Here is a 62,833-nt window from a genome sequence, read left to right as displayed (position 1 = left end):
TTTTTTTTTTTTTTTTTTTTAAAGAGAGGATGTATTTAAAAATGTTGATCGCAAACCTCAAATCCTCCCATTTGTCCTGAGAAAATAACAACTATAATTGCTTATGATTTTAAACACTTATTCTTAAATGCATTTCTAAGGAAATAAAATTTAAAATTTTCTGAATGAATCATTTACAATTATTTTACGAACAAAACAATTCCAATAAATTTTTGGGTTTACTATAGTTAAAGGTCAAATCATTGAATTAAATGAGATTTTTAATTTTCTCTTAAATTTTAAATATTACTGATGAGTAACGAAAAAATTCCTTCAATATATGACTGGTTCAAACAATAATAATAAAATAAAGAAATTCAAATGTTAAGGATGAATTTGACTTACAATTTTTAGAACTCATTTTTTTATTTTTTTATTAAATAAACAAATAAGTAAATTACTAATTTTGAAATAGAGAACAATTATTTTGTGAATATCTAGTTTTATGTTTTTAGTTATTGTAAATTAAAAAAATATTAAAAAGAACACAAAATTATTAATTATGCTTTTACCATGATTTGAGCCTTAGTTACAAGGTAAAACAATTATGAGATTTTTTACTAAGCTCCATTAGACATTAATCTTTTTCTCAAATATATATAAGACTACTTTTTGAGCCAGGGAGGCCATGGCCCCTGTTGGCCACTCCCTGGTTCTGCCATTGTGTTATAGGTTGCTTTACTTATGGTGAATGATGCTTCATATTTATTAATTTAATATACTTTCTAAGGGTTGTTATTGGTTAATTTTGATAAATCATTGATCTCATATTTTATACTTGAGTCCACAACATATCAATGCATAAGAAGTCAAATGACTACTTCATTTATTTGCTGACTAATTGATATATGTGAAAAAATTAATACCTAATTTTATGTGTATATATATATATATATATATATATATATATATATATATATATATTCAAATTGTTAATTAGGTAGTTAATACTATAGTTACGTTGGCATTTTTTATTTGCATATATTGGATAGGCATGGCCGGTTCACTAAACCGCCAGTTCGAGGTATTTAAAATTTTGAACCAGAATCGACCCTTGAACCTCCGATTCCGGTTCCGGCACGATTCTGGCGAACCTTCGGTTCGAATTACAGTTCCGGCATTACGCAAATTTTTAAAAAAATAATAAAATTTTGATTCTGAATTCATAAATAAATAATAATTTTAAAATGTTTAAATTTTATTAACTAAATAAATTATTATAAAATTTTAAAACAAAAACTTCTATTAACTAATTTAGAACTATTATTACATTAAATTTACAAATTTTGCTAATTCACTAATATAGAAAACTATAAATGGAATATAAAATTAATGAAATGAGTTGGAAATTATTATTTTCAAACACTAAGAAAATTGTTAAAAAAAATCAAATGAAGTAAATTTATGAATGGAAAAAATTGAGATTAGAGAAAGAATTTGGAATTGGATGTAAGAAAATAAAAAAATAAACAATAGATAATTTCAATATTAAGGAAAATAAAGCAATAGAAAAAATAATGAAATATGGAAATTTGAGAGAATTTTGATTGAGAATAAGAGAAGAGTTATGATATAATTGGTTGTAAAATAAAAAATCATCAACTTATCATATTTATACATGTTTCTCATTTATTAGTTTTCCAAATTGTCCCTTATAACAGAAAAATAACAACTATATTTTTGGATAATTTAGTAAATTACAGTAAATAAATAAATAAATGATTAAAAAATAATAAAATTTATTTACCAAAAAATAAATAAAAAACACTTATCATATAAAAAACTATTCGTTACACTTTTTTTTTATACACTTGAAAGTATTTTTTTTTTTAATAAATCAACTATTCATGTACCATTTTTTGTATACATTAAGTAAAAAAATGGGTATTTTTTTTCACCACTTTTTATAACTTATGTACCATTATACTTCTCTTCACCATAAATCAAATCAATTACAATCAAATTAAGTGATATAAATTTTTCTATAAAAATTTTAAGCTACAATTTTTTTGTGCATCCGGTTCGAACTGGGCCGAAACCGCCGGTTAACCGCCGATTCCGATTCATATGAACCTCAACCGGCCCTTGAATCACCGGTTCCGATTCAAAATTATGAACCATCGATTCCGGTCGAATTCTGGTTCGTCTACAGTACGGTTCGGTCCCGATTAGAACCGAACCGGTGGCCATGCCTAGATAAAACCCTTACTTTGCAATGTTTAGTCTCTATGGCTATGTAAAAGTCTAATTTGATTTAGGGAAAATTATTATTTCATCCTTGAGGTTTTACTAAATTATTAAATAGTCCTATTGTTTGATTAAATATCCAACACATCCTTAACGTTTTGCTCCCTCATCCTAAATAGTCCTTCCTCCAGTTTTTTGTACTTTTGCCGTTAAACCATAGTAAAAGACTTTAATACCTTATTATTATTATTATTATTATTATTATTATTATCATTAAAGGGCATTCGTTGAGCATGAGCAGTATCACAACAAGTGCCCAAAAGCTAAAGCCGAGTGCTTTGGAACCATTCGTTGCATAGTAGTAATGAAACACAAGCAAAGAGGTTCTCAATTGTGTCCTTGCTGAGATGTAAACAGAGCCGGAGAAGTAAACCTGTGATGTGCATCAGGAGCCTTGTCTTTGCATCCTTGAATATAGACTCACACCAAAGCACAGTGATCGAATGAGAAAACCCCAATAGTTAAACTTTAATCTCGAGACCAAGTTGTTCGATTCATCTCGGCGATACACTTGCAAAAAGAGAGTATGAGTGTGATTAAATACGTTTGGGGTATTGAGAGAAGGCAGTGATGGTGGTGAACAACACGCTAGTCTCCCTGTTTTGGCGATGAAGGCATGGTTGGGATTAGGGAGATTTGAAAAGGCTAAAAAGGAGCTGAAGGGCATGATTGTGTAAGGGAATTCCTGAGAGCATTTGGCTTTCGGCAGTGGAGGCATACTTTGAGGCGATAGAGACCGTTAAGGGATTGTTTTTGGGTCTCTGAGGGAGATGTCAGTAAGCGCAAGAACCACTTATAAATTGACCATATCCAAGTGTGAATTGTAGTTGGCATACAAGATGTTCGATCAAATGCCGGATCGAAAGGTTGGTTTCTTGAAACTCTATCATTTGCGGTTGTTGTCAATTTAATAGGTTCAAAAGAGGTTTTGTGTTTATTGTCAATTGTTCTTGACAAGCCCTTTTGAAATTAAGGGCAAATTTGTCATTTTAAAAGATCCCTCTCACCACTCTCTTGCCTTTTCTTTTCTTGTGATTTGACGGCAAAAACACAAAAAAATGCACAGAAGGACTATTTAGGTTAACGGAGCAAAATGTCAAGGATGCTTGGATATTTAACCAAACAATAGGACTGCTTAAATAATTTGGTAAAACCTCAGGGACAAAATAATAATTTTCCCTTTGATTTACTACTTGGTCGTAAGAACTCCTAATTTGAGTCTTTCTTTTTCATTCTTGCAGCGCCTTTATGCGAGTTGTAAATTCAGGGTTTTAAGGTTTAGGGCTCCTGCTCCTCTCTGCCCTACTTTGTCATAATGGTGGGATACAATATAACTCTCTGATACATCAATTTCTCTTCCAAACCACCACCACAGCCACCGCCTCTCACCTGAATCCGCCCACTATTCAGCGTTACAGAGCCCTGTCCTCTTTGACTATCATTCACATCCTCTAACAACTCAATTCCTTCGAAGATATCGAACGACAGCGCAGCAATACAAAACGGTTAAACTGAGTAGGACTAGTGAACAGAATCGACTCACCAATACCTGTAGTAAAGGATTTAATTTGGAGGAGGAAACCTAATCCCTTGCTCCCTCTCTCTCTCTCTCTCTCTTTCCTTCGCGCCATGAAGGGGAAAACTCCAATAGCTAAACAGTTAGGCACAAAACGAGGTATCTGATTTTTGAACGATAAAAAAAAAGAGAAATTTAAAGCTATTGTTCATTCAGTTTTTTCTTTTAATCTAATATTTGAGCATGTAAAACTCTTTTCGTTGCTAATTCAACTTCATGTGTTTTGTCTCAAAATTTTTGAATTAAATATTCAACTACTAGTCCAATAAACCAAATTAAGAAAATCTATGTATTTAAGCTAAGAACTTGAACCTCCTGATATATGTGACCCAAATTATCTTTTTGAGGTAATTAAACTACTTCAATCAGGATTATAGACAGATGATATTGGTCTTTTGGTAGCAATTTAAATTTCCTTTTCCTTGAATTTGATAGCTGTAGCTTCTGAAAGTGTTTTCATTTAATATGTAGAATTGAATGTTTTCTGGTTTTATCTTGTTCTGTATACGTTTGTTGATAAATTGGAATGGAAGAGTTCTTTTTTCATTTTCTTTTGGGTAATTTGAGTAGGACAATTTTATTTTATTTTTTAATATTAATAGGAGTTAGTTATATATTATTTTTTTTTTAAAAATCAGGATTGAAGAGGCATAGAATACCAGAAAATATTGACGCAGATAAATATGTGAAAAAGAATTGGCATATTGATGAAAATGCTGCTCTGGGCACATCTCCAGTTTCTTCAGGCAAGTGTATTCTTTCTTCTAATTTTTATTTTATGAAACCAAGTTGGCTTGATTTTTTGGCTTTTTTTTTTTTTTTTGGTTCAATTACTGAGGGTTTGCAGCAAATCTAAAAAGCAATTTGATATTTTGGGACTGTTGCTAAATGCTAATTGTTTTAGATTTGCAAAGTGGTATTGATTATGATTTGCCATTATTAGCTAAACTTTTTTTTAATACAGGGGATTTATCTGATGGAGATACTGCTCCTGGAGAAGTTGTTCAAAATGAGTGTTCAATGTATGATATCTTGCTAACAACACTGAAATCATGCAACAACACTCCACCTGATGTTTACAAGAAGAGGTAAATGCCCTATTTTGTAGTGTTTTTCTTGTCTAAAGTGCATCTTGTCTTTGTCACAGTGTAAGCAGTCTAAGTTTAAAAATTTAACAAATATGTATAAATATTTGTAATAGTCAGAAAATTGGGTCTGGCTCAGTTGATACGAATGTGAGAAAAATTGAGGCAAGGGTTGTGAACTTGAAACCTAAGCCATGTCTCCTAGAAGCAAGATAGGCAAGAATGTATGATTTAAACACTGTTTTTTTTCCCTTATTTTGGTCACATTTTAAAAGGTTGAACAGAACAACTGGTATAATATTAATAACCTTCCATGGGCTAGCTTTTTGTTAAATTGAGGATGATTTGTGTTCTTTATCACTAAATGGTTTTGAGAAATTTATGAACAATAAATGAGTATATCCTTTAATTGAAAAATAGAAGAAGAGAAGAAGAAGAAGAAGAAGTAGAAGAAGGAGAAGAAGAAGAAGGCAGGAGTGACTTTAAAGAAGAAGAAGACTCTATATCTCCTAGTGTGTCTGAGGAAGAAGATTTTTGTGAAGAAGGTAAAATAAATTTGTGGTTTTTCATAAATCTTAATCTTGAAAAGTCTTATTGGTTTTAATTTGTTATTTTACTCATATATTATACTAGCTTATCAAATATTAATGTTATTGTTATTGTTGCTGCAACTGTCATTTTTATTCTGTTTGTATTATATTTGTTCAAGGGGGTTGGTCACTAGTCCATATAATCAACTGCAGTAGTTTTTCACTCGATGCAACGTTTCTTATTAGCATTCATCAATTTTGCATCACTTATTTTTTATTTATCCTTTTTTAAAAAATCTTATTTGATTTTACTCCAAACAGATTAAAAGGGACAAATTTCAAACCTAAATAGTATAGAACTCACTTGGCAAATTACATAAATGATTTAGGATTTTTAGTTTATTTAAGGTTTAAATATAGGGAACTCATTAACTTCTCATTTAAGGTTAAATTATATGCAATAATCCCAAAGATTCATGAATGTTTCAAAACTTCTGAGAGTTTATCTTCTTCAAGTGAAGGGTTACTTGCTTGTTTATAGATTAATATAAGAACTTGGACTTCTGAATAGAAAACTGAAAAATGTGAGCTTCTAGACCATAGGATAGCTTAGTCAGGTTGTTGCTTAAGCATGGAAGCCAAAGGAAATTGACTGTAACTGACTTCTAGGTGTCTTTTTGTAAGGTGGAAGATTTAGGAATATGTTACAAAGGTAGGATGTCAATGCAGGATCCTATATCATTGCGCAGCTGACCAACATCCCTCAAAAGCTTTCCTGGAATTTTAACCTGCAATCTGTCCTGTGTCAATCAATGCTTTACAGGATAGGGAGCTTGCATTGAAGTTGCTTAAGAAGCATTTTTAAAAGCTTGATGGAAATATATAAATGAGTCCATTGAACTTCATGAGTGAGTTTTTGCCAAGGTCAAACTGTACAGGCAGACTGCCTTAGTCTGCATTTCGTCTCAAATTTATTAATGCTTAATCTGGGTCATTGAAGAATTGATTATGTAGACTAACTGATTTGCGAGCAAGTCATTTGTTACTGAGGAAGAAACCAATCTCACTATCAGATTGGCCTATCTTACTCGCTGGCAATCTAACATTGTCTGCTGCATCTTTTTTTTTTTTAAATTTTTTTTTTTTAAAAAAAGAAATAGAATCATGATATTTCAAGAGGGAATAAAGAAGCTACTCATGCTTTGGTGCTGTGGATCTACTCTCAATAAGATGCTTGGGAATTTCAGAAGTAAAAAATGTATTCCTCAAACAGAATAAGACTATATAAAGTCTGTCAAAAAAATGTCATGCATTTGGGGCTTATGAAATTGCCATATGCTTAAATGATGCTGTTATTCTACCGATTCGAGGGTTTATATGGAATAATTAATCAATGGTAGAACGACAGAATGTCATGTTATAATTTGTTAAAAGAATTTATGCACTCTTCTGGACTTTTCTTTTAATTCATCGAATTTGTTCTTCTCTGTTACTCATTTATTCTGTGCATGAAGCATGGATCCTGGTTACACGTTTCCAATATAAGTTATGCTGCTCTATTTCCAATTGTGGTTTCATTCTGAAATGTCTGCCTTTGGGTTTATTTGTGTTGGCTTATAGGAACTGGTAATGAATTCTCAAGAAGTCATGTAATAGAAAGCAAACTGCGAGAGACTAGCACAGGTAGCATTGTGGACAATAATGAAGATGCTGAATCAGAGGATGATGTAGAGGAATCTGACACAGATCAAGAGCAAAACTTGGGTGTCGATGCCCAAACTATTGCCAAGGCATCATTGTCTACAAGGTACCCTTTGATGATTTTGCTCTTGATGTGTTCTTTTATTGTTTAATTTTTATTACAATCATGTCTTGAGATTGATATTGTACATATGTTAGAAATTCACACATCACAATATTGAAAGGTGATTTACTTCTCTGCGGAGATAAATTATCATCTTAGATGAACATAAATGCCTATCTTGCATAGTATAGATTTGGTGTGCAGCTTTGCTATCCAAGCGAATTTCCCCTCTTGGAGAAGGCAGAATAACCCAGAACTTTGAGAGTTGATTCTAGAATCCCAAGCAAAGGAAAATGGATCTCACCATACTAGATATTGCTTTCTCAACTTGGAGAACCTTTGATCTTATCACTTGTATATTCTTACATAAATTCAAGGTTTTTAAAAGTGAACCTTTTGCGAACCATGGACTGTTCTGTGATTGGTACTTATCATTTAAGAATCTTTTCCAGAGTGTTTGGAAAACTTTTGTTTATTTTTCCCTCTCTCTCTCCTCTGGAGTCTGTGCGAGCTGGCATCCTTGAACTCCAACAGTCCAAAAATTGTGATGGGATAAAAATATATTAGTTCGTCATTTGCATGTGCGAGACTAGTGGGGAGTGGTTATTCATTTTCCATTTCATGGATACGTTGCACTAGAACGATAATAATCAATCATATTGTCTTTAGTTAGAATTGAGTGAACATGTTAAAAGCTGTACTTTTGGTTTTCATAACTGCATCAGGTAGAGGGACAGGCCAATAAGGAGGGATGTCAGTTCCATTATGGGTTTAAGTTAGAGAGGAACCAATATGCATTCAAGTCGATATATGATTCTGCAAGGGGGTAAATATGATTTTGTTGAGATGTAAATAAGGACAAATTCAACATCCACCACCTGTTTATTTACTCCATCATTTTCTTTAACATGTAAAATACCTCTTTAAAGTAGAATTATTTTGATTGTATTTCTTGCATATTTGCTTTTGTCTTTGGTTATTATGAATTAAAATAGTGCACAGTTTTCTTGCGTAATGTAGAGTAATGTGAATTCTTTATGCAGTTCTTTTCATGAACACTTGAGCTACAAGTTATCAGAAGAAGAGGTTGATAACCTATCAAACAAAAAATGGGAATACAAATGGGATGTGCCTGCATGTGACATGCCAAATTGCAAGTGGGAAGGGACAGGGAAGTGTTTTCTAAAGGTATTCTCCATGTTTCTATCTTATATATCTTTTTTGCTTAGATATGGATTCTGAGGTCTTCTGTCTTTGTTTAAACTTTCAAATAATGCCTTTGTAAATATTTATTTCCTGAGATCAGGAAGTGATAAGCGAAGAAAGGAAGTGAATGTACAATTAGCATGGAACATCTCTCTCTCTCTCTCTCTCTCTCTCTTGTTTAACCCACATCATCACTCTTGTTGAAGTCTGTTAAATAGAGTTCACATGATTATGCTGAAATTAGGATAGTCCAAGAAATCTCGTGCATTGCAAGTTAAGCTGTGGGAAATGCAAGATAATCCAAAGTTCATGTTACTTGGGGGTCTCCCTCAAAAACCTTGTCCAGTGTTTTCATTTTGGAGCTGGCTTTATAGATATTGCAATTTTTTAATTGGCAAAAGTTCATTTATTTCATTATTTTTTCATGTTCATGTTTTGTTTATTTATTTTTATGCAGGATGATAATACCACACCTAGTTATGGTCTCAAGCAAAGATTGTATAAGCACTGGCTGGATGCTTACAAGACATCTGGAGGCAATGATTTTCATTCATCAAAGCAGAGATTTTTCTTTTCTCTTTGTAAGTTTATATATTTTTATATATCCGTGCTTGTAGTATGTGTGTTTTAATTAGAAAATTTTTGGAAAGCAGCCATTTTTTTTATTAAAGAAAATTTAGGAAAACATCCCAACTTGTTTTCCAATGTCTTCTTTAAATTTGGAAACTTAGAAAACTGTTTTCTACCTTTTATTTTAGAACATTGTACAGCATGAACATGATCTCTATTTTTCTCAGTCTCTGCAGAATTTTTTTTGAAAGCATTCATGATTTCTGTAAGTAAAAAAATCCCTTAGAATTTAGGGCTTCTTTGACTGGTTAAAGGATTAACAAAGAAAAGGATAGAATTGGCCCTTGCTCTAGATTCCTACATATCACACTGTCCTTTTGGATATCCCACTTTAGAGAAGGGGCACATCTTACCCAAAATGGTGTTGCATCTAACTCCATATGTCATAGGATAGAAACTTCATTAATTTTTTATTCCTCTCAGGATATTATTTTTAAAATGGACTTTCCAAACTTGGAGACCATCTTGGTGGTGTGTGAAAGACTAAGGTGCTTGCCTACAAGTACTTTTGTAGTGGGCAATCTTGCGTAATTTATTCTTTTAGAGTTCTGATTAATGATTGGGAGTTTATTGTTAGGAAATTAAGCCATAGAGAAAGACAAATAAAGAAATTAGAGGCTAGTGGGAGTTGCAAACAGTATCAAGAGATACTGTGGCAACAGGGCAAAGAAGATAAAAAGAGGAATAGAGAAACTGGATGCTTGGGCCTCAACCAAATTAAAATAGTCAAAGCTCCATTATCCAAAGCCAAAAAGAAAAAAAAAAAAGGAAAAAACTAGTTACATCCATTTTTATAGACTAAATAATGAATCCTACCGCCACTAGGATTATGAATTCCAGGCCTAGGAGATTGTAATCCAATAATAAATCAGAAGAAAGTAACTTATCGAATGTTCCATATGAGAATAACTTTTCCTCTATTGTTATGAATAAGATGGAATGGAAACAAATGACTCATATAGCCGACCCCAACTGGTTTGGATTAAGGCTTAGTTGTCATTGTTGTTGTAAATCATAGTTGATTTCTAACTCAAGACTTGAACATGCGTAGATGATAGATCATAGTGAAAGCCTAATTCATGTAGGCAAATATCTGTATGTCAAGCTTCTATTGTTAGACCAACACAATTGTGTTTTACTCATCATCCAAATGATACATGTTACACCATTGCACTGTAATTCATGTAACCACTAAAATTTTCCAAGTTCACTCAGACAATTTTCACTATACCTATGATGTAATCTTTTACTCTTCCTATCAATCATATCCAATCCCATAATGTGCACAACATCCATACAGAAGCACAAAACGTTGCAACATATTACCAGGTTTTGGATTAAATATAAAATTAAGGGTGATTTTGTCTCACAAAAGTTAGAAACAGAAATCAGCAAATCAAGAAGCCAGTTCTATAATATTGTATTATGAAGCTCCTACTTTGTTTTTGTTTGTCTGTTGGAACTCTGCTTAGTTGTGGTGCATTTGTAGCTGCCTCGTTAGCTTGCTTGTGGCCTTTGCTCACAGTGAAGAGAATTATGATCTGAGTTTACTACGTCTTGATTGCTTGTATACATTTTGTGGTTATGTGAGTAAATTGTGCCTTTTTTTACTAGGTAACAGTTACAGGGATATACTGCATTCCAATAAGAAACCATTTTATCTCAAAGGCCATCAAGAAGACTCAAGTATCTTGGATGCTTATATTATGCATTCTGTAAGTGTTCATGCCCTTTGATTCAGTGTGGAATTTGTTTTTGATGAATTTGAATGTCTTTTACTCTCATATACTGAATAAAATGAAAAATCATGCAGTTGAATCACATATTCAGGACTAGAGATCTTATAAAAAAGAATGATTCGAAAGTGGCCAAACATCAAGAGGGTGCTGATGATAAATTACTGACTGTTGATGGTCTCCGTGATCGTGGGTTTACTCGTCCAAAGGTACAGCTTAACTATTTCCTTTGACTGCTTGCTAAGCTAAGTGAGGTTTCTCATAGTATTTTAAAGCTTTTCCGTTGCAATGTCAGGTTTCTCGACTACCATTGGTATTAACAATTTGCATATACAAGCCATATATATTCACATATTTGCATATTATTTCAATCTCATGGGCCCTTATTATTTTTTTTCTGTTTAGTTTATTGTTTCTGCAAATTTATTTGGAATTTTGATATTCTCGATTTAATGGTTGGGTAGTGTTATGGAACTTTTAGTTTTCTTTTTATTGGTTGATTTATTTTTGATAAGAAAGTGAGTTAATAACTTTCAAGTCACTGTGCACTGCAGGAGTGCAATATGAAAAGGAAATATTTTTCTTCACAGAAATTTTAAAGAATTCTAAAGCTAGACTTCTTGTATCTGCTACTAATCATAAATTTGCATGTGAATACAGAATGCATACACCCCTTTGTGGGAAGACATCTGGAAGTGCAGACCATATATTTATATTCTGTTGTGTTAACTGTTTGATATTTTCTCTAATATGGTTATATTCATATTATTTTACATCTGTTGCACTTCTTTGTGGTTGTCTTTGGCTTGTCCTCAAAATAGCTGAGTTATAGGATTAAGAACCTGAAAGTCAGCAGCTTCTAGAAACACTTAGCCTTGGATCAGCCATTGATAATTTTAATTAATGATTTACCATTTGATGTTCTTCCATGAAATAATTTTTCTCACCCTAGTTGCTTAAATGAAGAAATGCATCATCTATCAAAAAGAATTAAATGCTTGAACTTTGTCCTCCTGTTTTCTTGTCAGCTCTCACTCTTTCTTAAATCAGAATACTTGCATCATTATAAGTTGGAGGAGTAAAAGTTTCGAATTTTCTAGTATATCGGACATTAGTTAGTTGTTGTTGCCTATTTTACATTGTTCTATTTATTAATATATCAAATGATTTTAAAATTCCCCTTCAAAAATTCTTTTTCTACAAAAAGTATTTCAAAAATTTTATTTATTAATATATCAAATGATTTTAAAATTCCCCTTCAAAAATTCTTTTTCTACAAAAAGTATTTCAAAAATTTTATTTATTAATATATCAAATGATTTTAAAATTCCCCTTCAAAAATTCTTTTTCTACAAAAAGTATTTCAAAAATTTTCCTGACTTATACTTCCGTTGCATTGATATTAATTTGATCAAAGTGGATTGGAAACAAAGGATTCATATAACTGACCCTAACTAGTTTGGGACTAAGACTTGGTTGTTGTTGTTGTATTGTTCACATTACTAAAGCATGTTATTATTCACGGTACTTGAGCTGTTCCATTTGTTGCGTTTATTACATCTTTTCTGTTATTGAGGTCAAAACCTGATTCTATTAAGCATGTTATTATTCATGGTCATTGAGTTCCACATTTTGGGTTTATTACATCTTTTCTGTTATTGTGGTCAAAACCTGAGTCTATCAGATTATTTGCCTTTTCTGGTTGTGTAACTGTAACTAGAGGTGTCAACTTATTTGGTTGATGATTTAGTCCCTCAATTCTCTCTTTTCAATATTATATGTGTACTCAGTAAAACTTATTTAATGCTGAATTACAGGTTTTGATCCTTTTGCCATTCAGGAGTATAGCACATCGGGTTGTTAGGAGGCTAATACAACTAACACCTCAAAGTTACAAGGTACTATTTTTGTTTTGTATTTGTGATGAGTTCTCAAACTATGTCTATTACCAGCTTGGTTTGAAGTTGAAAACGCTTTATTTTCACCCATAAGGGGGCCTATTTACATTTCATATGAGTGTTCTCTCTTGGATTAATAAGTTTGAGTCATTAAACACTTGTGATTTTTCTTTGCATTATCTGATTCAGGGGTCTGCTGAGATTGGATATATTTTAATTTTATACTGCAATACCTTCTTTTTTTTTTGACACTTAAACTAGAATAAGTTTCCTCACCATCTTGCTTGTTTCTCTTGCATGGGAGAATTACTAAATATTATGCATTTGGGCCCTTATGAGAGGCCACAATTGTGGACTTGACATCATACCCAACCTGAAACCTGGCATCGGGTATTCAGGTTTATGTGGGTTTTCCACCTATATCTCCCTTACTTTGTTGTTCCAATGCTGAGCTTTTTCCTACCATATTTGGACTTGTTATTCCGACACTATGTACATAGACAAGCTATTTCAAGAGGCTCTTCTTTCTGTTGAAATTTCTGATACCCGTGGTCTATCCTTTTCTTTTCATTTTGCTTAAGTTTTCTGCAGATCAATCTGTTCACTACATCTAGTTCTACACAGGATTTGCTTAATAGTTTATTCAGTTTGTATGCTGTAAAAATTTTCGGTTTTGATATGTTTTTTATTTTGGTATGATATCCTTTGTTGTTAGATTTGTTTTTTTTAAGGATTATGGCTGTCACTTACTCTGTTCTCTCTCTCTCTCTTGCTGTCATTGATATGTTTTGGATGTTTGTGAGAAGTGTTGGGGGATGGTGGAAATAAGACTCAGTTGGGTTGACTCAAGTTTTCATAAAATGAATACTAATATAGTTCATTATCCAATATTCTAAATGCCTTTGCTTAAGTGGTGTTCAGCATGATCATTAGGGATGTAAAACCATGTTTGTTCTTTGTGCTTGCATGTATCATAAAATTTGTGGAAACTACAATTTGATTAGCAACAGTTTTTCAGTTGCTTGCTAAAGCACTGGAATTCACATTGCTGAATGGTGTATATAATGTTTACTCGAGTGGTAACTATTCATAGTAATTAAAGGCGCAAGGCGCGCTAAGGCACAAAGGGCCGCTGGAGCCTAGGCGCTAGCCTCAGTGAGGTGAGGCGTAAAAATAAAAAAATTATTAAAAAATATATAATACCTTCAAAAAATTGGAAAAAAGATTTCATCAATAATATAAAATATATATTGATATAATTGTAAGTTCCAATTTTGATTTTTGTAAAAATATTATGTTAGGATTTAATTGTGATTCTTGAATCTGTTTTGAATATAGTTGTAACTACATTAGCTGCAGCATGGGATCTATATAAAAAGTTGTATAGCCTCTTCTCTTTCTTCTTTATTTTCCCTATCTTCCATAATTGTCTCTTTCTTCTCTACTCTTTCTTTTCTCTAATTTTCTACCCTTTTCTTAATATCCAAACACACTCGTTAGGGTTGCTATGCTGAAATCCTAACAAAATGAGAAAAAAAATTGGCAGCATAACCCCTTATATCTGAAGATTTTGAATTAGAGAAGGGAGTAGAAGCAAGAGAGATTGAAAAAAATAGGTACATAACTGAGTTTTGACGGAGGATAGAGGGAATCTGTTGATTTTTCTTCTTCTTTTCTTCCCTTATTATTATTATTATTATTTTTTAACGTAAACATATATTATTAGAAGAGAGGAGGTGGCTAGGTCATATAATCATAAAAGGAAACCCTAGTCGATACTGCAGGGAAGAAAAATATAAAAAGCGCGCCTTTTCTGCGCCTTGCGCCTGTGCAAAGGTGCGGGCCTAGGCCCAAAAGCTCTCGCCTCATCGATGTTGCCCGCCTTTCAGTGTTTAAGGCTCTAGCCTTCGCGCCCTACGTAAAGTGCGCCTGAGGCACGCCTATGTAACTATTTGGTTTAGGTTTCTGCATTCGAATTGAAAGATTCTCTGCTTTATGATAACTCAAACAAGAATGCCTTTCTGGTCCTTCTAAAGGTGAATAATGTGACTGAAGCAGCACTTAAAGTCATTTTAACAGATGTGGGACATTAATGCCCTAAATCATTGCCCCTAGATATTCTTCCATTTTCTAATCACGCCATTGTTAGATCATCCAATTTGGACTACAGAAGTATTATTTTATTTTTTTTTCAATCCGAATACCTGATGCATATGTGCTATTTAAGTATATACGCAAAGTAGAAAAAGCTGTTGAAAGTGAACTTCAGAATCTCTACATGGTATCCAAGTTGGAGAAGTAATAGTTTGGTGGAGTTATGGAGGTCATAAAATATCTCAATAATATTTTAAGATATTAATCAGGTTATGCTTGTATTTATATTAATGGAATTGTACAAGAATGCAAATGGGCCATGTATTCTAGTATTAAAATTTTTTAAACATTATCTAGCACGTATCATTGGATATCAACTGTTAAAATAATATCATGTTGGTTTGTGCTCTTCAAGACTTGTTGCTGCCCAACCTGTAAGAAAAAATGCAGATGTTATTTTGTGCATTCAACAGAACCCCAGATTTTATGCATTCATTACTCCAAACTCAAATGCTGTTCTATATAAGATGGTTGCCTTACTCCTTTCCATTTGTACCTTTTTATTGTTTCTTGTCTGTATTGGTGCGTAGTTCTCTTTTGATTCACACTCATTGATAAAAATGTTGGAAGGGTTTCTATTTCTCTATTTCTGTTATGAATTAGAATTAGCTATACTTTTTGTCCATTTTTATAGGTCATTGTGGAGCATGCTGATCGTTTCCATAATGAGTTTGGACCACAAGATGATGACAATGTGGATCATGATGAGTCCATGCAAAATGGTGGAAATTCAAAACCTATGAAGTCTTCAAAACCGGCTGACCATCAAGCTCTTTATGGTGGAAATTCTGATGATGACTTCATGATTGGCATCAAGTTTACAAGGTAATTTTTTTTTTTTTTTTTTTTACAGTGGTGCATCATTTGAATATTTATGTATACTATCTAAGCTGTTAAATGAATTTCAGTGTTCTTACACTTAAAATGCTTCTTTTTTGGGATCTAAAATCTCATTTAGAAGTTTTTAGAATGGTTTATGCTTCTGGGGCTTTTAGGATGGTCTGTTTGAGTGGTGTCCAACTTTACTGGATAGCATGTTATCTTGGTTTCTTTCTTTCTTGTTTGCTTTTTTTTTTTTTCCTTTTTATGTTCTGCTTTCTAGTTGTCCATTGAAATAGTAGGATTCCTTGTTTTCGATGTCCATAGTGTACACTCCTTTCTTTCTACTACATCAATAAATTTTCCTTTCTTATTAAAAGAAAGGATAGTGGAGAGTTATGTATGTGGTAATAAAGTCATGAATAACATTGGATACTTTAGCAAAGATGGTGATATATATTTTACATGCAAAAATCTTTGGTTTAACTCTTACAACTTTGTGCAAGATGCAAGTATCAAAGTTATCCTGCTATGTGAAATATTCTTAGTGTAGCTATTTGTTTACATTTTATCGGATCTTTGTTTTTACAAACTTGCATCAATATTTGATGCAGTAAATTAATTTCAAGCATGCTGTAGTGTTTAGACCCCTTTAATACAATCAGGAGGGAAACTACCCTCTCGTTTTTTCTTCACCACATTAATATAGTAAAGAATGAAAAGAGAGAACATCAATTTGCACCTTTTTATCATTTATACTTTTTTTTTTATTATTTTTTTATTTTTCCTCTTTTGCTATTTCTCTTGTAGGGGGAGCATAAAGCTATACAGTGATTTCTACTCCTCCGACATGATTGTTGCCTCTCCTCTCAACTTGAATGCGGTAAGCTTGTACCCATCTTTATTCATTGCTCATAGACATTGTTCTTTTGTTCATTAAGCTTGTAACTTCTTGTTATTATTGTTATTTAAATTTAATCATGCATCTCTATAGACATATCATGTTACTTTTGATCAGAAAAAAAGAGTTTGATTGAAATGGACAAGGGTTTAGACTTTTAGAAGAAAGGCAAAAGCAAAGTATATGTCATTTTTACATAAATATGTGAAGTTAAGAACTAGAAAGGCCAATGCAAGACCTTAATTTGTTGCATCATATGTGCAAAAAATATATGCCATGTTTCCAAAGAGTCTTGCATGGCAGACAAGGGCAATAATATATGTCATGATGTCTTTCTCCACCTGAAAACATTAGGGATCAAGATTTCAATTCATTATTTTACATTGATCTATGCATGGCATTTATTTATTTATTTATTTTAATTTTCATGTGGCATGAATTATTAGTCTTACCTGCCACATGAGCAAATTCAAAATTTATTTAACTTGCAATTTGACTGGTGATAAAAATGAAACAACTTCAAATCTGATTTCACCTAAGAGTATATCAGTAATAAAATCGAAAAGAGGAAGGGTTTCTTCGTGTTAGCCTTTCTAGTTCTCAGCTCTATTTATTTATTTGTTTATTTCAGTTATTCCATGAATCAAGTCATCTTTGTTTATTATTTGAATCGCTCAAATTCAATTAGAAGGCATAAATGCAACCTGGAATTTATTAATGTTTCGTTTTGTGTAATTTTAGCTTATGTCACCAACTTTTGGAAAGATTGAGAACACTTATATCGTGCATTAAAAATAAATGAGGTAGAATTTTAAAAGAAATTTAAAAGAATCTTTTTTTAATAAAGAACTAGGTTTAATTAGAGGATTTATTGGTATGAAACATTAAAAAATTCTCTTTGAATATTGCTTTATTTTGCAATGTTATGGAGTATTTGAATGAAGAGAAAAGAGCATGTATCTTCAAAAATTTAGTTTGTTATAGTTGTTAAAGGTGTACCAACCCCTCGGACCTCAATTCCTTGATGGCGAGTTATGGTGTTGATGCACGTGGATTTTGATTCTGCAGTTTCTTTTTTCTTTTTTACAATGTATCGGAAGATCAAATCTATACTATTGATCCTACTTTCTAAATGAGATTACTGGGAAATTTAGCACAACGTATAAAAATTTATAGTTTTAATACTTAATAAGAAAATGGCAGACTGATGGAAGATAAAAGACAATAATAATAATAAAAAAAGACAGAATGACATGAAGGGGGAAATGGCCATTTATGGTTATATGCTGTAATAGGTTCGTTCTGTCTCTCCCATCTCTTTCTTTGTTCTTTTGACTTCAATTTCTTCAGCTCACCAAGCCCCAGTCATAGTCCTTTCTTTTCCTTTCTCTTGATGTTATATTACCGCAAAGTAATTCTGCTGCCTCTTGGTCCCACCTCCTGCCGCCGTCCCCCCCTCCCCCTTTCTCTTCTTTCCTTTTTGTCTCTCTGCTTACCCTGTCTATCTCTCTCTCTCTCTCTCTCTCTCTCTCTCTCTTTTATGTTGTTATTTTTGTTTTTATTTTTATTTTTACACATTGTTATTAAATTATTGATGCCCATTCATTGTTCGCATGGACTGATATTAGATTTTTCATTTTGAGCAGAAACCCTCTAAACTTAGGGGATGATTTCGGTATAATTTTAATTTTATATAGTTTGTTGCAGTCAAAATAAAATGATAAATATGGAATTATGAGTGTAGGATTTGCTTAAGACTTCTAACATCTTTAGTTTTATTTTCTGTGGATTTCAGAAACATGTGTGCTAGAACTAGAATTTTATATGTTTTATGTTGTTGGTATTATCATTAATTGATTATTACCGGTCTATAGGTTTAGGTATATTTCTTACATTGCACCTCATGTTGCTTAGGGCTGTGCCTTTGCGTCGTTGAGGGAACCCATTGTGCCTTGCACCTTTAATAAATATGAAATATGTCCTTAAGTTCATTGTAGGACAAGGTGATGCCTTTGGCTTCGGGCTTATGCTGTCATGCCTTTGGAGCTCTTACTGCGTTCTTTAATTGTTATCCAAACTGATTAGAGGGCATCAATTCTTGCTCTTTTTTGTTTTTCCCTCAAATTACATACATACATATTATGTACACACACATATTCTTATTTGTAGTTCTCCATTGAGTTATATGGGAGGATCCTCTGTCTTTTATTTATTTTCGTCTCTTTCTTAATAAAATTTTCTTCTTACTAAAAAGAAAAAGTTAATCCAAGACCCTATCTGATATGGCAGTTGCTTGGATTCAATATTATAAGGATATAACTCTATTCATATGACTTTTTTTTTAAAAAAAAAAAAAAATGAGGAAAGAATGTCTTGTTTATTGTTGGAGTATGTGGGTAATCCCACGTCGGATAAATACAACTAACCAAAAGGGCATATAATGTGAAGGGTGAACCAACCAAAACGGCTTAGGCCATTTTGTGTTAAAGGTAAGCCCAACTCATTATAAGCCCAATATTAAACATATAATTGAATTTGATGTGATTAATTGCTCCTAGGGCCCAGATTCTCAATATTTATCAGCACAAAATAAAAAAGAAGAATTTAACAAGCTTTGTTGGATTTTAGGTCTCTGGCTTTTTCCTCCTCTTCCCTTTTTTTTTTTTTTTTTGGTGGGTGTGAGATTCTTTTGAATAGCCTTGATCTGGGTTGAAGTCACAATTTCTCAGCTCTCTTGAGCAATGTGTTTATTTGGTTAAGCGAGGTTTTTAAAATTTTTTTAATGGCATTAAGGATTGACAAAAGTTTGTATTTTGGAGTAAAACGTGTGTTAAGGTCTTGTTTAGTGCTTCCTTGTATTAGCAAAGCTTTTTAGTGGGGATAGGTGAAAATATGCTGAGGTTGAGTGTTAAATTAATCTATGTTTCTATGTATGTGTTAAATTAGATTTGAGGTAAAGTTAAGTATGCTCTAGATAGAAAGTTAAGGCAAGGTTGCAAGCTACTTATGTACTTAAATCTTGTAACTAGATCTAAATATAAGCACTAAAGAAATTAATGGTCTACCACTATAAGGTTCATTCTACAGAACCTTTTTGTATGTACTGCGTCAGTAATTCACTGCTCTATCATTTCTCAACAAATGGTGAGTTGTGGCTATAAACACATTGTACCCAGTTTTTATTTTCCTCTACTTGTTACTTTTCATTATAAACAGGAAACTTGATTTGATGGGGCCATGTATGTTATGGGGCTTCATGGGGTAGATATCCAATCTCACTTAAATATAAAAATACGCCCCCCAAGTCCCAATATCCAGCCATGTCTGTCCATGTTAATGTATGTAGGGTATGTTTTGTTGAAAAGCAAGTATGAGGAGAGGATGAAATTTTAACTTTCTCAGTTGTTTTTATTTTGGAGGAAGAGGAACTGATTGGATTTTTTTTTTTTTTTTTTTTTTTTTTTTTTTTTTTTTTTTTTGGTTTGGGGAAAGTAGTAGAAAAAATGAAGGGTGTAAAATATAAAATTATTAAGACATTCTTATTCCTCTTAATTTAGACGTGGCCCAAAATGTTTGATAGTTACTGATGAAAATGTGAGTTAACATAAAACATATCTTATGTTCCCTTTTCTTTCTTAGTCATCTCATCTCGAAAAGGAAAAAAAAAAAAAAAAGTGGGCCCAAGCTAGTAGGTTAGATATTGGTAATCTTTCCTTGGGTACATATCTGTCCAACCAAACAAGGCGAGTTGTGCGTCCTTTCTCACCTCTCCTTCTACCCCTTTCCCTCCTAGTTTTCTTTGAACCAAACATAGGTCTTTTTTGGCTATATTGATACCGATCAACAAGGGAATCCCTAATATCAAATGACAGGTACTGGAGCTCTTAAAGTTTCAATGAGGTAGCCATAGGGTCTCTTCTGAAATTTTCTGGCGCCCATTTTTCCTTTCTATACAGTAATTTTATCTAGATAGCATTGGGAGGTTGATAATTTTTGTTTAAATATTATTATGGTGGCAACTCGGACAGTTTATTTTTTGGATGTAACAGTGGCCTACTATACTTTAAAATTTTACTAAGGGATGCTATAATTTGCACTGGCTATTTTAGTTCTACTATTAATTTTTCAAATGCAAATAATTGGCAATTATCTTGTCCAATGTTTTGAAGCATGTAATTAACAGCGTGTTGTTGTTGTCAGAGAATTGAAAGTGCTATTGACAAGAACACAGACTTTGATTATCTTTCTTCTATAGAGGTAACACGTTTTTTTACTCACCAGTTTTTTTGGACTCAAGAGTATGCTATTAAATTTTAGTATCTTGTTTCTTTTTCTTTTTCGCCTATATTACAATGCTTAAAGCTAAGCTAATTGATGCATTATGCTTGATCTGAGCAGGTTCTTGTAATTGATCATGCAGATGTAATATCAATGCAGGTAAATCAAGAAATTTCTTGGTTTAATTGTATTGTTTTTGTGTCATTTCATCTATGGTTTATATATTGATTTCCTTTCTTTGCTTCCTGCTTTCGGCAAATAATATTCAGAATTGGAACTTTCTCTCTAACATTCTTCAAGAATTGAACCAAATACCTTCTAAGCAACATGGGACTGATATCATGCGCATACGAAACTGGTATGATTCTGCTCCTGTTTTGCTTTTACAAAGCTTCTTCTTTAGTGTCTACTTTCTGTAATGCTCATCTTTAATATAAGGCCAAATGATAAAAACATTTTGACTTTGTAACATTTGCAATTTTGGCTAATTCTTTTGGTTTTATCAAATTTTAAATATAATTTGATATTGGTAACAACTGTTGCAAGGCATGAATTGCAGTCAACGCGCATCTTCCTTTGCTGAGATAGCACCCACATGGCATGCTGACTTGGATGAACAATGTTTATTAAGACTTTGATTGGCAAATCAACCCGACTTTGACTGACTAAATGAGTTTTTTAACTATATTCAAGTATTTTATCATAAAATTGGAAAAAATGGTAAGGTCAATCAAATAAACAATTGTTTAATCAATATGTCTTGTGAGTTATAACTTAGCTAATGAACACACCCTTAAACCTTGATGTCAGGTGTAGAGATTGTTTCAAATGTCAATGCACTAAAAAAAAATTTTATAATTTAAGAGAATTGATCGAAATTGTTAATGCATACATAGCTTTGGATTTCTGTATCATTTGGTCATAATATGATTAATTGTTGCAGCAGCATTTTTGAAATGCTGTGTGCTTAGAAGAATGAAAAAGCTTGAATGTCATCCTTTTTGGGATTATTTAGCACGATTGCTTGAAATATATTGACCCATTAGAATTGTTTTTCATGTTTAGGTATCTGGATGGAAATGCAAGATTTTATCGTCAAACAATTATTTTGGGTCATTATGTAAACCCAGGTAATTCTCCCATTTGTTTCTTCTAGTATATGAAGGCTTTTCTTTATAGTTTTGTCTAACTCACTCCCTAAGGAAGTGGGGAAATGGAGGGCTTGGGTTTGAGTGCTTCTATGATCCATCCATTTTTCATAGTATGTTGTGATATTTTATTGCTTGTGTATATATATTGCAAGTTTTCCTATCCAAACCGATATACTTATGAATAGTTAATTCATGTTTATGTTTTGTTCTTTCAGACATTAATGCTTCATTCAATCACCAATGTCTTAACTACCAAGGGAAGGTGCGATTATTACTCTTTTTTTTTTTTTTTTTTTTTTTTTTTTTTTTTTTTTTGCTATTGCACTCTTCATGCATATCCGAGTTTTAGGATGTAGCTTTTGGGGTGTGTGGTTTTGCCTTTTATTGAGGCCTGAAAGGCTATCACTTGATAGGAATGGAGTGGAAAGTCAAGTTTCTGAGAACATGAAATAAAACTATTTTACCAGCCATATGTGATGTTGGGGGAAAATTTATAATTTGATAACTACAGTTCATGGAAGCTAGAGGTTAATGTAGCAATCAAGAAACAGACCACAGGAAGTAAAGCTCATAACAATCTAGTAGTTAAGAGGAGGCCTGAGAGGGGACCTGAGCATAAACCCAGGCCTTAGCTATCATGCCCATGAAGATGCATTGTATCACCCGTCTAAAGTTCACGTTTCTGAATGGTATAAATAGTAATGATTTTTAGCTTTAAATCATACAGTAAACACAGTGTCTATAAATTCTTGGCCTACAAGTTCTCCTGTAATTTGAGTTGAGCCATTGGATGGATTCAAACACAATAATCATGTGATTTAAAAAATCCAATATAGGAATTGATGATAATGATTCTGTTGCACTTGTTTGGCCATTACGAAACAAGCGTAACGTGAAAATTACTATAGCATACTCAAAATAACTTGAGGACCTGACACCATATGGATAATCTTTTAGATAAGTTCCAGCAGGGGATGATGCCAAATGATCATGTTTAGCTTAAATCAACTCTTCCTCCTTTCCCATTGTTTGCTTACTCTTATTTTGTTCTATTTAGTGTTCTCTTATGTTTATTTTGACTTCTCACCATCTTTACATGATTGTCAGTTGTTTGAACACAAGTGATAAGAAGAGGGGGGGAGGGGGGGGGGGGGGAAGAAGCAGCTACCAGCATGAAGCATTGTTCAATATTAGTTGAAGTCATATGTACAATTTGCAAAAACAATAGCAACCCCTAGGAAAGCCTAATTCAATAAAAACTTGCAAGATCATAATGGTAAAACCTATATTCTACCACCCAAACTACCTCTAGAAAAACTAAAGTTAAGGCTCATATTTTCCTCTTCCTTAATTCAGTGCTTCATTTCAGAAACAGAAATTGAATTTATAAGGTCATTGGACCCAAGGTTACAATACATACTCATCAGACATCGTGGCTCATTGGAAAGTCTGGACCCAAATGACCAAGGTTAGGGAGGAAATTGCTTTTGTTTTGAGAGGTTCACTTTTGCATCTTCTATTTGAATAGAATGAAGCCCATTTCACGCTTTCTTTTGATCTATGGTTTCATATACTCCAATAGCACTAGTGACACCACCTCATGTCCAGCAATTTCCGTGGAATGCACACTGAACCAGCACCTCTGCTGCCATGAAGTTTTTAATTTTATTTTTAGCATTCAAAAGACTAGGATCGATTCTGTCGTGCTTGTTGCTTAATGCCTCGATCATTTAATTTATGCTAGGCTCTTTCTCCTTTTGTTCTGAAGCTGCAGGAAGTAATAGCATAATAAATAAATGATACATGCTTAAATTTGAAGCCCTTTAAATAGCAAATGAAGTGAAAATAATTAGAAACACAGAAGTCAACTACTAGCTGTCTGCAGGAGACTAATAAATTGAAGGGTTTTCTTTTGTTTTTTTTTTTTTTTTTTTTGTAATTCTGACCCTTATTCTGTGCTTCTGCCTGTGGAGGAACACATGAGCCTTGTCCATGTCCTACATTTATCCAGATAATGGTGAAATTTTTTTGCTCCATTTTGTTGGAATCTTTTGCAAATTTTGCAAGAATCATTTGCTTTCTATTATTTACAGGTAAAGTTGGTGTCCGAGTATAAAGGTGTTCTTTTAAAAGTCTTGGTCCAAGCACGACAGGTATGGCTGCTTGACTTGTTTGTTTCAATTGTTAAATTATACTGTATGCATTAATGAACTGGACAGATTGAGCTAGTATTGATGTAATTTTTTCCACGCTTATCGCTGCGTTAGTTTCAATTTGAGCCCATAATAAGACAAAAAAACTTTTAGTCTCTTAAGGTTCATTTACTATTATAATTTTTGTTCACTGTTCGAACAATATGCCTATTCTTGGTCATTGATGTCGTGAAAGATATTGAGGCACATTTAAACTTCCATGATAGAACGATTAAACCCCTGATTGGAAAATTTTTGTGGAATTCATTTGTATCTGAAATGAAAAATCAAAGGTTTGAATTCTGTGGAAATAAGCATGACTATCACAAATTTTACCTAAACATATGGAATTTCCAAATAAATTCCAAAAAAACTAAGCAACCCTAATTTTTTTGACAAGACTACCCTCTTTCCTCGTCATTTTATCTCTCAATCTCTACTCCTTTACTGTTTCTTTCTTCTCCTTTCACTATTGCCACTTCCAATCTCTATAATTTTTTTTTTTTTTTTTAAAGTCTCTGCAAATTTTGTCTTGATGGAAATCGCAAAACTTTTTTGGCAATTCAATACCACGTTTTTAACTAATCTTACTGAGTTAACTCGCTTGCTGCATGCTTTTAATTCATTCCCCTCATGCTTTTGTGTCCTTTGAAGGACTGAAGATGAGTTCTTTGAGTCTAGCTTTCAATCTTTCGCCAGTGGTTGCTTACGCAACGACCACTTCTTTTGTTAATGGGTACTTAAGATTTCATGACTGCATTGCATATAGTTCATTAGGTATTTAATGTTGGATTGTCCTATCTTATGTTAAAAAAATTGGCTATTAAATGGAGAATTTATATCTTGGAGAAATTTATATCGATTGCTGTTATTTATATTTTAATCAAAACAATAAAACCAAAAATATTATGTTGTATAGCGTAAGGCCAAATGCATAATTTGCCTGTGTTTTACATGTAAATCCTTGTGGCTCTCCTATAATTTGCGAATAACCTATTATGATGTTGTACTTTTCTATTTTTTACCTATTACATGCCTCTTTGGGGCTACCATTGCGTGTGAGTTGTACTCACCTTGAGTTGGTGAAAAAGGCTCTAATATTGCAGTAATTGTCATGAACTAATTTCCATATAATCTGAACATAGCGGCTCTAACTTTTCTTTCTCCAGTAAAATAGCTTGTTTGAAATTTAAAAAAAAAAAAAAAAAAAAAACATAGCTCAAAAAGATCCTAGGGAAAAAATTATAACCATTTCCTGTCCTTTTCTTCCTCGAATAGCAATACCACAAGAACAAAAATGGCACCCAAGAGACAAATTACATGATTATTTCCTCCCTTATTTTGCATAAAAAAGTGCCATATACAAAGTCATTCATCAACCAAAACAGAAAAAAACACCTAAAAGATTGAAGAGGCCCACAAAACAGTGCAGACACATATACTTTCTTTTGGCAATTTAGTCAAAAAAGAAAAACCGAGTATGGAAACCCAAAAATGTCACTCGTATTTACTATTTATGTTGTTGCTGGTATTGCTTGTATCCGGTAGGAGAGCCTCTCTTCTTCATCAGATTGATAGTGTAGAGGATCTATTTTATCTCTCTCTCGCTCTCTCTCTCTCTGTATACCTTAATAACCCAAGTATAGAAAAGAACTTGAATAAGGGTCCTCTGGTCTTTATCTTAGATGCCAAGCTTGAGAAAGAGGAAGAGAACTCAAAATCCAGAAAATAAAAGAGAAAAACAAAGCAAAACTCAAAACCCACAGATAGAAAGAGGTGTTTTTAGAGAGAGAAAGAGGTATTGTGTTAAAGAACAACAAAACAAAAATAAACACAAAACAACCAATGATAAATGAAAAGCCAATTGGATTATTATTGTTGAAAGTAGGGGTGTAATTTGGACAGTATGGAACGGAATGACTCATTCAAATTCTGTTCCAAAATATTTTGAAATTTGAAATTGCAATTCATTCTATTCCAAATACTTTTTGGAATATAAAATTTTATTTCATATCATTCCATTGAAATTCATTAGTTTCAAATTTCTTAACCATAAAAACAAATCTAACATTTTAAGATGTAAATTTTAAAATTTAATAAGGAATAATCACCATATTTTTATATATACATACCAAAAAGACATAATTAAAATTTTAAAATAATAAATTAATATCACCCTTAACATTTAATAATTCAGTTCATATAATCAATATCTTAATAATTTATAATAATAATAATAATAATAATAATAATATAAAATCAACAAAAGATAATACGATTTGTATTGTGATGTATCAATATATGTAGTCACCAAATCAATTAAAAAGTGCTAAATCCACAAAAAAAAAACTATATATATATATATATATATATATATATATATATATATATATATATGAGTTTAAGCATGCTAAAATATTTCAAACTATATAATGTAATAAAAAGTAAGACATTATAACTTAAAATCGAAGTTTTCAACCCAAGAAAGTATATATGGGTATTCAAGCACATAGTATATATTAAATGCTAATTAGGGTTGGTTAAAATATTCTATATATCTAAGTAGTTTTAGAATTAAATAGAAGTTTTCTTAAAAAATATGGAAAATTAGAAATATTTTATTCTAATCTTTAATTTAATATTTTATTTTAAAATATATAATTACAAACTAAAGAATAATAAAATAAAAATTCGGGATATGGATTGGAATGTGTAATTTTTTTTTTATTTCCATTCCATATTCCATGTACCAATATTTTAAAAAACACATTCCATTTTGAATTCTATATTCCAAATTTCCATTTCAAATTTACATTTGGTTCGGAGTTTTGATTTGAATTGGAATATTCCGATCCACGTCACACCCCCTAATTGAAAGTTAGAATCTTTTTTCCTTTTCTTTTCTGGGTTTTTCTTCTCTAAACAAAAAAGCAACAAAATTTATTTAAAATAAAAAAAAGGAAAAGAAAATATAGAAGAATACCAAAGTTGCCAGGTTTGATGGTTTAAGACTCTTCCATCGCGCGTGCTTTTTCACTTTCCCGTTCTAGCGTGGCAAGGTATGTAATCGATACAAAGTAGAAAAGTAAAAGGTCATAATAGTGCACAAAGTTTTTTATCTAAATACAGGGGCCCAAATTATGAATTTGGCCTATAGCATAAATATAATTATGTTGTATAACACAACCAAAAATACACATCCACCTAAAATACATGTGCACACACAAACACGATTAATGAGCACTGATGTACACATTGCAATAATACTTGAGTGCATTATCAGCTTATTAGATTCTTTGGCAGATTTCTGTTACTTTCCCCTAATGATTTAGTGTAGTTACATTGTTTATTCAAATCTTTTGTCAGCTTGTTTGTTCTTGCGTTGGCATGATAATTCTTCGACTAATGATGCGTGTGTGCAGTTTGATTTATGAGCGATATTTTATGCTTCCCTATTTTATGTAAATGACTTATTTTATGAGCGATAATTCTTCACTATTGTTGTGTATGTAAATGACTTATTTTATGCTTCCCTATGTAGGTTTATGAGCGATATGATGCAAAGTCAATGCCGGATGCAGATGATGCTCGTCTTGAATATTTCATTAAGAAGGTTCCTCTCTTAACTTTGAAGTAGTTGTTTAGATTTATACATCTGATACTCATTGAAAAAATAATTGATCGTGATTTTGAACCTGTTCTTTCCATGAATCCTCTTAACTAACTAAGACAAGAGATCCAAACTTAAAGTAGGAATCAATTTGATTCTACAATACATATTGATTGGGTAGATCGGGAATGGTTCATGACAAAAACTAGTAAATCTCATTTCATTATAACCTAAATAATAATTTCATACAGTTTGCAATTATAGCCAATCTTTTTAATTTTATCTGTCATATGCATTTGCATTGGTTTTAATTATAACCAACTCAGAGTGGAATATTTTAAAACTCTCAAGTTGTACATGAATTGACAGAACGAGTCAACAAAATTAGGGAGAATTTCTAGAAACTGATGTTCTTTGGATTCTTTTTCCCCCCTAAAAATGCGGTTCTAACCATCCCTTCTAGTCTTGCTTGGGTCCTAATAATATTCTTTCATAGACCATGGTCGACAGAAATCCTATTCTTTCTAGCTTCCAAATCAGCCATAAACTTGATAAGGGAAATTAGTAATCTTGATGAGAAGGAAGAGGTAACATTATTTTATAATGAGGGTAATAGGGGAGGTCAGGGAGGAGACCTCTACATCATTTTATTCGAAATAATTTTCTTGAAGGCTAAAGTTTAAGTTTTTTATGGCTAAAAGGAGTGTTAGATCTGTTGGAAAATTTGAGATGAGGATTGGTTTTAGTTTTCTCAAAAACAAAACAAATGCTTCCGCCTCAACACATAACAAAAGAAAAGTTGAAGATGAAGAAAAAAACACACGAATCATTATTCAAAACAAATGATCTACAACATATAAAACAAAGACTTTTTCCTTCTTCATCTTTCTAACTCTCTGTCTGTCCATCTCTCTTAGCTCTGTTCAGCTCTCTCTCTCTCTCTCGCTTTCTCTTTCTCTCTTTCGAAGCAGATCCCTTTATAGGAAGAAAATGTTTTCTACTCAACAACTACTACTTACCGAACAAGACGTAACCATATATCTTCTTTCCATAAAACAAGGACTTCTATCCTTTTTAACTAAGACAAATTATAACAAAATATGTCAGCAAAATCTCATGTCTTCAACAATATGACCATAAAATAACAAATATGCAAAACAAGAGAATTTTATGTGAAGCCAAGATTGATAGGATTGTTTTAAAGGATGTCATAGAGTTGATAGAGTTGAAGAGAGCTTAGTTTAGTCTGCTTCTATAAATCTATTCAAAGTCAGTTGATAAAGGGCTTTCATTGTATAATATGAATTTTTCCAGTCAATAATAATTCGGGTTCATGGCTGGAATTATTTAAGGAGGGAAATTGTTACAACTTAAAAGAAGCATAATGGGGACAGTCAATATCTGTTGGATTTGAATGGCTTTCTTTTAAGCCCACCTGCAAAGGTGTTTGAGGGTCATGTTTTGAAAGTGTTTGGGGAAGTTATGAAAAGTTCAAGTCCTACCTTAAAAAGTCACATACAAACAATTAATTATATGATTTCTTTTTTAAGATTGAAGATAAACATCACATGGACAAAGTGGGTGTTTATGTCAGAATCTTCTGATGGGCGCAAATTTTTAATGTAGTGTTGATACCTCATGAGGTTACAGATCCTATATGAATGTTTGGAAGGTTATTTATATAAGCTTAATATGGAGAAATTTGCTTTTAAGAATTTTTTGGGTGATTGGAACAAACCTGCTTTCTCATTTGCCATAGTCAGATACCGAGTGTAATGATGATTTTCTTTATGCAGGTGTTTCCAAAGATTAAAGATTCTACCCAGGTTCTTTTTCTTTTTCCCTTTTGCAAATCAGATATGTTAATTTTCATACAGCCACACTTTGAGAATTCATTATGGAAACTTTTTTGCAGGGAGGAATCATGCTATTTATCAGTTCTTACTTTGAATATGTTAGACTCCGCAACTATTTGAAGTCACAGAATGCATCTTTTTGTGCAATTGCAGAGTAAGAAGAACTCTTTCTTGCATGTATTTATTGTTTTTAGGTTTAATGATAATAACAGCCTGAATCTTTATGTGAATTTTCAACTGCACCCAAATTTTTAGAAATGAATGATTGCTTCCTAAATTTGATAAACTAGTTTCAATTGGACTTGATAATTAAAAGTTGGAAAAAAGAAAAAGTATGTATATATTAATACTAATCTAAATAAAAATATTTTTTATAGATTTTCCTTTTCCACCCTTTCTCTTCCATAATCACCTCTCCCTCTGTTTAAATGGTTAAAAACTGTGATTTTTATGAGTTTTCATGTCAGAAAATGTTTGATACAATGATAAAAACTTTATTGATCACAAATTCAGAGAGGAGAGAGAAATGGAATGCTAGTGAAGAAGAAGAATAAAATACTTAAATTAGTATTAAAATAATTTTTTTTTTCTTTCTATTTTTATATGTTGGGTAGAATTGTAAATGACTTGTTAGATTCAGGATGCAATGGAGCATCTTTAAAAGATTTGGTACAATTAGAATCCATGCTAGGTGTCCCCAACACCCCCCCCCCTCCCATTAGGCTCTATTTAAGGACATTTTTCTAGAAAACCATTAGTCTTGCTGAGATGTAAATTCCCACAGCATCGTAGTAATATTTTTAGCTTTTTTCTTTAGCTACACTAAACCGGAGGATATATCTCGTGCACGAGTTTGGTTTTTTGAAGGAAAGAAGAAGATTTTGCTTTATACTGAGAGAAGGCATTTCAGCTCCAGATATAAGGTTCTCTTGACCTGATTCCTTTATTAAATGTCTTGTTACTTTTGTTACACCTCTAACAGCTGGTTCAATTTGTCTTCTCTCATACAAGAATATTGTTTCCAGATATTTAAATCAGTAATTAGATATCATGTAACTGTAACTCTTTTCTATATTCTGATGACTAGATTCGCGGCATTCAAAGTTTGATAATCTATTCTCTTCCCGAGAGAAAGGAGTTCTACCCTGAGGTGAGTGCCGGCATAGCTATCAAAAAGATATGGGTTTCACTGTCATTTTCTTTCTTGATGTTATGGAACTCCTGTTTGACCTGGAATCTTTCTACTGCATGTAGGTGGTTAACATGCTTGAAGGGGCCCAAAACATGACATGCACTGTGCTTTTTTCTCAATTCGATCTGCTTCGGGTAAAAGCTTCTTTCTCTTTCTTTTCTTTTCTATAGCATGCTTGGGATTGGACGGAAACTAGTAGCTTATACTTCCCAAACTTCCTTATAATCTAAATTTATGTATTGATTTGTCTTTTTATGTTGCAAAATTAGAGTTTGAGTCAATTATGAGAAAGTAAATAGCATACATTTGCACATTATTCAAGTTGACAAAAGTCTACATATGTGCAGAGCAAACACCTATGTTCGATAGGAGAATACATTTACGCAAGCAATAATCATTGGTATTAAATCTTAAAACCTTTACAATACCAATCCTCATAAAACCTCAAGAATACCATACCTTTCATAAGCACTTGTATTATCACAAGCTTAAATGTTAAAGCTTCTACAAATAACTTCCAGTTTTTGAGTTAACCTCATTCCTTTTCATTCAGGATAGTAAAAACTAAAATTAATGTCTCTAGCTTGGATCAATTTTCCCTAAATTAAAAGATTTACCTAATCCACCCAGCGTAGGCAACTTTTCTCAGTATATTTTGCTACCAATTGTATACTGCTATATTTTCGTGCGTCATTCATTCCATATTTCAGGTCAAACAGATATGGATCAGTATTTCACATGTGTGTGATACAACGATTTTGCTTAGAATCATAATTAGTAAAAAGCTCAATATTGCGAGCCTTTAGATATATGATTGTTCTAGATGTGATAGATCCAGCAGTTGTTTTGCAAAAATGTGAGTTACAGAAATTACCGAGCTGTGTAGAAAAAAGTTTTAACTTTTGCTGGTATAACTTTATTCTAATTGATGTGTGTGCACCTGCATGTGTACCAGTGACTAATTATGATGGAGAATAAACCAGAGCTTATGTTCTTCAGTAAGAAATTAAGAAACATGCCATTAGAGACTGTTCAATAAAATCTTGAAAAAATTTGTATTCATTACCACTTCAAGCATTTAGGAACAGAGGTAGTATTAGAGAACCATGAAACCTGACATTTAAAGATTTTCTTGTTGAAACAAGTTCCACATTTTGTAGAATTGCTTTACGAGTCTATATTTTCAAAACTAGTGCTTGTAAATAAAAATGCGCTTAAAATTTTTTTCCTTCTTGTTTCTATCGAATTGGTTGTCTGAATCAAATTCTACTGGAATAAATAAAATTTGCCAATGGAACTCCAAACTTAGAAAGGATATAAGCCACTAAAGTTAAAGGTTCTAGATACAAGCTAATAAAGATATATATTTAAAATGAATTCAATGATAGATTTACATACGTTAACTTATTTGCAAATGAATTTTTTTAATGAAATTCATGTGAAAGAAAATATATTCCACAGATTTATTTCAAACGCTATCTGAGTGTTTGACTCTCTCTGCCTGCCATTTCCTCAAGTTCTTAGACTGTGACATCGGTGAACTCGTCATTTATTCATTTTTGCTTCTCTCTCTGATTCATTGCATTTAATATATTTGTTTATTATGCTGGGATGCCTTAGCTGAAGAGAATTGTCGGATCAGAGTACGCAAGAAAGATGGTCAGATCAGAAAAGAATGTATTTTTATTCCATTAGTTGTCGTCAGGTTCAGAACATCCACAACTGCAACATTGAAGAATCGGCAGGACGGGTAAATCAAAACAATTGTTTACTAACAACTTTACTGGCAAAAGAATTGAATGGAAAGCAGAGTTAGATTAAAACACAAAAATGAGTATGATGATAAATTGATAACAGTAATTTAAGAGACGCTTTACCTATCCGAAAGATGTTATCTAAAAAGAATAATATTAAGTTTGGATTCAAAGGTTTGAAATATTTGATTTTTGTTTAAATTGTTCACAGGAATGTAAAGCATTGTTCCATTAAAATGGATATCTAACAATGCATCTTTATTGGACATTTGTATTAGAAAACGCGAATTCAATGCAGGATATTGTATGAGTTCAGAACACAATTGAACTAAAGATTTTGGTTGGAGTAGTTTATTTTTTCTCTAGCTTTATTTATTTATTTATTTATTTTTTTAAACGGCGGAATGATTGAAGATGGATGATTAGCCATTGCATGCCTATTTATATTGATGAAAGACTCTCATATCATCGTTACTCTCTTCTGTTGGCTGGCTCTTATTCTTTTTTTTTTTTTTTTTTCCTTAGTTGCAAGCCGCTGCTATTTCGGCGAGAAGGATCCAACACAACCACCGCTATACTTATCACCTAAATAAGTTCAAGACGCGCTTTACAAAAATAAGTTCCAACATTCCTATTTTTCTTTTTTTCACAAAATTTTGAATTTTCTTTTAAATTTTATTTTATTTTGATTGGACTTTAATATTCCTATTTAATAGATAAATATATAATTACGTAGTTTGAAATTTTTAATTTTTTCCTTATCTATATTTCTATATCAATTCAGTTTTAATCCATTTAACCTAAATATTTTCAATTATCCACAAATTTAGAATAGAATCCAATAAAACACAAAATTTCTTCTTTTACTTTTCAGTATTACAGTTTCTATATAATACTGCAGCAGAGTCTGCGCATTCACACTTCCGTCTCAGTATTACAGTTTCTCTCATTACTTGCCTCAAATATACTATGAACTATATGTTTTATCATTGTAGCTAAATAATAACAGCTGCGCGTAATGGGGAGCGGGTAATCATTTTAATGGTGTTCTTTATATTTTTCTTCCTCAATTCTTTAGTTCTCCAACTTAAACATCAATTTCCGTTGTTACTTATTTTTTCAAAATGTTTGTTTAATAGTTTTTATTAGTATTTTGTTTATCAGAAAAGATTTTTGGCTCATGATCCGGACCATAGGTGGTTTTGGCCATGTCATGAGTAGTTTTAGAATGTCCAATGTCAATATTACCCTTATTAAATATTGTGTTTTGAAAATTGAAAATTGAATTTAAAATGTGTATATTTACTCATTTATTCTTGAGAACCACATTAAAGTGTCATTATAAAATGTGTGGGGTTAGATGACATTAAATGCAATAGGAAAAATGTTAAACATGCAAACATTATTATTAATTATCTTTAAACATCATATTTCCATTCTATATATACTTGGAACTAAATTAAATCACTTGATTTAGTCAAATTTGAAATTCTATTCAATTGGGAAACCCTGATTAAATTAAATTAAATTAAATTACACCTAGTCATACTTGAGAATAAATTAAATCAAGATATTCTAATTGAATAAAATTAAGTCACCCTTGCTTATGTCACATTTAAAATTTTGATAATAAGTCACCGTCATTCTTATTAGTTATTTTCAGTTTTAAACTACTTTCAATTCAATTTCATTTTTTAAATGCAATATCTTAATTCAATTATATCTAATGTACTTTATATTGAAAGATTATTTTCTCTTTTGATATATATATATATATATATATATATAACCTAAATATTTATTTTACTTTAAAACATTTACATTGCTTTTACTGAGACTGAGAGCAGAATTTTGTGTGCACCATAGTTAAAGCAACAACACGACCTACTTTATTGTTCAACTGTATGGTTCCACTTTCATATGTCAACCAATGAATATGATGGATTGAAAATATAAATTTTAAAATTTTATATCTTGAAAAAAAAAAAAAAAAAAAAAACTCTAACCGACACAAACATCTAGGCAATGCCTCTTGCATCCAGTATTAATATTTATTAGCATTTATAGCCCATACACCCAGTCGATTTATAAAAAAAATTATGACTATTTTGTTACTATGTCATTCTTTCTTCCGTGGAGAAAAAAAAAAAAAATACTCATAAATTTAATTGGTCTAATTATAAAAAAATTCTGAACTTTGAACGTTTTAACCGATTTAATCAATTTTTTTAATTTTATCAATTACTATAGAATATTTATTTTTTAGTAACAATTGTGATCTCTTTCAGACTCCGTTAGAAAAAGGTTGATATGTCCGTTAAATACTGATAACACAGCAGCTGACTGGGATTTCCACTAAGCACTAACAATGCCAACACCCCCCCCCCCAACCCCTGTAAAACAAAACGATGTCGTTTTTAGCAGACATCTCAACCCTCAACCTTAACAACAAAACGTCGCCGCCTCCATCTATCTCCCCTAAATCTGAACCAGAAAAATGACGCCGTCTTCTTCATCTCTCTAAACCCCAATCGAAAACGATGTCGCTCTCCCAATGTCAACAGCTGCTGTCGACATTCCCTTTTCCTCTCTCAAATCCCTAAAAATGATTCTCTAGAACCTTTTATCCCTTTTCATGTTGAAGAAAGCGTCATATAATATAAACAAAGGTTGGTGGACCTCCATTCTTGTGAAGTGAAGACAAAGGACTGTGGAAACAAAGCTGGTGGTTGGGGAAAAAATAATTTTGGCGGACATTCATCAAAGCTTGCACCATATCTGAGGTATTCCAGTGCATAAATTTTTTAGATTAAGTGTAGTTACTATAGTTTATTAATTTTTTTAGGTTAAGAGTAGTTTATTCCAGTGCATTCGTATGACCGGGAGTCTCTAAACGTTGCGCTGAATATTTCACCATAACTGAGGTTTTAGGGTAATGGGTATAAAAAACATGTTTGAGATAACAAAAGAAAAGTGACATTTGTATATGAGAGCAACTCATTCAAACTGTTAATGCATGCTTATTTATGAAACAGATATGGATGAATATTTGACCATTCGATTGTGGCATGGTGGCATCATACAAATTGATTTTGAAACTCCTTATGTTGGTGGGCTGCCTATTTTCTTTGATAATTGTGACCCTGACAAGATGTCATTAATTGAGATAAAGGGTTTGGGTAAGGAATGTTGGTACATAGATGGTGTAAAAATTGCTCTTCAAGTCCCAAACATAGCAGGACCTGGTTCCATAAGGTTGATGAATAATGATATAGATGTGTTAGAGATGGCTGAATATGGCAGAAAAAATTATTTTGTAAACATTTATGTGGAGGCGATTGATGATAGTAATCAGGGAGAAAATGATGTAGTAGGTAATTTGCAAGAAGGTCATAATCAGAATTTGTAGGAAGTTAATGCTGAAGGGAGTGATTTTCATAGGGTGAATGTGAGGGAAGGAAAGGACATTGATTTGCATAGTGTCAATGTGGGAAAAGGAGATGACACTTCCTCTAAGGATTTTGATTATGTGCCTGCTGAAGAAAGCTTATCAAGTTCTGAAGAAGAAATTTCCACTGAAGATGAAGAATATCATTTGGCAAGGAGGAATAGAAAGAATGAAAGAATTACAAACATGGTTTTCTGCAGGAAAAAGATGTTGGTGAGAATATAGTTCCAAGAAACAATGTGACTGTTGATCAAGTGCGATCTTCTGTGAATGAAGGAAATAGTGGCTATATAAGTGTTTATGACGAGACAGGTGAAGATGTGATTACACCTCATAGTAGTGATAGTGAGGTTGAAAGGAATAGGTTAATAAAGTGAAGGAGGAAGATTATTTATGACCCTCAATGTGATTATTCTAAGCTGAAGTTTACACAGGTCTTGAACAATTTAAATCTGCTGTCCAAGAGTTTGCAATTGCAAATGGGTTCAATGTGAGATGGTCTAGAAGTTGTTTTGAGAGGGCAGATACTAGGTGTGTGCAAGGTTGCCCTTGGAGTGTATATGTTGTTGAGCTACAAAGGGAGAAGAATTTTGTTGTCAAAACTCACAATGATGTACACAAATGTTTCAGGAGCCTAACAAATAGACAAGCAACTGCAAAATGGATTGCAACTAAGTTTCTCCCCAGATTTAGAAAGAAACATGAATGGGAAGCAATACAAGATGAGTTGAAAGAGAGGTATGGTCTTACAGTTAATTTGATGATGTGCTATCATTCCAAAAAGAAAGCTCAAGAAATGGTCAGGGGGTCTATTGAGGAACATTATGCAATGTTAAGATCATATGATGCTGAATTGCATCAAGCTGATACAAATAGGAGGTTTGAGTTTTATTTTGAACAAGGTTCAGTTGGTGTTTTTAAAAGGTATTATGTTGGATTCTCATGCCTTGTGAAATCATTTAAAAGAAGATGTAGGCCCATTATTGAGCTTGATGGATGCTTTTTGAAGACAAGATTAGGTGGGATTTTATTGAGTGCAATAGGTAGAGACCCAAATAATCAAATGTACCCAATAGCTTGGGCTGTGGTGGAGATTGAATCTCAAGTAACTTAGACTTAAGTCCTTTGAAGTTCTGTTTGAAGAATTGGGCTTAGGTGATGGGCTTGGTTGGACTTTTGTAAGTGACCAACAAAAGGTAATTTGTTCTTTAGGGCTTTATTTCATTGCATTTTGGACTTTTCTTGTGCTGCATTTTGGTATGAGCTTGAAACTGTGTATTATTTTGTCCTTGCCAACAGGGTCTTATCAATGCCATTCAAGAACTAGCTCCTTTTCTAAACATAGGAACTGCGCAAGGCATATTTATGCAAATTGGAAGAAGACTTACAAGGGTGAAGCTTTCAAGAAATTGTTTTGGCGAGCTGGAAGAGCAATATATGTTGCAGAATTTAGGAGTGTAATGAAGGAACTCAAGGAATTAAGTGTCACTGCACATGATGCATTAATGAAGCAGAATCTTGAGAAATTTTGTAAATGCTACATTAATGCACTACCTAACTGTGATATGATCGAGAATAACTTATCTGAGACATTCAATGGGTACATTATCAATGCAAGACGTTTACCTATTATAGACATGTTAGAGGGAATTAGGAGTGTCTTAATGGAAAGGATGTATTTAAAGAGGAATTTGACGCCAAATTCTAGTGATGAAATCCCACCAAGAGTAAGAACAAAACTGGAAAAGGTGAAGCTGGAACCTAGGTACTGCACCCCTAAGCCAACAGTTGGAGAGACATTTCAAGTGGCTATGGGCCAGGATGCTTTTGTAGTAGACTTAAATGGAAAAACATGTTCATGCGGGTTTTGGGATTTAATTGGGATCCCCTGCTGCCATGCCCTTTAATGTATCAATTACATGAAATATGATGAACTTCAACTCATTGATGGTTACTTGAAGAAGGATACATATTTGAAGTGTTATGAAGATGGTTTGAAGCCATTAAATGGGAGAAAAATGTGGCCTGAGGTGATGTTAGATCCAATCAAGCCACCAAAATATGAGAAAAAAGCTGGTAGACCTTAGAAGGAAAGGGCAAAGGCTGCAGATGAAACCCCAAAGGCCAATGGCAAGTTGCCTCGTACTTGTTCCCAAATGACATGCCAATTTTGCATGCAATATGGCCATAATAAGAGGAGTTGCAAGATGCCAAATACAGCTGCAACAACAACCTCACAGTCACAACAGGTTGTCAACATTTAACTTGTACCTAACATACTTTGTTGCTTAACTTAGATTAGCTGATGGTGCTTGTGAATTTTATGCAGGTCAAAAAAAGAGGTAGACCCCCAAAAGTACCTGTCCCTGTTGCTACAATTGAATCTCAACTGCCAGTAAGTATTGGTATTTAAAAATGCTTCAATCTCATGATTCCTTCTCCATATGTATTTAAACTTTGAAAATGTGAAATGATTATGTCAGGAAAAAAGAGGCAGACCTCCTAAAGCACCAAATCTACAATAGCAGCCTTCTATCTCCATAGCAGATGTTGTGCCTAATGCAAACAGAGTAAAAACCACAGCAGCAATTGCAGCAAAAGATAGGGCAACTGTGAGTAGGCTTCACCTTTTGTATATTTGCAATGCTGAGTTTAATTTAATTTCAATTATGTTGTGAATTTGTAGGCTTCAAAAAGGTATGGATGCTGTGTTTCAACTGAGACTGGCAGATTGTATTTTCAGGTACAGTTTCATATCTTAATACTGTGATCCCTTGATTTGCAAACATAGCAGTTCATGTTTTGATTTGCAAAAGAATGTTGATCATTTTATATTCACGTTTCCATAGGAACCTATTACCAATGCAGCCAAATTTGTTAGTGGAAGTAGAGTTGATGCAAGAAGAATTTGTCAGAGCAAAGGGAAGGAACCTGCAATAATTTCTCAGAAAAAGGGGAAAGAACCTGCAACAACTTCTCAAAGAAAGGGGAAGGAACCTGCAACAGTTTGTCCGAGGAAGGGGAAGGAACAAGCTGCTATAAGAGCAACTCAAGCTAGGAAACTAGGAGGCCTTGTTATTGGCAGCCAAGAATTAGCTATTACTGAGTAGTACTTTAGGAATGTATGTTTGCAGCTTAGGCATTTTTTGTAAGGTTTGATGTTATTTTTGGATTCTCATATCAAGCCTTAATGTAAGACCAAGATCATGTGTGACCTTACAATTTGTTTAATTTTGATGCCAAGTGTGTTACAAACAGATTTGATTTTCACTCACATTTACACTTAATGAGAAGCTCAGTTGATTGTTTACATACATTTGTATGTTATGAATGCCAATTTTCTTAGAGGACTCTATTTTTGGAAGCAATTATTTACAAAAGAAACACAACAAATGAACTGGACAAATTTATGAACTCATTAAGTCAATTTCCATTGTTCACATTCCAACCTAAAAGCAGATGCAAGCTAATTAAACATGACAAGTAACATTGCCAGCAAACAAACAATACACATTAAACCCAGCTTCTCCCTGTAATCTAGCTTAACCATTTCCATCTTCATTGAACTAATCTCACTCTGCAAGGCTTGGTTTTGTGCTTTAAAGTCTACCAAATCATCTTTTCTCTTTTTACATGTTTGCTCCAACTGTGCTATCTTTTCTACATTTAGCTCGTCCTTCTCCTTCATTAACTTGATTTGCTGCTCCAGTGACTGCTATTAGAAATCGTAGTACTTCCTCATCACGTGGGAGACTTTCAAGGTCAAACCACTTAAAAAACCCACAATCTTTATCTCTATCCTGTAAGAAACAAAATTCATAAACATACACAACCATTCCAGAAACCAAAAATCACAAAATGACTTCAAATAATACATAATCGCATCAAGTGTACACTGCTTTGCCTTCCAATATGAATAATAAAAGAAACGCCCTCCTGGATTACGAGAACTCCATGATGTATACAATCTAGCCTGGAGATTGTGCCTGCAAACCACTCTCGCCCTCGAGCTCACAGTTATTTCTGTCGCTTGGCTCATTTCAATTCCATTCATCGAGGCCATCTGTGTTGAAGAGAATGGATTAGTAGAAAGATCAATTTGAAGTCACAATTATTACTAAAACATAGGTATCATACATTCATCGATAAAATTAAAAGAATTGGTTAAATCTATTAAAATGTTCAAAGTTCAGGATTTTTTTATCATTAGGCCTATTTAATTTATGAGTGAAGATTATTTAATTTATGCTCCAATAATTATATAATCAAGGAAAATTAAAGGAGTTCTTGAATTTTATATTTATAGCTATATCAAACAATTATCTTTTTTTTTTTTTAAAAAAAAAGAAAAATATACAATCCTTTGAATTTATCAATTATCCATTCAATTTCATTTTTTATTTTTACTATTTCTTAGAGAAAAAGTCCATATATATTTGAATTGAAAACCTGATTTTTATCCCCCTGAATTAGGTGCTTTTAAACGAAAGTAAATTTTCATTTGGATTTATCAAATCTTTTCTCATAATGGGTAATTGAAAATTACATTTTTTTTTTTTTGACATTATTGTTTAGGTATTTAAGTGGAAAGTGTATAAATATCTCATAAAAATAGCTTGAGAGACCTTGCAGCCATGAAAGCTGCACTCTTGGCTATAATTTTCATATTAATATCTGCTATTGTTTTCTTTACCATGAAACCAGCCCACATACTGAAAAGGAACTTATTAGTTATTCCTAAATATCATGTGCATATTGTCAACGACCTGGACAATGATATCCTCAATGTACAATGCAAATCTAAGGATACCAATTTGGGATTTCATTCGCTCGGTAAAGGTGAAGCCTTTGAGTTTCATTTTCGCGTCAACTTTATGGGATCGACCAAATTTTGGTGCACATTCAACTGGGGACCTGGTCATGGAGGCGAGTATAAAGTATTCTGGTATGGCATAGGTCTTGCCCATAAGTGCATTTTCAGTGATTGCTCATGGTTTGCAAGAGATGATGCATTATATCTAAAGAATAAAGAAGCTAATCTGGATGAGAAATATTATTATTGGCAATCATGATATTTTATCCTTATGATCTTTTTTTAGCTATTTCTATTATTTAATCACTTGTTCACGTAAAAATGTATGTTTATTTTCATTTTATCAAATTTAAGAGTTAGAAACTCGTATTATGTAACATGTTATGCAATTTGTGGAGTGAATTAGATGTAACAGATTAACATTTTCTTTATATTTCATGGTTGTTATTTGCATATTTTATGAACATTGAAAATTCAAAATCAATCAAGTTTAAATTTTTTTTGTTTAATAGAATTTCATTTCGTACAACTTTCTTTTCATTTTAATACTAATAATCATACAATAATATTTACTCAACTGATTGTTTTCATAAAATCACAGTATATTCTACAATGATATAATTTATAATTATTATAATGTCAAAATTATTTTACGATGCATCACTTATATAGTTAAATTTGTATTTTTTTTTTCCAGTTTTGATTAATAAATACAGATTTTTCAGAGTATTTTATCGAAGGTTCTATTTCAGTTTCGTAAATTATTTTTTGAAGAGTATTCTTTTCAGTTTTGATTAATGATTACAGATTGTTTGTCTTCTCTCTTTTTTTTTAGAGTGATTTTTATGTAGAACGTAAAGATCTAGGGTTAAGGATTTCCTAAAGAGTAAAGATTATAAATTTTATTGATTAATTGATTGGGTATACATTTAGCACATTCTCAGTTTAGTCATTTGAGGTAGTGTTAGATTTATTTTTATTTTTTTTATAAAGTTGAACATGGTAAAAATAAAACGACAAAATTTCTTCCAAACGTCAGACACCCAAGGAGATGGATTACATCAATCATATGTCTTTATTTTGAAATTAACTCCTCCGGAAATTGATTATTCTAAACTCGGATATATTTTATTAAAACTAATTTTTTAAATAAATATATGCAAATCATTAGTTCTTTTAAAGTTTAAAGTTTTAATTTATTTAAATAAATATATGTAATAATACGGCATTTGAAAATTTTTTAAATTTTTAACTTTTTCAAATTTATCTTTTAAATATTTGATTTTATTATTTTATTGTGATTTAAAAAGATTTTATTTTAGGAAAGGGATAAAGCAAAGAAAAAAATATTTCTTTTTATGTTAATATTCTTTTTTTCTTTATATTTGTGTAATTTATTTGGATATATTTTTTAAAAATAAATTTTCAAATAGAAGTACTTACATAATTAAGCTTTTCAATTTGATTTGTTGTTAACATTTAATTTGAACAAGTAAATTTAAAAGAATGATAATTTTTAAACAATGAGAGTTTGGCAAAATAATTACGTTTCAATATTATCCTAATTCTATTCTATTATTAAATTTTTTTTCCATTATTTTTTTTAAAAATTACAATAGTAGAATAAAAGTAATTATTTTTAATAATTTCTAATATGATATTTCATATTGGTTTAGTGTTCAGCATCATGTGATTTTCAACTATTCTAAGATTTTAGCTGATGAGGTGCTTCTTTTGAATAGAAATTACTATTAATTTTATTAATTGTAGTTTAATAGTTTACTCATCATGTCATGAAGAAACTTTTAGTTACCAGTATGGTATTTACTATTTACACCTATGTTTAGTGCTTACTCTTGCTTGGCCAATTAATAAGAAGACATTAAATAAGAAGACAATGAAACTTAAAATTTTAATATGTTAAATTAATATTTTAAATTTTTAATATCAAGGATGGCGTTATTGGCAGAGCTATTATTGTTAAAGGCAGAGCAAAAATTTTTGTGCTGACACAATTTTCTTTTTCTTGCGCTATCTTTTATTTACATCTCATATTCAAAAGATAATATGTGTTATTTTTATAGTATTTTTAATATAATTTTTATTAGGATTTTTAATATTTTTATTAATTTAATTAGTTTTTATTTAGTTTTATTTATATTTTTGTTTAAAATTTCATTGAATCACATTTCACTTGATCTTGGGGAATTTTGCAGCATTTCTATAAGAAACCAACCAAAAATACAGAAAAAAATGTTCCTAAGTTCAGAATCTAGCTTGCCCTGAGCGTGTCATCTAGCACCCTCGTACTGTGTTGAATTGAACAGAGACTCAAAAGCTAGCACGCCCAAGCCGTGTCAAAGAGCATGCCCGTGCTACAAGAGGTTGTCGATCCTTGAGCGTGCTCACTCCAGCACGGCCCGTGCTGCAATTACCTTGAAGTCCCCAGACCCAAGCACACCCAAGTCGTGCCAAAGAGCACGCCCAAGCTGCAAGTAACTGTCGATCCTTGAGCATGCTCATCCAAGCGCGGCCCATGCTGCAACCACCTCAAGGACTCAGTTCCTAGCACGCCCAGACTGTGCCAGATAGCACACCCGTGTTGAAGACCAGATTTTTCCTTGAGGCCAAAAACGTCAATTCTAGCCCATGCCTCTTGCATGGATGCATGGACCCGCATGAGATGCTTTTCTGATGTACCAATCAAGTAAATCCTATTTAGACATTGAAAGAGTCCTAATTGGGAGGAAATACAAAGTCTAAACAGTTTTCTATCTCAAGAAGATTTCTTACTCAGTAGGAGATCCACTCTCTTAAAGGAACACGAAGATATTTTCAGAAAGTATGATTGAGGGCGATTTTCATATTCCATCTTTTGTTCTATTAATTTTTATGTAGTTTTCTCTCTCAAGACTTCAAGTGCTAAAGATTTGTGTCAAGATTCAAGCCGTTCAAGCTTATTGCCGACTAGTTTTTATTCTAAACTATCTTTTTGTTTGTTATTCTTTATGTGATTATTTACAAATTCAATTGAATTTTATTTAATTACTATATTGAACTAAACTCTCATACTAGAGATTTGATGTAGCTTAATTTCGATTTCAATTTATAATATTAGATTTGTTTTTCTTTGTTCAAAGTATAATTTATTATTGAACTTAATGCTTCTAGACAGAGTTTTTCCCCTGAATTGATTTATTTCATTAATCACTATCGGAAAAGGGTGTTTGATATGAAAAATGTAATAAATTACATGGAAATAATAACTTGATGCGGAAGCTATATGGGGGTTTTCATAAATTAATGACCTTAGGTAATGAATTTATAAACAAACCATAAAACTTAATGATTTAATTCATGTTTGATTGCATTATTGGAAGATATGTGATTAGACCGAGTTAAAATAACTAACAATATATCGGGAGAGCTTGTTAGTGATTTTAGGGTTATTTCCCCTACTTGAACAATTAAAACTAATTATCAAATTAATAAAATAAATTGGATAGAATTAAGTGAAATCAAAATCCGTAGTAGCTTTTAATCTTGGTTTCTTTTCATCGAATTGTCTTGCTTGCTTTTTTTTATTTTATTTTATTCTCTTTTACTTATTTAGATTTTCTTTAAAATAATTCTCCTTATTGTAGTCTAAATAATAGTAAGTTAACACAATTTTAGTACTTAGTATACAATTCTTGTGGGACGATACTCTACTCATTTTTTATTACTTATCGCGATTTCGTGCACTTGCAAAAAAGCCTGTCAAAAGACTCGAGCATGAATCATCATTGCATTCAATATCATTATATATCAAGCGAGGTATTACATAAGAATTATAATTACAATTCAATTAGAAATTGTATTAAATTACCACTTTATTATAGAGTACTGTGTGTTTAATTTTTATAGAAAAAATCAATAATAAAAAAATTTATATTTCTTTGACTATAGGGTTTAGTATTATTTTACGTTAAGGAATTTTTTTCTTATTATTCTATTTCTTAATTTTAGAGGTATTATTTTGTTTGAGTTATTATTATTATTATTTTTGCTTTTAATTTCAATCATAAATATAAAATTATAATCAAAAATAAAAAAAAAATTAAATGAAACGAATACAAACAACTTGCAACCTATGAAAAAACTAGTTTCCCTAAATATCCTAATTCAGAAGTGGGCAACACCTACGTTCTGACTTGTGTTTCAATTTCGGCCTCAAAGCTTGTAAACAAACTTAGCAGTCCATTTAGACTCCAAGCCGCCTCTTTCTTGCGTATCCTCTTCCATTTCTGTGGCCATTTTTAGATTTCTGTGACCCATTGAGACTCGACTCATCTCGACTTTGACTATTTTTCTTTTGAGGAACGACGAGAGGCCTTTACCCTGCCCGGATTTCCCCAAGTCACCCGATTAATATATATTAGTATTTTTATTAAAAAATTAATATATTTTTGCATATTACATATTTAAGCATTATAATTTTAAGAAATATTTATTTTTGATAAAGATTTTAATTATTGTAGATTTTATTTTGAAATTTGTTTCCATCAATTTCCAATTAAAGAAATATTTAATTATTGATGCATATTACTAATTACTAATTAGTATGTTTGTTTATTCTAAAAAAAATTAGCATATTTGTTTTATTTATCACATTAGAATATAAATAATAGATTCTCGTTAGTTAGTTATATATATATAAAAGGATTAATTATATAAAAATAATTATATCTTTAATAGTGAATATACATTTAACAACCATTATAAAAAAATTTAGAATTTCACGTCTCTTAAGAAAACTATTAAATTTATTAAGTTACAAAATTGACTATATTACTCTTAACTTAATACTAATTCTCTAAAAAAACCATTATGTTAAAATAATAATTATTATTTATATACAAAAGGTAAATATGAAAAAAAAAATATTTATTAATTCTTAAAACTATAAATATAATAAGTATTTTAGAATAAATTATTTTTTCAAATATGACAGCTCTTATATTATCACTTACTAGTTAGCACAAATAACTAAACTAACGGATTGATCATGTTTTCATAACTGTTTTTCATAAAAATTAATAATTATATGAATTAAATTTTTTCATGAAAAGCTAAAAGCTAAGACTATGTTTACTCACAAAAAACAAATTTATATTTTCTATTTTCTGTTTTTTAAGAAAACAGCTTTCTTTAAAAATGAAAATTAAAAATTAAAATTAAAAAATAGAAAATGCGTTAACAATATAAAAATCATATTTTAATTTATTTTAATTTAAAAACTCCACGAACATTATTCATAATTTACATAATGAAAATAAAATATTATAAACTAACTTTAGATATCCTTTATTTAAAATTTTTAAATTTTATTATTGATTATTTATATTATAATAATAATAATAATAATAATAATAATAATATCAATTTTTATTATTTTGTAAAATTTTTTAAAAAATAAAAGGTATAATATCTGCAATAACAAAATCAATTTTATATTAAAGCATAATATAATGTTTTATGTTATTTAAATATTTTTATTTATTTAATAAAAATATTTTATAAAAAATTATTTATAGATACTATAACATCAATTATGAAAACATCATTTTATAAAATAGAAAACAATTGAAAAATGTCTTTTGTTTTAAAGAGAAACCGTGAATAATAACTTAAAGCTGTTTTTCAAATTTTAATTAAATTTTAAAAAACTGAAAAACTGATTTCTAATGTTCCAAATAAAAATGAACACAAAACTCTATTTTTCAATTAAAAATATTTTTTTAGAAAGCCACTCCGGCTTTCTATAAGTAAACACACCCTAAATGTTACATGAGTTAACTATTAAAGCTGATGCCCAACACATGCTAAGTTATTAAAATTATGTCTTACGTTTCTGATTCATTAAAAAAGATATTAAGCACATAAAAGTTGAATTATTACAAGCTTTGCAACTAATATATCTTTGCAATTAAAAAAGATATTATGCACATAAATACTAGTACAACTATATATTTAAAAATTAGTTGTATAAAATTGATGCAAACATTAATAAGCCATTTATAAATGAATTCATTTGCAAAAAAATTGTTTACAGATGAAAAGACATTCACAAAAATTTATTCTGATGAGAATCTTAAGTGATATGAATTTTACAAAATATTTCCAAAAATTCAGTTATAAATATTCCAATCGCTAAATAATTGATATATTCAGAATTTCACATTCTTCCTTCTAATTGAAAAGTATGCCAAGAGGTTATTCAATGCACAAAAACAAATCATCCAGTCTTTTGTAATCACTGCCCAAAGAGGTTATTCAAGACCCAAATTCGCGATCCGAGATATTTAGATCAAAATGGGGTAACTTGACTAATCCTATAAGCTTGAAAGGTCTCTACACATCAATGAATCAGAAACCCTAAGAAATGGCTCTACACATCAACTAATCAAAAACCTTCCACCATGAAATTAATCACACATAAGAGGCACAGTTGCTAATAAAATTTAAAAAAAATTAAAAAAAGCATTTTAGGAAGAAATGTTAATATTTTACCAATAGACATTTTAAGTAATATAGGAAGTGTTCTCTAATTCAAAATTCTTAATCTGATCTAAATCCAATCCACCAACTCCAGCAAAACAAAACAGAGAGACAAAATAAAGCACATAAAAAAAGAGTAACTTAGCATATTCTCTAATCAAAGAGAGAGAATCCCATATCATCATCACTCTCTTCCGCTGGTTCTTCCTTCTTCTTTTCCTCAGCAGCAGGTGCTTCAGCTGCTGGTGCTGCGCCTCCAGCTGGAGCTGCAGCAGCAGCTCCTCCACCAATAAAAGCTCCGCCGCCGCCACCACCAATTATCACCTGCTCCAAACAACATATGCACAGTACCAGATCAGGAATAAAACATATGACAAACAGTGACAATTTCACTTTCTATCAAGGAAATCAATTAAAAAAACATTCATAAATGTAACAAAATGATTAAGAAATAAATTTAAGTCGGCGTTTATATCTACAAAAATGCTACCACTGAAACAGAAGAAATGCTCTTGCTGCTACAAATACATCCAAAATATGAACTCTAGTAACAATTTCACTTCCAATCAATCAAATCAACGATATACAAAACGACGAGTAATATTATCTAGAGAGAGCAAAGGAGATTTCAAGACCTGAAAAACGGCCGAAGAAGGGGTGATTGTAGAGAAAGAAGACTGGACACCGCCGGAGGAGTCGGAAGAGAGAGCGGTCTGTACAAGCTTTCTCTGCAGATCATAGGTGGAAGAAGCGGAAGCCTCGAGATCACCACCAGCGATCTGCTTAGCGGACCACTCGCCACCGGATTGACGGCAAACAAATGTGAATACTCCCATGGTTCTAGGGTTTCTGATAATATCCTTCTCCCAAAACAGAAAAATCCTATCACAGGAAGAAGATGAGGCTTTAACTGCCTTGTTAAGTAGAATTTATACGAAGGAGAATCCAGGTGGCTCGTTGAAACCCTAGGGTTCTTCCCAAGAGACAGACTTGTCCCTTGCATTTTTTCTGAATACCAAAAATGACCTTGTACATGTGCAAACTAGGCAATAGGCATGGCCACAGATTCCACTTAAACCAGAATCAAACCGCAATATTCATGAACCAGAACTATGATTTAGTGTCAGTTCAAAATAAAAATTGAATTTTACAAACCGGTTAAGACTCATGTTAACGTCAAAAAATAAGCTCAAATTGACTCAAAACCACGGTTTCACCAAAAATCAGTCTAATTTACTCTGGTTCAAATTGAGATTTGTATTTTCATTTTGAAAATTTTTGTAATCACTTGGTCTATTCTGTGGCTAACTACAAGTCTAAATAAATATGACATAGTCGTGATATAAAAAACTAAAAACTCAAACCTGTGAGATGGGATGACAGCGATTCTTTCTCCTTTAATTTGAAATCTCGAGTTCGAATTCTAAGTATAGAGTCTCTTTAAACATTCGGGATAAAGCGTTTTACCCCCCTTTGCCCGATTACCGAATGATTAAAATTAAAAAAAAAAAAACTCAAAGCTCAAAGAAATGAAAGTAGCAAAAAGAAAATATAAATACTTAGTTCAATTTTTTTTTTTTTGGTACATATGGGAGTTTAAGAACATTTTTTTCCTTTCAAAGTTTTTTAAACTTAGTGCAAAATTACATTGTTTGAAATATGTTTTCTAATAATTTATTTAATCAATAATTTTTACACAAAATAAAATCATTATTTATTTGATTATTTTTCATTTGTTTGCAAAATTAATGAATCTCATTTTTTATAAAAGTATAAGTATTTTAAAAGTTATTTTAAAATAAAATTTAAATTAATTTTTTCTAGAAAATTAAAAAAAAAAAAAAAAAAAAAAAAAAAAAAAAAAACGAAAACAGGAGGGGGAGGGGCTGTGACACGATCGGGAGTGAAAGGAGAACGGGGATGGGGATTTTTTTTGTATTTTTAGGTTTCTAGAATTTTCTCATTGGTTGTTGGGGTTTGGGTCGATTTGAGTCTGATTTGGCTCAAATCATGGTTTTAGCTTGGTTTTTTAATTGATTTTTCAAGGGGTTAAGCAAATATAAAATATATTTGCAATAAATTTGTTAAATAAATTCACAATACATTAATTTTATTATTTTTAAATATAATATGTCCTATAATATAATTGGTTAGAATTTATATTTAAATTTTTAAATGAAAATTTTTTAAAATAATTTTCCGGATTGTTTCAAGTTCATGCAAAAAATGAGTCACCCATTTATGAACACGAATATAAATATATCGTGTCGTGGGTTGACACACGGATTAAACGAGTGACTAATTTATTTAAGAGTAAATAGTTAATTTTAGTATTAGATATAAATATTCCAATTAAAACTTATTTAAATTTTATTGTTGTATTAATTTTTTATTTTAGTTATGAATCTTGAAGAATTTATGCATTTTATGTGTGAATTTATTTTTAATATAATTGAAGTTAAATAGGTTAAAATTTAAAAATACTATAGGCAGGTTAACTGGGTTGTATATAGGTCAACACGACTCACTTAACATGTTTATGATATTAAACGGATCACAGAAGTTGTATATGAGTCAACACGATCCACTTAACATGTTTATGATATTAGGCGGGATAAACGTGTCGTGCTCATGTTACCTGCTTAATTTTGTGTCGTTATTATAAAAAATTATTTTATTTTTTAATATTGCTCCACGCATCACATGGGTTCTAAAACTAGTAGATATTAATAAACATGATATTAATAAAGTTATATACTCTATATTTTTGTTTGATTTTGTCAAACAAATCTTAATTATCTTTGTTGTATTTTTCATATTTCTGTATATGTGAAACAATAAAGTAAGGTAACAAAATAAAAGATAAATTTTAATGTGCTAATTATCATTATTTATGCTTATAATTTTTTTAAAACATATTGATTCAATTATTTTTTTCAATAAATTTTATTTTTGAACGATCTTTTAAAGGGTCAAATATTGAAATTTATGCTTATAATTTTATTTTATTTTATTACTTTTTTTACTTCTATAATATATTGTATGTAAAAAAATTAAATTACGAATATGGACAATGAATACATGTGCAACGAACATTCATAAAAGCTAGTGATTCTATATTTATAAATTCATTAACAACAACAAAAAAAGAAAAGAAAAAGAATAGGTATTATTATTTTCAAGTAATAATATTTTAGAAGCAAAATAAGAATCTATTACTAGAAATAGAGAATCAACATTAATATCCAAACAACAACTATAAGATATGAAGAAAATCTTTATCAGTAAATGTAATTCAGCACACGCGTGGCATAACATTTTAAATAATAATAATAGGTTTCTAACTCTTAAATTTGATAAAATAAAATAAACATTCCAAGTGATTAACTAATTTTGAAACACAGGTTTAAATTATTGTGGAATATAAATTGATGAACTTTGGCTATTTTTGCATTTTAGACAATTATTTTAATTTCAGCAATTGATGTAGTGAATTATTTTTTTGGTTCTAATGATAGCCTCTATCTTGTGTCTGACTGTCCGTTATGAAATTATTGATGTTGCGGTTAATGGATTTTACCTGTTGACACGTTAGTGGCACATCAAAAGTCCAAACTTTGAACGTTTTCATAATTTCACCCTTTTTTTTTTTTTTTTTTTTTTTTTTTTTGAAAATGTCATATGAGTTGTTTTATAGTACTTGCACGTACACACGTAGTACATAATTAAACCCCTATCAGTTTACCATGTAAAATTTATTGTTTAATTATTAATAACTAATTTACTGAAAAAAACAAGAATTTAATTTCAAAATACTAAAATGACATTATAAAATACAAATACGTTAATTTTATTTTTCATTTAAGCTAAATGACAGAAAAGAGTCTCAACTTAAATTTGAAAATATAACTTAAATTTTGAAGATTTGAAGATTTGAAAATATGATTTTCATTTCATTTATATTTGATAATTTTGAATTAAAAAAATAAATTGTAGCAATCCAAAATAATTTATTTTTAAAATAAATAATTGTAAAATTAAATATTTTCAAAAATTTTAAAGAGAGAAAAAAATCATAGCATCAATTGGCAAATTAAAAAAAAATGGCTAAAACTATAAAAACAAGCAAATTTCGTGTTTTTTTTTAGTTATTTAGCAATTTTTTTAACGTGGCATGATAATATGGTGCTAATGTACCAAAATGTGAACCCATTAATGACAATTTTAGCAATTTCTAATGGATATAGGACGAAGGTTATAATTACAGTAATAAAATAAGGTTATCTCATCAATCGCTACAACTAAAAGAATGGGTTAATATTTATTTTTTTTATCATTTAGCCAAAAAAATGAAAGTATTATCTTAAGTAAAAATTTACGTAATTCAAGAATTAGAACATTTATATTTTGAAAACGAAATAACTCACCTATATTAATTGGATTCTTCTACTCCACAAATATTTCTAAAATCAAACAAATAATCGTCATTAAAGAAACTTTAGAAAAAAAAAAAAAAAAAAAAAAACCTATGATTCCATAATTCAATCCAACAAATTAAGTCCCATAAAAAGCTAAACAAATTATATTTGGTGCACAGTTAATATTTTGAGGCAAAATAAATATTTAGGTTTCTTTGCGTTTATATTTTATTGAAAAAATAATTAAAGATAAAATAATATTTTTTTATATAAAATAATCTTTCAAAGCAATGCAAAAAGTAAAGTAAAATAAGATTATTTATTTATTTTGAAAAAAATAAACTGAAGCTAAACAATAAAATTGAATTCAAAGCAGTTCAAAAATTTTAAAAATTAAGATAATTGGATAAGATTTATCAAATTTACAATGGCTTTATATTGATAATAATACCCATGAACGAAAAATTAAGCGTCTTTTTTGTTTAGAGCACACAATTAAAATATCGAAGATGTTGCAATGGCTTGAAGAACTTGATCTGGGTTTCGCAAAAAGGTTCAGTGAATGTCTACATTTGTTTGATGAGATGGATGTAGAGAGACCAATGGCCAACGAAAAAAGAGTATTGAATTGTAATTAAAGTTTCTCACAACAGCCTTATATATAATTTATAATAATTATTGGTTTCTATTCTTAATAATTATAAATATCTTTGGTGCAGGTAGAGTTTACAAAACTCGTTGGCTTTTACTGGCTTGGATATCAGTGGCACTTAAAGTTAACTTTTTCGCGTTTACAGATAATTCACTTAGTTATTACTTTGCATCCCCCAAAAATGCTTTTTCAATGATCAACCTCCAGTTGCTGATTTTCGTTAATGGTGGACTAGCATTCTGTTTGTATTTTGTTGGTCCGATTACTAAGTACCATGTCATCGGATCTGCTGGAAAATTTATAATGCTTGGTATTAGTTTATGCGGTGTTATAATTTTAAAACAGTTGGTGGAGGATATCAAGTACTGCTATGCTTTAATTTCGTTAAACGTGGAGCTTCAAGTATACAGAGAATTACTATTTAATTCAAAGGATTATGGGTCATGGGATGTGTTATTTTTGATTACTTTGCAGATAATTATTGTGAATTTAATTAAAGATGGGAATTTGTGGGTTTTTATACCTACATTTCTACTTTGGAGGCTTATAAATCATAGGTACAAATCTAATCCTTCCTGCTTCAAATCAAAGCAATTCTAATTGGAGGTATTGTAGTTTTGATGGATGTAAGTTTTCAATGTTAATGCTTTTTCTTTATATTTTGCATAAATTGCTAGTTTTACGATTTTGTTTTCTCTTTCTTTTCGTCTTCTTCTTCTCTATTCAGATTATAGAAATTAAACTATTACCCATTCAAAATTTAATATTATGTTTATAAGTTGTTATTACCTTATATTTAAATTTAAATTCCAAATTTATCCAAATGAAATCACATAAAAACTAGAATTATAATTGGTATATACAAGTACTTATAAATCTGTAAAAGATATTTAATATGGTTTGCATGACCTTTATTCGTATGGAGGATTTCTAATAGATTATGCATGACTAGTAATTATTATTATGATGAATTGTCAATTTTTAAACTTCCTAAACTTAAATTTTATAATATTAATCTCCCTCTGGTCATAATCTGGTGATGAACCAAATCGGAACAATGACAATGACGAGGCAAGAATCATTTAGAAGAAAATAAATATATTATTGTTAAGTCTGCAATGACTTGAAGAATTTGAGCTGCGTTTCGTAGAAGGGTTTAATGAATGTACACATTTCATTGATGAGATGGATTTAGAGAGACCAACGGCCAACGGAAAAAGAGTATTTAATTGTAATTAAAGTTTTTCACAACAACCTTATATATAATTATTACCATGAAAGATGGCAATTTGTTATACCTACATTTCTACTTTGGAGGCTTATATATAAATCATAAGTGCAAATCTAATCCTTCCTGCTTCAAATCAAAGCAAGTCTAATTAGGGATATTGCAGTTTTGAGGGATGTCAGTTTTCAATGTTATGCTCCTTTTTGTTATGCAACTTTTCAATGTTAATGCATAACAAATCTTGTTATGATTAATTAGAAATATATTGCAATTAAAAATTATATTACAATTTATCAAAAAAAAAAGAAAGTTATTATTTAAACAACTATTCAGTTTTAATGGGCACAAAATAATTAAAAATTTTTAATTGGAAATTTTAGAGAAAGTAACAAATTACAGTCCAATCTTGATTGCTCTTCTACAACAATTCTTGTAAATAAGACAAAAAAAACTTACCATGAGTTCTAATTCTATTTACTATTTAATAGCCAAAAATGTATAAATTCACTTATGTGGTATTCTTCAAAAATTTTGTTACAGTTAGTGAATAAAATTAAACCCATTAAATCAGTAAACACAGCAATTTCTAACGGATATAGGACGGAGGCTATAATTACAACAATAAAATAAGTTCACACCATCAATCGTTAAAATTTAAAGTATTCGATTAAATTTGTTTTTTAAAAAAAAAACTAACTCTATTAATTAGACCCTTCTTCATAAATATTTCTAAAATCAAACAAATAATCCTCATTAAATAAAATTAAAAAAATTACCTATTGATTCCATTATTCAATCCAACAAATTAAGTCCCATAAAAAGCTAAACAAATTATATTTGGTGCCGAACAGTACACAGTGCACAATTAACACTTCCACCTTCAAAAGCTCAGTAAATATTTTTGTATTTATTTTGAAAAAAAAAAAAAAAAACTGAAGGTGAACAATGAAATTAAATTCAAAGCAGTTGAAAAATTTTGAAAATCAAGGAAAAATAAGGGATGAATTATCTCGATTTGATTGAATTCAAATCGGGGTTAACTTCCTTTTAAAGCACCTAATTTTGGGGGATACTTAGCAAGTTTCCTGATCATCAAACATGATATGACATAAGCATGAGATATTTCACTTGTCTAACTAAAATGCAACGACAACCTCGTTGATACACACCAATGCAAAAAAAAACCTCATTAATATTTGGAAAATCTTTTTTTTTTTTAATTGCAATTGCAAAATATTTCAAAATTTAAAAGTTAATTTCATTCTATTCTGTTTTTTTTTTTTTTTTTTTTTTTTTTTTTTTTTTTTTAATGAAAGGTAAAAAATGAAATTAAATTCAAAGCAGTTCAAAATTTTGAAAATTAAGATAATCGGATAAGATTTATCAAATTTGGCATCTCTTTATATTGATAATAACTCAAAAATAGACGCATAATTTATTTTTGTAATCATGAGAACTTCAATCTTCCTTGCAACTTTGACATTAACATTTGTTAATGTTATTTTTATCGCCAGTTCTCGACCCCAACCCACGAAACAAAACCAATTACTCATAAAGAATTTAATTTTCCCCGAGTATCATGTGCATATTATCAATGAGCTACGCAATGACATCCTCAATGTACATTGCAAATCTGAGAATGATGATTTGGGATTCCATACACTCGCTAAAGGTGAAGCCTTTGAGTTTCATTTTCGTGTGGATTTTTTTGGAGCTACTAAGTTTTGGTGTACATTCAACTGGGGAGCTAATCATGGAGGTGAATATAGAGTATTTTGGTACGGCATAGGCCTTTCCCATAAATGCAATTTCAGTGACTGCACTTGGTTTGCCAGAGATGACGCGATATACTTGAAGAATAAAGAAACTAATGAAGACGAGAAATACTACCCTTGGCAATCATGAATTATATTCTTGTAGTCTCCTTAGCTACATTTGCTATCAATTGAATGATAAAGGATATGTTTTATCTCATGTTATAATGTGATTAGCTATCTTACTATTTGCAATAAAAATAACAATTTATATTGAAAATCTATTATAGTAGATAACTTTAGCAATTTATATGTCAATTTGATTTGTGTTCTCACTTCTTAATACTTATAAAAAAAAAAAAAAAAAAGAGCCTAAAAGCCAAAGACAAAATATTAATTCTGCTATTACTGCTTGGCATTACTGATATTAGTTTTAGGATTATTTGTTATTTGTTGTTGCTGTCGTCTTAGCTGCTTATTAAATTGTTTATCTTGTTTCGTGAAAAGGAAATTGTGGTAGGGTAAAAAAAAAGTATTTATGAGTTTAATTAAAATTGATATTTGAAATAGTAGGGGTCGCTAAAATATTTTAAATTCATTTTTGAATAATAAAATTAAAATTAAAAGAAACAATATCAGAACACAAAATGCACCTGCAGAGAAAGAGTTCTTGAGTTTAATCTCCACTAAATGCATATGCAGGGAGGGACAAGGACCTTTAACTGTGACTAAACCCCAAATGGATTAGACGGTACCTAGTAAAGAGATTCAAATACGGATGCTTTAAAAAAATTAAAAAAAAAAAAAGAAAGAAGCAACCTGCTTTCGCTCATGCCACGTAAAACACCATATTTTCTTTGAATCATGAGGGATCCCAATTCAATATGATACATGTCAAAATTGAACTTGTTTAAGTGTCTGTTCCTTTCATCAATGATCAGATCGAGAGCTGTTATAAAAGATCTTTAAGATATTTGAAAGTTATTATAAATGTTTTTGCATTTTTAGGAGATGTAGATTTGAATTTGCTATTATTATTAATTTAAATTTTATTAGACCTCTTGAAGAATGTTTCAAAAATTACAACTTTTTTAAAGAAAGAATTTGAGATAAAAAATATTGGGTAATAAAATTTTATCTCGATCGAAAGATTGAGCACTTGATAATGGAACTTTTATCTAATATATATATATATATATATATATATATATATATATATATATATATATATATATATAATTCAAGAAATTATAATGAATTATAGGGATATAATATAGTACATAAATAGTTATGAGGTTACTTAATAAGATAAAAAAATCATCTTTTGACCTTAGGCAAATGATGAAGAATTTTTTATTGTGAAGTACCATTATTTAATGAATAAGGTTGACAAATTTATCTTCCTAGCCATATTTAACTTGATATAACATTTTTTTTTATAGAAATATTATTCATTAATAATAAAATCAAGTACTATAAATATTCAATTAGACCAGATATAGAACTTACTACGTTAATTAATAGAAAGTTCATTGATTCTTTAACAACAAAATAATTATCCATATCAATAATAAAATAAAAATTAAAAGAAATAATATTAGATTTTTAAGTTTGAAGACAACCTTGACCGACATAAATCTGAATAGTAGTAACCGATCCTTTAATCTTTTATGCTTGGATTGTTGTTCTAAAAACATGTTGCATATGACGTACACAGATGAGTTCAAACCACTATGCGTTAATAGCATCAATGGAGGAACATGTCACACTACTAGGCTCCATTGATCGAAGATACAGATCAATAAAATAAGATCTAAAATTCTCCAACCAAATAAAATTAAATATCATACATTTTAATAACAAACCTTCACAAAGAAGGAACTAAACTCTCACGAAAGAAATTGACAAAAAAACTCCAAATATGGAGACAAAGCAACAATGATAAAATAAAAAAACAAAGAAAAACGGATCTATTAGAAGAAAATAAATCTGAATTATTAAAAACTAATAAAACATTTGTTTGATGAGATGGATGTCGAGAGACCAATGGCCAACGAAAAAAGAGTATTGAATTGTAATTAAAGCTTCTCACAACAGCCTTATATATAATTATAATAATTATTGGTTTCTATTCTTAATAATTATATATATCTTTGGTGCAGGTAGAGTTTACAAAACTCGTTGGCTTCTACTGGCTTGGATATCAGTGGCACTTAAAGTTAACTTTTTCGCGTTTACAGATAATTCACTTAGTTACTACTTTGCATCCCCCAAAAATGCTTTTTCAATGATCAACCTCCAGTTGCTAATTTTCGTTAATGGTGGACTAGCATTCTGTTTGAATTTTGTTGGTCCGATTACTAAGTACCATGTCATAGGATCTGGTAGAAAATTTATAATGCTTGGTATTAGTTTATGCGGTGTTATAATTTTAAAACAGTTGGTGGATGATATCAAATACTGTTATGCTTTAATTTCGTTAAATGTGAAGCTTGAAGCATACAGATAATTATTATTTAATTCAATGGATTATGGATCGCGGGATGTGTTATTTTTTATTAATTTGCAGATAATTATTGTCAATTTAATTAAAGATGGGAATTTGTGGATTTGTATGCCTACATTTCTGCTTTGGAGGCTTATAAATCATAGGTACAAAGCAATTCTAGCCTATGAATCAAATCAAATCGTAGGCTAGTTTTATGATTTTGTTTTTGTTTTGTCTTCGTTTTCATCAGCTTGTATTTAAAATGAAAACTGTTATTTTAGAAATAACAGATTTTATTGAATAAATTTATAATATATTTATCTATTCAGAATTTAATATTATGTTTATAAATAGTTATTATCTTATATTTAAAATTTAAATTTAAATTCAAAATTTTTCCAAAAGAAATAAAATAAAAACTAGAATTATAATTGATATATACAAGTAATTACAAGTCTGTAAAAAATATTTAATATGGTTTGCATGACCTTTATGCCTATGGAGGATTTCTAATAAATTATGCATGACTAAAAATTATTATTATGATGAATTTTTAAAACTTCATAAACTTAAATTTTATAATATTAAACTCCCTGTGATCGTAATCTATTGATGAACAAAACCAGAAAAATAAAGAGGCAAGAATCATTTAGAAGAAAATAAACACATTATTCTTTATAAGTATGCTCTGTAGTTTTTTTTTATCATTTTCTCTCTTTTAATGATTTATTTTGTATCACTGTAGCTCTTATCACACCTTTTTTTTTTTTTTTTTTTTTTTGACATATAGCTCTTATCACACTATCCTACTTAGAATTCAATTTGTCAAATAAAAATTCCTAAACTTCTATCAGTATAGTGATACTGCTCGATTTATTTAATTTTCAGCAATTGAAAAAGACATGCTCGATTTATTTAATTTTCAGCAATTGAAAAAGACATGTAGATGATATATGGCTTACATGATATACACTCTTTCTTTCTCTTCCATACAAGAACCATTAGAGGAAAGTATAATACAAGGTTTACCATTAATGCGTAAACACTAACAAGAATGGATGATTCAGAATCCAATGCAGATTTGAAACATAAAAAATTTTGGGATGGTCATTATATAAAACACCAACAAATCCTTCTAGAATATACCTTCTTTGCCTAGATCACTTCTCAAACTTCTGTACATCTGTTCATTAATTATTCCATATTTTCATATTAAATTTAAAATGAATTTTTGTTTATTATTTCACAATTTAGAGAGAATTCATCTAAAACATTAAATTTACAAATCTTGTGCGTGGCTGTTTAAAGTACCACTGTCTTGTGCTTCTACTCAATTCTTTCTTTATATATTTTTTTTCTCTTTCCAATTTTCTTAAACATGTTAGTGATGAATAGCAGAACAAAAGAAATTTAAAATGAAAAAAAATACTAAAACAACTCATTTGTATTTAAAATGGAAAACTAAAATTACTACTAAGTCAAGAAAAACAGAAATACAAGAAATTTAAGCAAAGATTAAAAAACACTACAACAAAGACAAAAAATAAAATTACCACAAGACAAAAAAACAGATATGCAAAAAGTTAAAAGTAAATATTAAAAGACATTTATTCTGAAAACCCCCTCCCTCTTCCTCGCCTGTTTCTCCGGCGCTGTCCACTTCCTTGGCTGCCTCCACTCCTTTGTCCACTGGTACTTGGACTTTCCCTAACATTGACAACAAGATGGCCGCTGGTTGGAGTTCTAGGAGTAGACGGTGCATTTTCATCTCTGCCATCATCACCACCATCACCCCTATTTTGTGCTCCGTTTTCCTCTCCTCCCACACTTTTATCTATATATTCCATTAAATTTCTTAAACCATATATGACAGCCCCAAAAAACACGGATGTTATCTTGAGTTCGACTTTATTTTTGTTTTTAGAAGCAAAACTTGAACAAATGCAAAATTCAATGAAAATATTGGTAGGGGCAAAATTAAGGCCTGGGGCCACAATTCGGGAAAGAAAAAACGAAAAGAGAGATGAAAAAAATAAAAATGCAACCAATTTAAAGTCTGTATCCTCATTTTTAACTTTTGTGTACATAGAAGCTATAAAAACAGACAAACCAAGTTCCAATCCAGCCTTGACAAAAGCCCAAGATTTTTTTTCACAAAAATCAAAACTGACAATCTTTTGCCACTTCTTTATGAATGATAAAGTAAATACAAGAGCTACCGGTGAAAAACAAAATGCATTCACAGACATATACCACCGCCAACCCTTACCTAAATGGTCAGAAAAAAATTTAGTGAAATAGAAATGGTAGCTACCCCTCCAAACGCGAGAACACACATTACGCAGAAAAAAATTTTTTCTGATACCCCAGCTTTAGGCCCAGAGTTAGTCATTTTACAAACTCAAACTTAAAACCAAGAAATTAAATAGATGCGAAAAAATAGAGGAAAACTGGTAAGCGATAAAACTGAGTTTTAGAACTTACATGTATATATACAAGTTCATGAAAAAAAAAATTAAATCTCAAATTATTAAAAAAATAACAATTTTCCATTAATGTGTATGCAGACTTCCTTAACAAAAAGCAAAATGAAAAAGACTTGAAAAATGAAGTCTATTAGAGACAATTATAATCTATTTTTTTATGTAAAAATAAGGTAGAGAACGTTTAAAGTAGAAAACGTTTTGTTCAAAGGTAAAGAAGCAGAAAACTACTAACAAAAATAGCTTTCATTCTGCACATTACATAAATACATACGATTTTAACACTCCTAAAGAAAGTTTCTTCTGAAACTTTGATTTTTAAGACAAAAGAATCAAAAGATTTCGAGATCAGAGAATCCAAAGGTACAACTTCTATCATAAAAAACTGAATAAAAACAAAAGTCTAAGTTAAATATAATAAACTCAAACCTTAATTTCATATCATTCTCGAATTTTCTTTTTGGATTTTATCCATCCAACTCTCGAATATTTCATAGTTTGATTTCAGAATAATATTTTTTTCAGAGTGCATTTGAGAAAAAATTATTTTGGGTCACATTTACAGAGAGAAAATGAGAGAAATAAACAAAGATAAGGAAATTCAGGATCAGAGGAAGGTGAAATGAAACACAGATAAGGAAATTGATTGTGGGAATAGGGAAAGATGGATATGATCCTTCCAATTCGTAGTTTGAATCCATAATAAGAATTTCTGAAAGTGCACTTTGAGAAAGAAATTATTTTTGGTCAGATTTACATGGAGAGAAGGAAAGAAATGATCAAAACTAAGGAAACTGAGATGAAAAGGTGAAATGAAACAAAATAAAGACAGAAATTGATTGATGAACAGGCAAAGATTTATAAATAAAAAAATTTTTTGATAAATAAATTTTACATTTATAAATAAACATTAATATTCTAAATTAAAAATTTTAGATTTATTACTAACATTAAATAAAATAGACATATTATTATTAGACACTGTTGTTTTAAGCCCTACAAATGCAAGGAAACAGCTACCGAGTATAAATGACAGATAATTAGCATTTTTTTCCGTTTTTCTTTTTGTTTTGGGCCTCTATTGACAACTTGGACCCACTAATAGAGTTCAACATCAAATTCAATCCTACACAATTTTTATATCAACAGCTAAGATTAAAATTCAGACATCTAACGATCCAGATTAAAATGAACAGCTTTTTTTTTGCTTTTGACTATCCTAGATTACCTATTCTAGAAAAATTAATAGCTGTTCTGACGTATTAATTTTATATTATTTTTTCTCTTTAAAAAAAAAACTTTATATTATTTTTAGAATAGTATCTGTTTACCCTTACTCTCTGTCTCTTTGTCAAAGTGGAAGTAACAACGTCAATAAAATCAAATTAAATCTTTTTACTCTCCGTTAAAATGAAAATAATAATATTAATAAAATCAAATCAAATCAAATCGAATTTTTTTTACGTCGTAAGATATTTGTTCCCTTACGCAAGTTCTTTAGCAGAATGCGACCAAATATACGGTGTAATAAAGGACCTACAAGAGGATTCAGATTTGCCGATTCACTTGATAAAGATGTGTACACTAGGGCACGCCACAGTTCTTTGATTTTTTCGTCACATCATATTACGATTTTCCGTCACATCATATCACGTTCTTCACTTTTTTGAACATTTACCCTAGCAGCCTAACTTAGCGTGCGCTGTTGACCTACACCTGGTGTAGCAGCGCCAGACGTCAGCTTTTTTTTCGTGGAGACGTATTATCAATGTACTATGTTAACGATCTAACATACGCCTAATGAGCACAGGTTAGCAAATCAATTAGAGTAATAACTGGAGGGAGAGAGACAGAGGGAACTAAAATACACAGGCGGTGCTTGAATGACAACGAAAATAAGTTATATCACAACTAAGTGTGACTAAATTAAATCACACTGGATTAAGTTACACTTGATGTTAAATTAAATTAAAACATTCTAATTTCAACTAAATTAAATTATACTTGAAATTTTATCAGAATTAAGATTAAATTAAGTCATGTATGAAATTAAATTGATTTCAAAATAACCTAATTAGAATTAAAGTAAATCAATTTAATTTGAATTAAATTGAGCCACCATTTGTTAAGTCAAACTTAGCCACATTTAAAATTAAATTAATTAATAATTTATTACGTTACATTTAAAATTAGATTTGATTAAGTAACAATTAGAATTTTATTAAATCAAGATATCTTTATTGAAATTAAATTAAATCAAATCCGGCTAAGTCACACTTGAAGTTTTATTAAATCAGCGATGCCCTAATTGAAATTATATTATGTTAGTATATATATATATATATATATAT

At 30.5% G+C, this 62,833-nt stretch overlaps 2 protein-coding genes and 1 long non-coding RNA gene across 7 annotated transcripts; 2 read left to right on the top strand and 1 right to left on the bottom strand.

Moving 5' to 3' along the window:
* Positions 1–2,527: 2,527 nt before the first annotated feature.
* On the top strand, positions 2,528–33,419 carry NOF1 (U3 small nucleolar RNA-associated protein). Of its 5 annotated transcripts, XR_016322042.1 has the most exons (28): positions 2,528–3,152; positions 3,353–3,433; positions 3,528–3,961; positions 4,501–4,608; positions 4,827–4,950; positions 5,368–5,492; positions 7,098–7,284; positions 8,325–8,469; positions 8,945–9,068; positions 10,732–10,832; positions 10,931–11,062; positions 12,671–12,751; positions 15,540–15,730; positions 16,535–16,607; positions 20,826–20,882; positions 21,024–21,062; positions 21,173–21,261; positions 21,969–22,033; positions 22,270–22,316; positions 24,148–24,207; positions 27,788–27,859; positions 29,653–29,682; positions 29,772–29,866; positions 30,530–30,635; positions 30,800–30,862; positions 30,967–31,038; positions 32,525–32,654; positions 33,184–33,419. XR_016322042.1 is itself a non-coding variant. In XM_089724713.1 (27 exons), exons 3-27 carry the CDS (start codon positions 3,916–3,918, stop codon positions 32,597–32,599), a joined length of 2,304 nt encoding a protein of 767 aa, XP_089580839.1. In that variant the 5' UTR covers positions 2,528–3,152; positions 3,353–3,433; positions 3,528–3,915; the 3' UTR covers positions 32,600–33,012. The 5 variants fall into 5 exon arrangements, 4 of the variants coding, with proteins under 4 accessions (XP_089580839.1, XP_089580837.1, XP_089580838.1 ...); XM_089724713.1 differs by lacking the exon at positions 33,184–33,419 and having other exon boundaries at positions 5,371–5,492; positions 32,525–33,012; XM_089724711.1 differs by lacking the exon at positions 33,184–33,419 and having other exon boundaries at positions 32,525–33,012.
* A 1,702-nt stretch (positions 33,420–35,121) lies between these two features.
* Positions 35,122–39,420, top strand: LOC105636480 (uncharacterized). Its single transcript, XR_016322257.1, has 6 exons — positions 35,122–35,441; positions 37,406–38,355; positions 38,436–38,501; positions 38,590–38,718; positions 38,793–38,849; positions 38,956–39,420. It is a non-coding gene; the product is annotated as an uncharacterized LOC105636480 (long non-coding RNA).
* An 8,001-nt stretch (positions 39,421–47,421) lies between these two features.
* LOC105636482 (large ribosomal subunit protein P3y) lies at positions 47,422–48,369 on the bottom strand. The gene is made up of 2 exons (XM_012219760.3): positions 48,095–48,369; positions 47,422–47,783 (listed from the first exon to the last, which is right to left on the bottom strand). The coding sequence occupies exons 1-2, from the start codon at positions 48,293–48,295 to the stop codon at positions 47,613–47,615; spliced, it is 372 nt and encodes a 123-aa protein (XP_012075150.1). The 5' UTR covers positions 48,296–48,369; the 3' UTR covers positions 47,422–47,612.
* Between the last annotated feature and the right edge of the window lie 14,464 nt (positions 48,370–62,833).

The sequence above is a fragment of the Jatropha curcas genome, chromosome 8 (assembly GCF_041381405.1).
Source record: "Jatropha curcas cultivar XTBG-Jc1 chromosome 8, XTBG_Jcur_1.0, whole genome shotgun sequence".
NCBI lineage: Eukaryota > Viridiplantae > Streptophyta > Magnoliopsida > Malpighiales > Euphorbiaceae > Jatropha > Jatropha curcas.
The sequence above is the reverse complement of the archived record's forward strand: the minus strand, read 5'-3'. Positions and strand labels throughout refer to the sequence as shown.

Coding starts and splice junctions, on each gene's coding strand:
- LOC105636482 (XM_012219760.3), bottom strand. CDS start 48,295: ATGGGAGTATTCACATTTGTTTGCCGTCAATCCGGTGGCGAGTGGTCC. Junction 47,784..48,094: donor CTTCTTCGGCCGTTTTTCAG/GTCTTGAAATCT, acceptor TGTTTGGAGCAG/GTGATAATTGGTGGTGGCGG.
- NOF1 (XM_089724712.1), top strand. CDS start 3,916: ATGAAGGGGAAAACTCCAATAGCTAAACAGTTAGGCACAAAACGAG. Junction 29,867..30,529: donor TCTTTTTGTGCAATTGCAGA/GTAAGAAGAACT, acceptor TTTTTTCTTTAG/CTACACTAAACCGGAGGATA. Junction 30,863..30,966: donor GAAAGGAGTTCTACCCTGAG/GTGAGTGCCGGC, acceptor TACTGCATGTAG/GTGGTTAACATGCTTGAAGG.